At 35.1% G+C, this 72,089-nt stretch overlaps 1 long non-coding RNA gene and 1 pseudogene across 1 annotated transcript; one reads left to right on the top strand and one right to left on the bottom strand.

The window, feature by feature from the left end:
- The first annotated feature begins 5,280 nt into the window (after nucleotides 1–5,280).
- On the top strand, nucleotides 5,281–56,531 carry LOC103098192 (uncharacterized). Its single transcript, XR_457418.2, has 4 exons — nucleotides 5,281–6,186; nucleotides 18,308–18,414; nucleotides 49,178–49,293; nucleotides 49,506–56,531. It is a non-coding gene; the product is annotated as an uncharacterized LOC103098192 (long non-coding RNA).
- Nucleotides 56,532–68,224: 11,693 nt separating this feature from the next.
- Nucleotides 68,225–69,052, bottom strand: LOC100022065 (high mobility group protein B1-like; annotated as a pseudogene).
- Between the last annotated feature and the right edge of the window lie 3,037 nt (nucleotides 69,053–72,089).

Consider the following 72,089-nt stretch of genomic DNA (forward strand, 5'->3'; position numbering starts at 1 on the left):
TTCAAAATCTCTCAGGTAGAGAAAGTACAAAATGGGGGAGGAGTATGCTAACTATTACGGAGTAAGTATAGGTAGAATATCCATGATTGGAGAAAGTTCTGTCAAAGAAATTAGAGGATCTTGTCCTTAACAGGTCATCAATGGAGAAAGCATTGGAGGCTATGGAAGCCAGAAATCTGGTGGTTGGGTCTTCTCTGGGACTGACTTTCTGGGAGTGAGGAAGAACCACTCTTCTCAGAAGCCTCTAAAAGCAGTCACAGAAAATCTAAATAAAAGGCTTTACCAAATTAGTGAATTCTGGGTTTGTCTGGGAGCAGCTTGAAGGCACAGTGGATAGAGAATTGGACCTTGAGTTAGGAAGATCTGAATGCAAATGTGGTCTCAGACACTTATTATCTGTATGACCATTGGCAAGTCACTTAACTTATTTGTCTTAGTTTCCTCATTTATAAAATGAGGTGGAGAAAGAAATGGCAAACCATTCCAGTATCTTTTCCAAGAAAGCCCCAAATGGGGTCATGAAGAGTTAGACATGACTGAAATGATTGTACAACAACAAGTTTGGATCTGCTTACATCTCCATTAACAGAGCCTGCAATGCCAATGGTACATTCTGGTATTTCCCTTTTATAGAAAGGAATTTGAGATTCCAAGAAATGTAATGACTTATAAACGGTCAGTAGTAGAGCACAAAAAGGGAACCCAACTCTTCTGCCATTTCCAGCACTTTCGTTACTACACTATCCAGCCCTAACTCTGTTGTATATATGAGCTTGCAGGAACAGCCCCTGTCTCAGTTGATTATGAGCTAAATCAGAGCTTTAAAACTGGATAATTGGAAGGGTAGAGTGATTGATTTACTCAATACCAATCAATCTCATTTATAAGTCATAGAGTAAGTGTGAAAAATAAACTTGTTATGAGAATTGTGTTCTTGGATTTGGATAGGTTGAACAAACTTGTAACTGTGGTAGGTACATGATGGTAGGTGCATGATTACTGGCTTACTCAACTAAGCTGATCTCTACAAATGCTGATTTACCACCCTCCCAGTAAGTACTACTGGAACACTAAATTAGCCTTACACTCATCAGTGCATATGCAATTTCTTTTTATTATCTAATCAATAATACAAACATCAACCCCTCTAAGGAGCAAGCCATCCACCTGACTACTAAAGGTCCTACTAGAAACTATGAGTTATGGTTCCCTTTCTGCCCTGCTGGAGATGTCTCTTTCCTAAAGTATGTGGCATTCTGGCACATTTCTGTCAATCATAATTGGTCTCAAGAGAATATACGGTGCTTGAGACTTTTGAGTGTAGAGCACAAGAAACTGTCTTAGTCTTGAGCCAGGAGCAGGCCAAAGGACTGGGCCTCTGGTGGGTTTTTATATTTCTCACTATGGGCATTCAATAGTTATCCCCAAGTTCTGATGTGTGATTTATTTTGTAATTTGTTTCTCTCATAATTTGAATTGTTATATAAGCTGATAATAAGAGAAAACTAAATTGTTTACAATAATCTGTCATTGGTGAGCTTTCTTATCAGGGGGACACAAATGCTGATCAGCTATTTAGGAACATACATATGTTCTTTATGAAATTATACCATACAAGTGCTTATCTTATTATTGAAGAGATTACAGAAAAATAACCCAATAGGGAAAATGATTCACAAAATGGAAGATCAAAACAAAATGGAACTGGTTATGCCAAGTCAAAAAAAATATTACCTCTACATTTGTCTGTGGCTGAGGAAAACTATCTTCCTCACAAAAACTGCCAAAAACAGTTGTGGAAAGTCAAATTGTCTATAAATTTGGGGTTATCTATTAATTAAGAAGATAGCTAAAAATGAATTAATTACAGAACTTAGAGCAAGAATAGCGTTTTAGCTGCACCTTATCAGAAGGAATCATTTAAGTTGGGAAAGAATTTGGATTTGACTTTGGTAAGGTCTTCCATTCCTTGATTGGAGGAAGACTTTTGGAACTTGGAAGGGTTCATATGATTTTAGATCTCCCACTTTCTTATTAGCATTCTAACATCATTTCTGTTGGCCTGTAGTGGTGGTGGTTGTGTCTGCATTGGGAAACAAGGACAGACTTGATGAAGGATCACTGTGCTTAAGAGAAAAGGACTTCTGGCAACCAAGATCTGTGAGTTGCTACCTTTCCTTATGTTCTCTCCAAGCATATGAAACTCATTTTTCCTTGGACTTTGTGTATACCTATGTAAGAGTATGATAGAGAGGCTTTTGGTGGTTAAAAAAAAAAACAACCAAAAACCAAACAATCCTTAATATATTGTCATAGTAAATACCCCCTTTCTAAAACCTATTAAAGGCTGACTAATTGTTAACTATAATGGAGGGGAGGGTCATATGGATGGGAATTTGAGCTGACTATAGTAAAGGATCACTTCAGAGACCCTTTTGCAGTACACCTAGAACTCTAAATGGAGATGTAGACAAGCTTTGGGGGACCTCACTCATGAAAGGGAGTGAGAGCTTGGTAGAGATCGTTGACTTTTACATGAACTACATACTATATAATTCAGTTCATCAGATGAATTTTTAAACTGTCTAAAATGCAGTGTGTAACATTGGCAAAACAAAGAAAACCAAAGCCATTCTTTGCTTTCAAGGAGCTTATCCTCTAATGGCAAATAAAACTTTGAGGTAGGTAAATACTAAGTCATGTGAGAGGAGATCCCTAAATGTGTGTCTGCTTATCTGGGTTGAGGGAGTAGAATTTAGCAAAGACACACAGAGGAGGAAATAAACTACTCCACTATCTTTGCCAAGAAAAACCCCATGGATACCTATGGTCCACTGGGCCATGAACAATCTGACATGACTGAACAACAAAATTAGAAAAGAAATGGCCCTTGAGCTGAGTCCTCAGAGAATCAAGAGATTTTAAGAGGTAGAGTTGAGGGGTAAGTGCATTTAAATTCACACCATAGTGAGGGACCTCAAAGGCTAATAAATGGCACTTCTAGGATTCTAGTCACCTTTTCATTGATCTCAACTTTCCCACCCCCACCCTGTGTCTTTTCACTTACCCTCTTAGGGGTCAGGACAGATATTTTGAGAATCCACTTCAAATTTCAGCTAATATTAGGCCTCCCAGGCCAATAAGCTCAGGCTAAATTCTATAGAGGTTTAAATGTCCTCTCACTTCTTTTTATTGTTGCTCTTTTTACCCTCCACTTAGTTGTAATCCTGAATAACTTCATGGAGACTTTTAGCTACTTTTACAGTCTACAAAATTATCTCTATATCCTCTACCCTCCTATTACCTTAAACATGTCCATTTCCACAATTCTATAAGAAATTAATAAAAAGATTTTCTCAGAAAAACCTAGAAAGAAGTACATGAACTGATGCGAAATGCAATGAGCAGAATCTGGAGATCATTGTAACAGTAATAGCAATGGGGTACAATGATCAACTGTGAATAACTTAGCTATTTTCCTCATTACAATGATTCAAGACAATTCCTAAAGACTTTCATCAAAAATGCTATCCATCTCCAGAGAAAGAACTGAGGGAGTCTGAATGTATACTGAAGCATACTTAGTTTCATCTGTATTTTCTTTCACAACATGACTGATGTGGCAATATATTTTGCAAAACTGCATATATATAACCTCTATCAAATTGCTTTCCTTCTCAACGAGGGGGAAGGGAAGGAGGGGAGAATTTGGAACTCAAAAATTGTTAAAATTGTTTTTACATGTTAATTGATGAAAATATTAAATTTAAAAATCTATTACCTTACTTAGGTATTAGGAAAAATGCAATGGGTTAGTAGAATTTTCACGAATATGTGAAGGACTACAATTCTTCCAGTTCTAGCAACTCACTGGTATGGATGGGGTATCTGTACTTTGAAAAAGGATAACACAAATGCATCTCTAATTGGTGGGATTCCAGGCAGCATGACAGTAATATATTTCCCATGCTGTAGGGCAGCTACTTTGGGCAAGGGCTGTGTTCCAAAAGCATTTTTAATGATACTTTTGCTGCCATTCTAACACCACATAAGGTAGACTCTGGGCTCCTCCTTTGAAGTCCTAGGGTTTTTTTCTTAATAGTGTTATAGTCAGAGCTAGCTAGCACATGGGAAACAAAGTAGACTTAGTCTGAGAAACTGAGTCCTAAACGTATTTTCCTGGGGATGGGAAGGTAAAGAAGAATATCAGGAGCAAGATCTGATTTGCTTCCATGACAACCCTTACAATTCATCTCTTCTTTTTCTTCTCAGACACGTTGAAGGAAATGGTTGGGGAGGGGAAAGGGAAGCACTTTTTAGTGGTGGTAATAATTTCCAGCTAGTATTCTAATAGCCTCTGGACCTTTGCCAGTTATTGCAGCACTGTCTGGGGCATTGTGAATGATAATAATAACAATAATAACTGACATTTATATAGCACTGAAAGGCTGGCAACACACTTTGTATAAATCCTTTCACTTGATCTTAGCAACAGCCTTGTGAGGCAAGTCCTATTATTATCCCCATTTTCTAGATGGAGAACTGAGGTTAAATGATCTGCTCAGGGTCCCAGTGCTATTAAGAGTCAGTTTCCAAGTTTGGATCTTCTTGACTCCAAGCTCTGCACTCTATCCATTATGCAAGATGCTTAGTAGTATTGGTCATATTTTACAGATGAGAAGATTAATGGTTACAGAGGTGATATAAGTGAAAAAAGCCAGAACTTGAAATTAGGTCTCTGCCTTTCTCTATATCTTCCCCTGTCTCTATCTCTCTCTATTTCTCTGTTTCTCTCATATTGTACTTCTCCCAGTCTCTGTTTTTATCTCAGTCTTTCTGATTCTGTCTCCATCTCCTATCTCTCCCTTTTTTTAATCTTCCTTTTTCTCCTACATGTTGGAGATATAGAAACAATTCCTGAAAATCAGTTTGACTGCTCTTATTATCTCACCAGATATCACACTACCCCCTACTTCCTGGGCACTGCCCTCCCCACCAAATCCCTCATCCCTGCCCTTTTTCTCTGTCTCTTTACCCTTCTTCCCTTTCTTCCTCTCTTACCTCCCCACTACCTCTCCCTTCCTGCCCAGTCTCCCTCTCCCTCAGTACTTGGGACAAACTCCCAGACTGAACCTTTTCTGAACAGCGCCTCTCCTCCTCAAGCTTAACAGAAGGGCTCCCCAGAGACAGCCTCTCCAGGCCCAGAAACGGGCTCTGGGGGCCTAGGAGGCGCCGGCTGGGGCCGGGTGTATAGTGCAGCTGATACAGAATCAGTTTTTCCCAGAGGATAGCTTTGGATTCTGCATCTCACTCAGGGTCCTGCTGAGGCTGGAGAGGAGATACTTCTTGTCTCCAATTAGAGGTGGAGGGAATGATCCCACTCCTCTACCTCGGGTGAGAGGCTGAGGAAGCATCAGGTTTTCTTGACTATTTTGCTAGGCCAGACACTTCTAGGATTGCTCTTCTCTTTGATCTTTTAGCAGGCTGGTACGTTTTCCCACCCCTCCCCCATTCTCCTACCCACCAGACCCCTGAATTTAAAAACAAACAAACAAAAAACCTCTAGGATCCTTGCATTTTCAGCCTTAAGCCTGATTTCAACATCCAATCTCTTCCTCCATCTCCGCTCCAACTTTCTGCTTTTCAGCTTTAAATTTCCTCCTCGTCAGAGGAACTCACTACCTTTACTCTCAACTCTGCCTTTTCATTCTCTTTCACCACCCCGTGGTCCCTGCCCCAGCTCCACTCGGGTACCCCAGGCCAAAAAATCAAACCTACACAAGTTGCCACTGAGATGCTGAGGGGCGTCATCACCTCCTAGCAACTCTCCTAGCAACGGGGTAACATCTGCTCCCTCTGGTCCAATACGAGAAGAGAACAGCTGGGCGTCCGCCTCCTGCTCTAAGGGAGGGGAGGTGAGCTGGGCTTCAGTGACTGAAAGAACCTGCAGGAGCTAAAGGCTGTGAGTCCACCGTGCTGCTGCTGCTGCCGCTGCTGCTGTTGCTGCTACCGCTACGCTGCCCTCCACTGCTTTTGCTGCGACTGGACTGCTGCCTCTGTCCAAGTTGGCCAGAAGAGCAAGAGCCCCAGTCAAAGAGTGCGAACGCCAAACGCAAGGAAAGCACCTGCATCTTTGCAAAACAGGTGGACGCAGCTAACTGCTCCTTGGTGGCCCCTGCTTGCGAGGTATGTAAGTCAGTTCCTTATGGCTCTCTGGGTTTTTATTATATTTGGCTCAGTCAAGGCACCTTTTGGTGCTAGGTGCTAGGACAGCGAGGGATGTTGTCTGGGACTTCTGCTGGAAAGTCAGAGCTTCTTCTAGAGCTAGATAGAGCATTATCCTATTTCCTAAATACCAAAACGGATTCATATAAGGACCCTGTACATTATTGTTAAATTTTGGAAGAAGTTTCCTTTTTTGCCTTTTAAAACCCCATCTCCCTGTGCCAACACCATTTGACTTTGCAGCGCTGCTGTGTGCTGCTGAGAGACTCAAGGCAACCAGCAACCCGTGGAATGCATGCAGGTCATGCTGGAATGAAAGAGTGTAGCCCCAAGCTGATTTTAGCAGCTATGTGCGGTCTAAATACATGCAACAATCATGGTCCTATTCTGGAATGGGTCCATTTGGCTTGGAGCACCTTTTCACTGTTACTTAACCCCTTGAAAAGTAACCATAGTAACTTATCTCTCTTTTGATGGGATCCTCCTTATTGGCTGTCTATTTTCCTCTTGGAAAGATCATCTCTCTAAATATAGAAGATGATATCAGTAAGCTTTCATTTGTATAGAATCTATCCAGTTAAATATCATACATTTAAATTAAGAGACTACATGCAATGAAAAGCATTTTGTATTACAATTCCTATCAGAAATATGCAACTTTTAAAATGGAAGGGGATAACTTAGAATTTATCTTCTTTTCGCATTTTTAGAAATTATACAAAATATCAGTACTTAATATATCGACTAAAAAGTAATTCACCTGTTAGAAGGACTGAAAATAAGTTGAGTATACAGCTGTGATTAACTAAAGATTTAGGGCTACAAGGAAATAAGGGAATAATTTTCAAAATACCACAAGGAAATAATTGTTGATATTTCACAGTCTCTAATTCCAGGTGTATCATAAAGGCAAAGGTTTTAAATAGAAATTCAGTTTAGCAATGTTCTTTGTGTTTACAACTAAATTGAGGAAAATATTAGTTTCTGAATATCCACCATAAGTCCAAACATGATGCTAAGAATATCTTGTCTCAATGCCAGCATATACATTGACTTTTTCAAATATGACTTGTGTCTATCTTCTTGTTCTATGATGCCAGATTAACAGTCCAGCACTTAGACTGTAAGAAATGCTGGCTGTGCAAAGGGGAACTCTTACAAGATTTTCTGAAGCCATCCTAGAAACACATTTTACAGATTGATTCAGCATTACCAGGTAATTACTAGCATAAAAGAAATTTCTGTTTAAATATGTATCAAGAGAAATAAATGCTAATGCAGCATTACCATAACTTATAAGATCAATACACAGGGTTGTTTATGTAATTTAGAGGATTGCTAGATAGAAGTCAATAAAGATTTTCTGTATAAAAGACATTTGTGGTCTTGCAGATTTCCCCTATAAGCCTGGAGTGTTTAGGGATGGCTACATAATAGAGCATATATCATCTCTAGGAGCTTGTAAAGGAAGTCAGTCATCACAGTTTTGCTCATAGGAATTAAAAAAAATAATTGAAAAAAGGAAATAAAGTGAAATTAGTGAAATTATGAGATGCAAAGAAGAGCTTGAAAAACTGCTGTTGGATAGAATTTAATCTGCATAAAAATTAGATGCTGATGTCTAGAAGACATACAGCAATCTTGAACTACACTCAGTTTTTAAAGATCCCTAAAGATTTTGAACTCAATTTTAGCCCCTCTCATAATTTATATAATCTGTGTGGCCGGTACCTTCATATTGGCAAATATCACATTGAATTAAAGACAGCTCTTAGGAATGATATGGTATTATTACTCCCACTCAGTCTCAACTTTGTTTTAAAAAATAAAGCCTCCCACCTTCCTCTTTTCAGAGAAAGAAAGGTTCTTTCCAGGACATATTCAAAAACTAATTCTGATTTGATGAAAAAACGTTGCATAATTATGATAGATTTTGAAAGAGGCATTAAAGGTATTTCTCTTTGGAACTGTCCACAGTTCTGCTTGATATAAAATCTCTGGAGCATTTTATTTTCACTTGAGTGACAACATTTGCCACTCAAGTACACAAGAGACCTTTGACACTTAGGTTGGTTTTATTAGCTTAAACTCTCCTCTATCACCATATTATGCATTATAGTGAGGGAGGAATCCAAGGAAACATATGGTTTACTGTAATCTACCTTAAAATGTGTACAGAGTTCATATTCTAACCAGAGCTTTGCTCATGCTATCAATTTGAGAAAAGTTTGAGTGATCTAGTCATGATTAGTAGTTCATTTATATGCATTAGTTTCATGCATTAGTAATTTATATGCATCCTGTCTCTTATATAATATGCATAGACATTAAGATCACTCTATGCCCTTTAATTTATGTGAGTCTGCCCTTTCATTGAGACCATTGTTGCCATCAAAAAGGTCAAATGAAAGAGGTTCTTGAATTTCAATTTTGATTCTATCACAGAATACACATATCTCTCAGGTTAGTTTAGATGGACAATGTCATTTACCACTTTGTACATCAGAAAACATTATTGTAAGATCTTTAATATTGATTGAATCCAGAAAAAAGTCACTGAAGAAGTCATGACATGAAATAAAAATCTTTGAAATCTTGATGAATTCAAAATCAGAACCATCAGAGGAAATTGATTCTTCCATACTAATCTATATTTAAGGAGCTAATAACTCTCCTTATTTTAATGGGAACTAACCTGTGCAGCTCTCTTGAGGGGCATGACTTACAAAGAGGTAGTGTGCTTCAACTAGCATGAAGACAATATTCTAATTTTAGCATTTTTCCATTGTGACATTTTGTGTATGTGTAAAAATGCCATGTTAATTTTTGTATCCATGTTAATTACATGAGATCCAGGGTGTGCCCAAATAAAAAAAAAACTTCAAATGATTATGTAGCTATGGGTCAAACTAAGAGTCACAGTGGTGACTTTTGATGCTAGTCTATGCATATAAATCTCAAAAATAATTTTGAAATTAAAGAACAAGTAGTCCAAAATTAATGCTATTTGCCCAAAATACTAAATTTCTTAAATATGGCAAAAATAGATATTAGCACATTGGGAGAGTAACTTCATAGTTAATAAGTTCTGGTAGAAAATTGTGACATCAAAATGTGTATCTCAAATAGACAAAAGTTTTTTAATTCCCTTGTCTTAAATATACTATCTTTCCAAATAATGTTTGCATTTATTCCAATTTTTGCATTTGCTTCAATGATTTCTTTCCCCTAGCTCCATTATATTTGCATACTTATCTTTTTTTTTATCCAGTTTTTGTTACAGTATCTTAAACACCTATGGAAGCATGCAGGTTTAATGACTAGTGAACAGAACGGCACCCATGGGATAAGGACTGTAATTCTGGCTTCATACTTTGGTATGACTCCTGGGAAATTGCTTTACTTCTCAGTGCCTTCCTTTTTCCCATATGGAAAATTGGGATAAGAATATCTGCAAATTTACCAGGCTAGTATTAATTTTGAACTAAAGTACTTGTAACTCTTCAGAAGAAATGTGCCACATAAATTAAAAAAAAAACATTGTAAAAAACACTGCAATGTGAATGATGGCAGGAGAAGCTCCTAGGAAAAGCCAAATGAGCATTGGATTTTTCTTATGGGACCTGCTATAGAGCTTTCTTTCCAAATACTCCCAGTACCCTATGGCAATGGTCTCTCTTACTCCTGTATTTCCATTTTTTTCTGAATAAATTGTGTTGGAAGATGTGAGTAGTTTGAGTAAGTTACACCATGAGAGATATTAAATGTGGCTTGAAGAAAATGAAGAACTACTGGCATGCTTTTATCCCCTTTTGTCTGAATAGCAATCATTCAGATCACAAATCAACAGACATTAAGTGCTTATTATATTCAGAGTGAAATCATAACTGTCCCTGGTAACTAGGGCTTTTTCCCAGGGTGCTTAAATTTAGAAAGTTCTAAAATAATTAGTAATAGTAGTAGTAATAGTGATGATGATGATGATGGTGGTGGTGGTGTTGGTGGGCATTTATATATCACTTGACAATTTGAAAAGAACTTTAAATGTGTATATACACACCTATATTATTATATACAAAATACATACATATATAATTTCATTAATCCTCACAATAACCTTATAAAGTAGGCGCCAATATTATCCCCATTTTATAGATGAGGAAATTATCCAAGGGAGGTTAACAAGTGACCTGTCTAGAGTCATACAACAAGTGGCTGAGTCAGTATTTGAACAAAGGTCTTTTTAACTTCAAATATAGTACTCTACTCACTGTGTCATCTAGCTACACAACTGGTAAACCAATAGCATGCTTTCTTTCTCTAAACTCCCAGAGTTTCATTCCAGTGAGTTCTGCCTTGGCTTTTCTCTACCTTCCACCTCAAACTGAATTTATCTTAACAATTTGATTTTCTGTTATAAGACTAAAAGTTATAGAGAAGATTCTGATCTGTTTTGGCAGAAAGTTTCCCTATCTGGAGTTCCCTCTATCAATAGCCATCCTCCTCCTTCACTAAATAAAATAATTAGCTTTTATTGGCTGTAAGAAAGTGGCCTTGGGTGCATTTTGTACTTCTTGTTTCAGATGCCCAAATGGTTAGTTTTGGATATTGCAACACAATGGGGAGATGGAGCATTTCAACAAAATACTATCCTTATTCTCTAAGAGTTTACAGTTTAATAGGGGAATTGATAGTCCAGTTGGTTCCCTATAAACCTGCACCCTAACAATCCCTTTGATGCAGGGCAAAAGAACATTTACATATATGTTCTTTATTGTGACATAGATATATTTATCTGCCAGATATCAAGTAAAGACTAAAATTGGCCTATGGAAATTGTCTCTGGTGCCCAAGAAGATAAAATGCATATAATGGGCCAGAAATTTTGAAAAAGTGAATGTACACATTATGATAGCAATTAAAATGCTTCCTTGCCACTAAAGGATTTGCATGTTTGGGGGGGGAATCATGCTTTAGGAGCTTTACTTTAGAAATCTGTTTAACAATATTTAGGACCAGAATGTCAATATAAACTATTTATAAGATTATTGGAGCTTACTAGGAAGGGATTACCTCAGAGGGCATCTAGTTTTGTCTCTGTCTGAAGTGTAATTCCCAATAAATGGCCTTCTTACCTCCACTTGAACAACTTTCATGAGCAAACTATTTCTTACTACCTTCCATTCCATTTTGGGGAGTTTTCAAGCCTACAGTCAAGGAAACCTGTGTTCAAATATGGCTTCAGACACTTACTATCCTGGGCAAGTCACCTGTTTTGCCTCAGTTTCCTCACCTGTAAAATGGATCAGAGGAGGAAATGGCAAATTACTCTATTATCTGTGCTAAGAAAACCCCAGATAAAGTCATAAAGAGTTAGACATGATTGAAATGAATGAACAACAATAACAAAATTATTAAGAAAGTTTTTCTATTGTGTGAATTTTATCTCCTATTCACTTTCCCTTCTGGGTTCAAACTCAGTAAGAGTAATCCCTCTTCCACATCCAGCCTTTCAACAGAGGTCATGTTTCCCCTTAATTTTCTTAATTTAAAGTAATTTTAAATTAATTTATTTAATTTAAAGTAAAGATTACCAATTCCTTCAATTGATTATATTATATATTATATGACATAGTGTTAAGTCCCTCCAACCTCACCAAATCCTCATTACCTTCCTCTGGACATAGTTATGTTTGCAAATGTTTCTTCTAAAAGGTGGCATCTAGAACAGAACATCATTCTCTAGATGAGATCTGACCAGAATAGAACATGATCTCCTCATTCTGAATACTGTATTTTCATTGGGGCAGCCTAAGAAGGAAAGGCAATGTATCTTAATGGACCGAGAACTGATCTTATAATCAAGATGTTTCAAGTTCAACATATGACACATACTGCATGTGTGGACAAGTCATTGGACTTCACATTGTCTCCAGGCAACTTAAGACTATAGTTGTGGAAAAAATTCTGTTTTGATAGAAGAGGTTTCCTTATCTGCTGTTCTCCATATCAGAGATGATCCTTCTCTTCCAATAAAAAACAATTGCTAAGCTTTTTTGGCTGACATTGTTTGTTGTTGTTGGTTCATAATGAGCTTATAGTGAAATAAAATTCTTTGCCTTTTTATAAAAACAAGAATTTTTGTCTAATTGTATCCCCTATGTTTTATATATGCATAACTGATTTTTTTGGTCCACTGTGTAGGACCTTTTATCTTTATTAAATTTTATCTTGTTACATTTGTCATTTATTCCAGTTTTTTGATATCTCTTTTGATACCATTTGTTATCCACATTGGATACATTATTCGACACTTATTATTCAACATTTGTTATCCACATTGATACATTATTGAATACATTATTCAGTATACTTCTGGGTTTGTGAAATTTACTGCATTTTGTTAAACATATTAATAGCCAGCATTTATGTAACACTTTAAGGTTTGCAAAGTGTTTTTCATTTGCTGTCTCATTTGGTTTTCACTGATAAAACTACTGTCCTTATTTTATTAGTAAAAAAACTGAGTCTGACAGGTTAACTGTCTTGCCCCAGTTCACATAGTTATTATTAAATAACCAAGTCAGAATTTGAACTCAGATCTTCCTAACTCCAGTTAAGTTAGTCAATAAACATTTATTAAATGAGAAGTTGGTCCTCTGGCCAGTAAAGAATTTCATTCATGAATATAGAATTGAAAACTTCTCTTAGATTTAGCTGTCTACTAGTATATTTTCCATAGATACACTGGGAAAATAGGAAGAGGCTGAGGGAAAATGTCTGATTGAATATTGTTTTTCATCAATGCACAGAGACGATGAAAAATCTACAAGACTTACTATTGCAGTGAGCCTTCAAATTATTTTTCTCAAAAAATTTCATTACTATTGTACTTGGTTTTAGCCATTGAGTTAGAGGGTGGCTTTGGAAAGAGGAAGAACAGGATTCAAGTTGTCTCTGATACACAGTGAATGTGTGATTATGAGCAAATTAATCTTTCGGTTTCATGGATAATTTTTTTTTTTTAAAACCCTTACCTTCCGTCTTGGAGTCAATACTGTGTATTGGCTCCAAGGCAGAAGAGTGGTAAGGGTAGGCAATGGGGGTCAAGTGACTTGCCCAGGGTCACACAGCTAGGAAGTGGCTGAGGCCGGATTTGAACCTAGGACCTCCCATCTCTAGGCCTGGCTCTCAATCCACTGAGCTACCTAGCTGCCCCCGGATAATTTTTTTAAATTGCATTTGTGAAGGGAGTCTCTATGTCATAAGTTCCACATGCTGATGTTAAATCATGAATCTGGACAAAAAAGAATAATCCAGGGTTGAGCAGATTTTGGAAATCTAACTAGAAAATCTACAATTATCTAAAATGGAAGACTTCAGAGAAAATTGGGAAGCTCTGTATGAACTAACGTAAAGTGAAGTGAGCAGCAGATCTACAGAAGAAAAACTTTAAAAGATTCAAACAAAGGCAACTATGTTGTTCAGTGGAGAGAGAGCCAGGTTTAGAGACAGGAAGTGCTGAGTTCAAATTTAGCCTCCCTAGTTGTGTGAACCTGGACAAAGTCATTTAAACTCAATTGCCTAGCCCTTACCCCTCTTTTGCCTTGAATTGCCTTGAAACCAATATTTAGTATTGATTCTAAGACTGAAGATAAGGGTTAAAAAAAAAACCCCAAACATCATAAAGAAAAACAATTCTGAAAGACTTGAGAACTTTGAGTAATGCAGTGACAAACCACAACCAGGGAATACTGAAGATGAATCATGCTCCCTCTCTCCTGAAAGAAAGGGGATGATGGGGTCAAAATGAAGAAGATACATATTTTTGTTCATAGTCAATGCAGGAATTCACTTTATCTATGCATACTAATTATGAAGGGTTATGTGTGAGGGTGGTTTATACTTTTTAGTTCAACTAGAGAGAGAGATAATAACTATAGAAAATAAATGCTCAATTTTAAAATTTAAATTTTTAAACAGAAAATGTTAAAAAGGATACTCCCATGCTTATAAACCCAGGAGATCGAAAAGATAGGGGTGCTGGGGTAGCTGGGTAGGTCAGTGGATTGGGAGCCAGACTGAGAAGTCTTAGGTTCAAATATGGCCTCAAAAATATACAATATTGTTTCTAAGATGAAAGGTAAGAGTTTATTAAAAATAATAGTGAAGTTTGTTGAGGGAAGATTTGGGAAGGCTTTTTGGCATGCTGAATTTGAGATGTTTATGAGAAATCCAGTTTGAAATGGCCAATAGGTAACTGGTAATGTGAAACTAGAGCTTAGAAGAGAAAACAGGGTTGGACATCACTAAAGAAAATGTTTATATTAATTCACTGATTTTTCTTTTTTATTAGCATGAACTCAAAAAACACCAATAGACATGATCATTTCTCTATACAAAGAAGAGAAGAGGGGAAATAAATATGAGGCTATAATATCACTAAATAAAGATTTTAAAGGGTGGATTTCAAATTTCACATAGTGCTTGCCTTAGTGTTCTGCTTGTCTATGCCCCCTTCTGAATTTTCTTCTACTCTCTTTGGTTCATTTGTAATGCTTTACTTTCTTTTCTTCCTCTTAGCATTACCATTACTCCATTTTTTTCTCAACCATTTCATAACTCAGAATAAATTAGACACTCCCTCATAACAAAGAATTAGTCACACAAAAGATAATGACACATTGGACATGTTTGAAAGTGTACAAGAATAGCATAATGATTTATCTTTCATCCTATAGACTTATAATTGAACATCATTGATTTCATGAGCAAGCATATATATATTTCACAATTATTGTCCCTCATGACGTTGAAATCACTGCAAAAATAGTTATCTCCATTCTGCTTATTATTTTCCTAATTATTTCATATAGATCCTTCCTGATTTATCTGAACTACATTTTTCATAATTTCTTAGAGTTTAATATTTAATTTCATTCATGTAACTTTTTAGCAATTCCTCCAATTCTTCCACTTGTTTTTTGTTCTTTACTATGTCAAAATTTTTATGAATATTTTATATGTGTGCCCCACCTCTAATTTATCCCAATTAATTTATTTAATCTTTTTTTCTGTTTTATTGGTGAAAAATGACAAATTTCCTTCTAAGAACTACTTTGAATACATATACAAACTTTTGGTATCTTTTTGTATTTTCTTTAAATTGTTCTTTCAATGATTTGTTCATTGATTTACCAATTCTTTCTAATTAAATTATTTAGTCTACATTTAAGTGCCACTTCTTTCTTTAAATTTCTTATTAATTATAGTTTTCATTGTGTTGTGATCAGTATAAGATATTATAAATATGCTTTTCTGTATTTGCTTATATGGTATTTTGGGCCTTCTCATGTGATCAACTTTGGTAAGGTGCTTTGAAAAGTTAAGAATAGGCATATTCCTTTATATCACCATTTAGTAATCGCCAGAGATCTATCACATCTTTAACTTCTTTCTTATTTGTGTTTTGGTTAGATTCATCAATAATCTGAAAGTGGCACCTTGAGATCTCCAAATTCTTTAGTTTTACTATCCTTCTCTTTGTGTAATTTAATTTGATTGATTTTCCAGTATTTAAATGCTCTAATGATCAGTCTATACACATGAAATATTAATATTATTTGTCTATGTTGACTTTAAGCATGGTATAATTTTATATTTATCACTTTCCACTATGTCTATTTTTATTATTGCCTTGCTTCAGGCCATGTTTTCTACCCCTTATTATTTCTGAAGCATAATAAGCTCTACTCTGGCATCTTATTTTTAATATTGTGTGAATCTCTGTATTTTAGAGTACATATTTATAGGAAATTCCCACTCACTTTTATTCTACTTATTATTGTATATACCCTCCATCTAAGTCTCTTTTGCTTTTTGCCCTTTTCCTTTCTGTCCTCTTTTCAAAGAAGAGATTGATGAATAGAAATAATCTGATGAAAATTTTAATCTGTTGTTATACTGGTAATCATACTCCTCAGTTTCTTTTTTCTTTACCCAGCTCATTCCTTGATCTCTTCTTGTTATACTTTCTTGTTCTCTTTTGAAAAATTCCCTCTTCAAGATTCTCACTCCAAATTTTAAATTTTCTTTTACTTTTGACTATTTCTTCCCTAACTCTATTTTTCTTATTTTCTATCTTAGTTTTCCTGTAACCAAGTCTTTCCTTGATGGGTTTAATTTATTTTCATACTAATTTGGGGGGTATTTTTGTGTGTATTCAAAGATTTGTTTATTGTTGTACAACAATTTTAGTTATGTCTGACTTCTTGTGACCACATTTGGGACTTTTTTCACAAAGACATTGGAGTTGTTTGCCATTTCCTTCTCCAGCTCATATTACAGATGTGGAAACTAAGGCAACAGAGTTAAATGAATTCCCCAAGGTCCAGATAGTAAATGTCTGAAACTTGATTTGATTTGAATTCAGGTCTCCCTGCCTCCAGGTCCTAGTTTCACTTTTAGTCAGTTCAGATAAGTACAAGGTTCTCACCACTCCAACCTCATTCCTTCCTCCATTTTTTATGTTCTTATATAAATTATTAATATGAAATGATAATTTTCTCACTTTTTTCTCATTTTCACCTAATGCATTAATTCTTTCCTCCTTTTTCTTTTCTCTATTAAAACAAACAATTAACTAGGACCAAGGCCTTATGTTTATTATATTTTTCTCCCTCTTTGACTAAATGCCATTAAGATTCTGAATGATTATCTCTTCTCCCCTATTTAAATTTATGCAGTTTATCACTATTTAATCCTCTCTAATTTATCAATTTTTTCCCTTTCCAGGTTACTCATGGATCCATTGTGACATTTCAAAGTTTCTACTTGTCTCTTGTCTTATTTCATTTTTTAATTTCATTTTTCTTAATCTCTTGTTTTTTTTTCCAGTCACTTTTGTAGTTTTTGTGGCAAACCTATGGTTTTATTTTGGGGTGTAGCTTGTCATTGGGTTGGGGTTTCTTTCTTCTTTTGAATTTACTTCTTGGACTTATCTTAATGCATAATCTTTATTTTATTTGTTCTTTTTTCTTCTGTTTTCTCATATTTTTATCCTATGTTCTTCATATGAGCTTTTTTCATGTGGAATAACTTTCTCTAGCTATTTTGGATGTGGAGAGTTGGGCTCAATGTGGCTTTTTAAGTTACCATCTTAACCAGAAGTTCAATAGGTTGAATTTCCATAGTACTTTATGATTTTTAAATCAATATCTGTATCTATATCTAATCTTTGACCTTTATGACAGTTCTGTGATAGAGGAAGAACAAGTAAAAACCCTATCACACAGATGATGAAATAGATTTATAAAGGTTAAATTGCTTCCCCTATGCAATACAGTTAGCAAGAGATTGAGCCAGAAATTGAACCAAGAAGATTCTAAGACACAGAGCCATGACTTTACTCTAGAGAGACTTTTGACTCTTAAGTCCAGTAGTATTTTTACTATACCAGACTATCAAATTACACCTGTGACAAGTTCTAGAATACGTAGTTCACATCATGAATCCAATTCTACTGTATTTTGAAAGATCCAGAGTACTAATGCCATTTATTTGATTCATTGTTGGGTATGGTAAATAGTTATCTTATTATTATTGGTCTTCATGATAACAAGTATCTCTGGACTTAGCTAGTCTGGTTATCAGATGATACATATAGAGTTTTTACCAGGTCCATATTCAAAGTTTTTCTAGCAAATTAGAGCCCACCAGAACTTATGCATTACTTTTCAGATATAATACTCTGATGAGACTTTAGAGGATGATTTTGTTAGGGGAAAGAGTAATTTCTGAGTGACCTTAAACAAGAGGCTCCTATAGATCAATAGAATAGAAACAGTTCTATTAAGGTCACACTAAGTATTTCAAGCAAAGCAGCCAAATGATGGCATGCTGGGAAATAGCAACAACTAACAGATTCACTTGGCACCCAGCAATCACAGATGGGGCATCTCTTTCTGAACAAAAACATTATGGAGACCAATGTGCCTACATTTACAGCAGCTTTTCACAAACCAAAGCACATTTTGAAGATATAGAAAGGGCTGTGAGTCATTCTATCTTTTTTTTTTTCTAGGCTCATCTCTTATAATAACACCGTGAATTATTTCATCTTTGAACACAAAGGAAAACCTTCAGATCCTGGGAAGCTGAGGCTCAGGGATGTCAACTGATTTGTTCAAGGTACCATAGGAGCAAAAAAATGTTGTGCACCTGTCATTAGACCCCATGTCTTTCCTTCTATGTATCAGGTGTGTCACTGTGAAGTAATAAGATTTCTGCAGTTGTTACTGTTCCATTGAAAATATGTTTATAAAATATTTAGAAATGATCTTTTCTTAGCACATTTCCTCAGTTTATTTACCAAATATGGACAATACCAACATTTTAATGTTTTCTAGGTATAAACAGTAGAAATATGGCACAACATTGCATAAAATCTAAACATGGAAGGGAAATTAAAGACCCTCTAGATTCATAATGGTGAACCATGGTATGCGTGCCAGAGAGTGCCAGAAGGGGCTGCTCCCCTCCCCATCTCCACATGTGCCTGAGGACATTTCTCACATGACCTGTCCCTCTGTCTATCCACCTAATTGGAGTGCTTCCTCCCTCTCTTGTCTAGGGACTCACATGTAGCATGAGGGTTGCAGTATGGGCACTCAGTTTCTAAAAATGTTGCCATTATGGCTCCACATGAAATATCCCATTTTATAGATGATGAAACTGAGATCCAGATAGGCAAACTAGTCTTTCCAAGATTAAATGTCTATTGTCAGGGACAATTTTTTTAATTTTAGATTCTCTCATTCCAAATACAGTACACTTTCCATTCTACCACAATAAAATTCCATGCATGAATCACTTATTTGAATCAAATGTTGACTGTTTTTACTTGGAATCTCTGATGACAGAAACAGCTTTTCTTCTGGTTAGGTAATTTCTAGCACATGGCTTATTGAAATATTATAAATAAAACTTCTAAAGATAGCTTCCAAAACACCTGTTCTAGCATTCTACATGCCCAGGATCTGTCAGATTAAGTTCTAAGTGAAGAGAAGCCCCTTGGAGAGAATAGTAGATTTGGAGTAAGGGAATTTGGCTCCAAGTTAGCTCAGGCAAGCAAACTTCACCTTTCTTGGTCGTGGTTATTTCATCTATATAATGGGGAGGTTGGACTAGATGATGTTTTAGAGTTATTTCAACTTTATTTTTATTATTTTTTATTTTAATAACAAATTTCCACCTAATCTTCTGAAGTTATATGATACAAATTGTCTCCCTTCCTACCTTTCCTCCCTTCCTGGAGCTGGCAAGCAATTCAATCTGGGTTATGCATATCACTCAAAACCTATTTCCATACAATTTTTTGTAAGTGAATTATCTTATAAAACCCCAAAACATATACCCAAATAAACACATGATAAGTCACATTTCATCTGCATTCCTACTCTAATAGTTCTTTCTCTGGAGGTGGATAGCATTCTTTTTCACAAGTCCTTCAGAATTGTACTGGATCATTGTATAGCTATCAGTAGCAAAGTCTATTTACATTTGATTGTTCCCTAATATTTCTATTACTGTGTATAATGTTCTACTGGTTCTGCTTATTATTTTATTCTCCATCAGTTCATGTAGGTCCTTCTATTTCTTTCTGAAATCATACTGTTCATCATACCTTATAGCATTCCATCACCATCATATACCACAATTTGTTCATCTGAGGGACATCCATTTAATTTCCAATTCTATGGTACCACAAAAAGAGCAGCTCTAAATATTTTTGTACATTCATACAAATGAATTTACATTTTTGTAAATTCATACAAACAGGCCCTTTCCCTTTTTAAAAAAAATCTCTTTGGGTTACAGACTTAATAGTGGTATTCCTGGATCAAAGGACATGAATTCTTTTATAGCTCTTAGGGCATCATTCCAAACCTCCAGATCCAAACCTCTAGAATGGTTGGATCAGTTAATGATTCCACCAGCAGTGTATTAATGTCCTAATTTTACCACATTCCCTGTGACATTTATCATTTTCCTTTACTGTCATATTGACCAATATGATAAATGTGAGGTGGCACCTCAGAGTTGTTTTAATTTTCCTAATCAAAAATGATTTAGAACATTTTTTTCATCTGATTTTTGAGAACCTTAATTTCTTCATCTGAAAACTGTCTATTCATATACTTTGTCAATCTATCAATTAGGAAATGACTTGGATTCTTATAAATTTGACTTAATTCTTTTTATATTTGAGAAATGAGACCTTTATCAGAGTAATTTGTTATAATTATTTTTCTCAGTTTGTTGTTTCCTATCTAAGCTTGTTTGCACTGATTTTGCTTGTATAAAAACTTTTTAACTTAACTTAATCAAAATTATTCATTATACATCTTTTAATGTCCTCTGTCTCTTGATTGGTTATTCTTCCCTTCATAGATCTGACAGGTCAGCTATTATTCATTCCCCAAATTTACTTATAATTTCAATAATTCTGTTTAAATCACATACCCATTTTGACCTTATCTTAGTATAAGGTGTGAGATATTGATCTAAACCTAATTTTTGTCATATTGGTTTCCAATTTGCCCAGCAGGTTTTGTCAACTAGTGGGTTCTTATCCCCAAAGCAGGAATCTTTGGGCTCATCAAACACTAGATTGCCGAAGCCATTTACCTATAGGTTATTCCATTGATTCCCCCTTCAATTTCTTAGCCAGTACCAGATTGTTTTTGATGATTACTGCTGTATACTACAGTTTAAGATCTGTTGCTGCTGGGCTAACATCCTTCAATTTTTTTCCATTAATTCCTTCAATATTCTTGACCTTTTGTTCTTCCAGATGAATTGTACTATTCTTTTTTCTAGTTCTATACAATAGTGTTTTGGTAGTTTGATTGGTATGGCACTGAATAAGTGAATTAATTTAGGTAGGATTGCTATTTTTATTATATTAGCTCATCCTACCCATGTGCAATTAATTTTTCCCCAACTGTTTAGATATAATTTTATTTGTGTGAAAAGTGTTTTGTAATTGTGTTCCTATATTTCCTGTGTTTTTCTGGGCAAATAGATTCCTAAATATTTTATAATGTCTAGAATGATTTTAAATGGAGTTTCTATGCTTGCTAACTCTTGCTCTTATCGGAAGTCATTTCAACTTTAAAACTATGATATAAGACCTAAGCTAATGAAAGCCAAGAATTGGAATTTCCCATTGCGTCCAGCTGGTGAACCAGAAGATAATCACCAAAATTATAAGGAAATAAATTTAGATGAGCCAAGCTCTCATAGTTTTGTTTGCTTAACTCTGCCTAAAATAAAAAAGAAAAACCAACTGATTTAAAAATGCTTTAGCATTTACAAAATCCTTTCTTTAAACATCTGTGTGTGTATTATGGCCCCTAGTATACAGATAAGGAAAGGGAGGCTCAGGAAAGCTAAGTGATTTGCCTATAGTCATTACACTAGTAAATTTAGGAGCTGTGATTTGAAAATAAATTCTTTCTTATTTCATATCTAGTGCTCTTTTTTTACTATACAAGTGGTGTCCTATTTTATTCTATATTCCTATCAATTAAAAGCTTTATTCTTCCATATCCATGCATCCATCCATGCATGCATGATGCATTTATCCAATCATCCATCCATTCATCCATCCATCCATCCATCCATCCATCCATCCATCCATCCATCCATCTGTCTTCATGTCTGTCTGTCTATTTCTATTTATAAATCATATATATCTCATTCTCCCTATTTGTGTGGTGAATTATAAGTGGGGAATAATATAATACTTGTTAAATTTAATCTTCACAATCATAAGGAAACTACATATCAAAGAATTCCAAAATATTGTTCACTATAAATGCTCATCTGCCAGATATAATCATTTTTAACCTTGTGATAATTTTTCTGATATCTTCTGCTTAAATCCCCAAAGATTAGAAAGGTTATAAAAATCAAACACACACACGGAGTTGGAAGAGACGGGGATAGTGGATTGATAGAAGGCCTGAAAGCTAGGAAAGTCAGAGTTCAAGTCCAAACTTTGATATCTTCTGGCCAAATGAGTGGACAAATTATTTGCTTTATCAGTGTTTTAGGCAATTCTGTAACACTAAAAGTGGCAGATAAGGTGCCTACTTACACTGTTAAAGGGAGTTTATTCACCCACTTGCTCCCTATATCACTGACCTTATAGATTCATTCCTATTTCCAAATTATGTATAGATGTGCTAATATATAATGTATATCATAAAACATGATCCAAATATAAATGGCAAAAGTGGGATAATAATGAAATAAACATCTTATAATACATTTTAATTTTTTAATAATGATATAAAACATTTTATATTATAGATGTATTGAGTTTTTGCTTTTTTAATAAATGGTTGAAAATCATTAAAAATCTTCATTTTGAAAGTCCTTGAAAAGTTTAGAAAATTCTATTTCCATGGTTTAAAAAAAGAAGATAAAAAGTTTTTTATAGGTGACAGATTTATGTAATTTTCAGCAATAAATTCCTAGTTTTTAAAAAGCCTTGCTAATCTTGAGGACTTTTAAATTGTTATTAGTTGATATCATAAGGAACAAGATACACTTAAGGTGAAGTTCACTGTTACCTAGTGTGTATGTTAATCCATATTTCAAATAACTATGATAATTTTGAATATTTTGATGAAATTACTTTCATATCTTATTAGATTGTCATAATTTTTACATTGTAATGTGGTTGATCAAGAGGTTCTACTAGCATTTGAAGTACTAAAGCTGACTTATTTTTGTTGTTTGCTTGTTCTCACATAATTAGTATTACTTTTAATCAGCGGTTTCATTGACAGAATCTTTGTAATCCATTTTGTGAGGATTAGTTCAATTATAAGCATAATATAGAAATATACTTATCTCAGGATATGTAGAGCATGCTGAGAGTGAATGGCTAAATGAGAACATTACTATAATCTCCATGGTGTGGAAATTGTACACTTCCCTTATAACACTTCATTTCTATACTTGACATGCTGACATGTGCGCAAAGAACTGATGCCAATGTTAAGGGGTCATTGTTTTATTAGTAGTAAATTTATATTAATTTATAATTTAAAGATAAAAATAAAAATAAAAGAGAAGTTCCAATATTTTCCTTTTATACCTCAGTGGACTACTCAATGTACATCCTGAGGTGTATACACACACACTTTGAAAAGCATCCAACTATACTCTGATACCTTAATGTAAAATATTTCTTAACTTTCATTCTGTCATTAGAACTGTGGAAACAACAACTTAGTTGGAAACTAAGTCATTGCATTGTTTTTCCTTATTTCTGGGATCTACTAAAAACCATGCTGGGTTGTGTATTTTTGTTTTGTTTTGTTTTTGGGGTGTGTGTGTGTGTGTGTGTGTGTGTGTGTGTATGTGTGTGTGAGAGAGAGAGAGAGAGAGAGAGAGAGAGAGAGAGAGAGAGAGAGAGAGAGAGAGAGAGAGAGATAGTGGTAGTTGTAAGAGAGGAGATTTCGTGTGAATTCATTATATAAATTAATTTACTTCTAAGGTTATGGATTCATTTTTAATATTTTTCCAAGCATCTATAGAGGCTTAAGACATAAATTATTTAAGTCCTTTAACCATAAAAATCCATGGTCTGTCAAAGTGAGTATATAGTTTCATATGTCTTAGTAATGCTGTTTTTACATCGTAGCTATCTCTCAGAGTGGGGATCAGGGGGACTGAAACCTTTCCTTGAGACAAAGAAAATAATTAAGTATATGACTGCATATGACATTACATTTTGTATTTTGATCTAGGATTTCCCTACCTCTTTGCCCTGATGAACAAGATGTATTTCATTATCTCACCACTAGGATCTTTACTCATTTTTCAATTAGTTATTTGACTTGCTTTTAGTGATTAAAAATATTTACATTGCTGTCATTATTGTTATATATTATTCTCCTTTTTCTATTTTTAAATTCTGCATCAGTTCCTAGAAATCTTTCCATATTTCTCTATATTCTTCATATGAACCACTTCTAATTGTGTAGCAATACTTAATTGCATTCATATAACTTACTTTTAAAAAGCCATTTTCAAATCAATGGACAACCATTTTGATTCCAGTTCTTTACTTCTACAAAAAGTGCTACCATAATTTTTTTTCTATTTAATCTTTTTTTTCTATTTTTGACTTCCTTAGAATGTATGTTGCAAGTATCATCATGGGTTCAAAAGATATGGACAATTTATTCCTTTCCATATTTTCAAATTCAGATCTAGAACAGCTGAACAAATTTAGTAGTTAACCAATGATGTATCAGTAAGCTTGTGTCTCTAGAGTACTTTCAGCATTGACTTCCTTCCTTCCTTCCTTCCTTCCTTCCTTCCTTCCTTCCTTCCTTCCTTCCTTCCTTCCTTCCTTCCTTCCTTCCTTCCTTCCTTCCTTCCTTTCTTTCTTTCTTTCTTTCTTTCTTTCTTTCTTTCTTTCTTTCTTTCTTTCTTTCTTTCTTTCTTTCTTTCTTTCTTTCTTTCTTTCTTTCTTTCTTTCTTTCTTTCTTTCTTTCTTTCTTTCTTTCTTTCTTTCTTTCTTTCTTTCTTTCTTTCTTTCTTTCTTTCTTTCTTTCTTTCTTTCTTTCTTTCTTTCCTTCTTTCTTTCTCCCTTACCTTTCATCTTGGAGTCAATACTGTGTATTGGTTCCAAGGCAGAAGAACACTAAGGGCTAGGCAATGGGGGTTAAGTGACTTGCCCAGGGTCACACAGCTGGGAAGTGTCTGAGGCCAGATTTGAACCTAGAATCTCCCATCTCTAGGCCTGGCTCTCAATCCACTGAGCTACCCAGCTACCACTGACTATTACTATTTTTAAAACTCATTTTGTCAAAGTACAGAGGTTGGTAAGATGCCAGAGTTATAATGATATGTATTTTTGTTTCTGTTAATAATTTGGAATTGTAGATTTGGAGCAGTAAGGAACACCAGACTCCATCTAGTCCCATCAAGCTATTGGTCTTATAGATGAGAAATCTGAGGGCCATATGAGGAGTGAGTTGCTCTAGACCAAAAAGCTAGTAAGAAATGAAGTCAATATTCAAAGCCATATCCTCTGACTTCCAAATCCAGCTCCAGGCAGGTTCCTACCTGAAGTGAAAAAATGGTACATCTAAAATGGAGCAACAAAAATTAAAGATGCCACATTTAAATGAAGCATAGGAAGATGAGAGGAAAACAAAAATCTCATGCTACCTGTTACCTGGAGAAGAGCTAGGGAATAAAATAGGAATCAGAAATCAAGTTATTTTTTTCTAGAATCTTCCCATAGTCGCATCCTACTCTAAACTTTTTAGGAAGGACAAGTAGTTAGCTGTTAAAAACTTTAGAATGTCATAATTTCTGTTTGAGCATGCAAAGAGGATGGGTGAGCAGACAAGCAAAAAAGAAATCTCTCTGGATTCTCTTGACTGATGCTCCCAAGTTTGCTTACAATCATCCTTCCTGGAAGACATCAGAGAACAAAAGAAAGATTTCTTCACCTTTACATCATGAGTAATCTGGATTATTTAATGTTCAAGAACATGATTAGTCTAGGTTATTTAATAGTAATATAAGGTAATATTGACTTCTATATGTCCTCAATAATCAGGAGCAGAATTCTCTGCAAATTCCACATAAACAATGACCTCAGTATACAAGAACTGGTTTATAAAGATGATTTATAAAGATTTATCAAGATGATTTATAAAAGTAAGAATGGTCCAACTTTTGAAAATACAGAAAGGTGAAAAAAGAATCAGGCAAATAAGATAAAGGAAGGAGAAAAGTTTATAATAATGGAAAATAAAAATCACAATAATTTTGATACTTTATAAGAAAAAAAAATTGACCAAAAGTCATCAATGACTTTCTTGCTCTTTTCTGACATCTCTCTGATAGATCTACAATAAAATTATGGGACACGTCTTAATATGATTTTTATTTTGAAAATTATTCATGCAGAAATTAGAATTAGATGACTGCCTTATACCACATACCACAATAAATTTAAAATGAACACATGGTTTGAATATAACAAATCATAGCATAGAAAATTAGAAGAGAAAAAGATCAGGAATTTTTCCAGACATGGCTAGAAAGAGAAATCTTGACTAAATCAAGGAATTAGATGACTGCCTTATACCACATACCACAATAAATTTAAAATGAACACATGGTTTGAATATAACAAATCATAGCATAGAAAATTAGAAGAGAAAAAGATCAGGAATTTTTCCAGACATGGCTAGAAAGAGAAATCTTGACTAAATCAAGGGACAGAGGAGACCATAAAAAACAAAATGGAAAATTTTATAACTATATTTTCTAAATTTCCCTAAGAATTAAGTCAATAAAGAAAATTAGAAGAAAAATTATAGAGTGGGGAAAATTTTGTATTAAATATCACACATAAAGATCTGAAAGCCAAAATATAAAGCAAGGCACAAATAAATAATAGCAAGAGCTGATAGTTTGAGAAATAGTGAAAAGATTTGGCCTAATAATTTCCAAATTTTTTAAAAAATTATATGTGATGATAGTACTCTTTCTCCAACGCTAATTTATCACCTCCTGCTCATACTGATGAGCTAAGTGCCCAGAGATTGGTCGACTATCAGGAATAATTCTTTGGGGATGAGTTCCTATTACTATTGTTCATGAGTCCTGTACACCAGTATGCTTTCCCCAATCATCAGCCAATAAGCTCAATTAATTTTTAGTAAAGGGCATATACTAAAATGGAATAATATGAACAGTTTATAAAACTCCCCCCCCATCCACTCCAAAACCACCTGGTTTTCTCTCTCCTTTGTGTGTATATAAAATCTATATGAAAAGTTGCTTCAAACTGCGTATAGAATGGTAATAAGGCAGGTGTAGAAAGGGTCATGTCTTATTGTTTGGACCTAGAAGACCTTTTCTCTCTGTAGAGTGTTCATTAAGTATAATTTACATGAAAATCTTTGCTGGCCTCTGATAATTGGTGCCTTTCAAAACAGAATTATCATTACTGGAAACTGACTCACAGAAGTTCCAAAGGACCTAGCAGTAGATGGAATATTTGCCCATGCTTCAAAAACTCGCCCCTCACCGGGCAATATTCTCACTCATGGCCATAAGAAAGCATATTCAAATCACTGGTAGTTAGAAATATGCAAATTAAAATAACTCTGAGGTTTCACCACAGTTTTCATAAATTGTTAAAAATGAAAAAAAAGGACCATCAGTGTTGAGGGTCTATGGGAGGACATGTACACTAATAATCTATTGGTTGTAATTGAAATATTCCAGTTCTCCTGGATTCCTTTTTGGAATATCACAAAAACAAAGTTAAACTTTCAGATCATTTAATCAATCCAGGAATCTCCATACTGTGCTTAAGCTCCAAAAAGAGTCAAGGATAGAAATAAAGTCTACTCTATGCCAAAATAGAATCCTTAACTTTTTTTATTTAATTCACACAAAATCTTTTTCTATTTTATGTAGACAAAATTTTCTATTTGATCTTTTATGATGTTTTTCTATTCCTTGTTTGATTATGAATGTTCCTCCACTCATTTTCACAGTTGTGAAAGCTCTCTTATCTAGTGTTTTCCCCCTACTTTTTAAATAATGGGAACTCATATTCCAAATCTGATTCTCTTTTGAACTTTTTGTGGTTCATAGCAAGAGATCATAGAAACACAGAATTTGATAGTTGCACAGTAGCCAAATGACCATCTATAGCAACTAATGCCTCAAAGGATTCCTACTTTAACTTTTTTTGAAGACTTCCAGTAGTTCAATCAACTACTTCCTAAGTCAGCCTATTCCACTTTGGGACATTTCTAATGTTAGAAAGTTTTGTTTTTTTTCTACTAACATTGAAGCTAAACTTCCTCTTGTTAGCTTCTACCCATTACTCTCCATTCTTCTTTTGGAGCCAACCAAAGCAACCTCTCATCCAAAATACAGTCCTTCAGTATTTGAAGAGAGCCTTTGTGTTTCTCTTCTCTAGGTTAAATATACTAAGTTTGTGCAATTTGTCCTCATATGACACGGACACAAACCTCTTCACCATTTCAGTGCTTTCCTCTTGATTCATTCCATTTTAATCAATGTCCTTTTAGAACAATACAATTGCAAAGATGTGGTTTGACAATCACAGAGTTCTGAGAGACTATCACCTCCTTATTTCTGGAAGCTATGTCTCTTTTAATGTAGCCGAAGATCACATTAGCTTTTTTGGCTGCAACATCACACTGCTGACTCATATTTAGTTGCTGTTCTAAATTTAATTTCTGACAAACTGTTTCCCAGTTTTCCCAGAAGTTTTTTGTCAACATGGGATTTTTTCCCTTTGTAATTTATGTTCATGGGCTTATAAAACCCTGAGTTGCTGTTTTTGATTGCTTCTGTTTCTTGGTTATCTAGATTGTCAGATTAATGTATTTATTTTAACCAGTACCAAATTGTTTTGATGGCAAATTACTATCTGCATATTGACCATTTTCAAATATACCTATCCTTCTTATCCCTCTCTATTGGTCTCCAATTTCAAATCTTCAACACCCTTTCAGACAACTTGACTGAGATGTTCAGTAGACATCTTAGATTCAATATATTCAAAATAGAACTTACTATTTTTTCTTCTAAAGCCTCACCCTCTCCTATCTTCTCTATTACTCTAAAAGGCATCATAATGCTCCCATTTTCTAAGGCTCCCTCATCACCTCATATCTTTTTGCAATAGCCTGTTTATGAGGCTTCTTACCTCAAGTCTCCCTACTCTACTACATCTCTGGAATTCTCTCCCTCTTCGAATCCTTATTTGGTTTCCTCTGAACCTCACCTAAAAAAATCATTTTTTATAAGAAACCCCTCTTAATTCTAGTGCCTTCTCTTTCTTAGTTATTTTCTACATATTCTGCATATAGCTTGCTTGTAGGTAATTTTTGCTTTTCTTGTTCTCTTTCCTCCTTCCCTCCCCCCCACTAGATTGTGAGTCCCATGAGGAAAAATAATCATATATTTTCCTCTTTTCCTATCCCATGCTTAGCACAGGGCTTGATACATACTGGGCACTTAATAAATGTTTTTGCTTTGCTTGATTATAAGTCTTGTAACACTATCACTTCTCTCATACTTTTCACCATAATCTTTGAAATCATGGACCTTTTGTTCTTCTAAGCGATTCTATTTTTACTTTGTTCAGTTCAACAAATTAATTCCTAGGTAATTTGACTGGTATAGTACTAAATATGTAAATTAATTCTGGTAGTACTTCATTTTTCATTATATTGATGTGGCCCAACCATAAACAATGAAGAACTCTATCTCCTCAAATATCTAAAACAAGTGATATTTACATATCCTATATCTTTAAGGAGTGAATAAGGCATATTTATATAAATCTTGGTTTTTGTTGGTAGGTTAACATCCAGCACACACATTTTTAATATTTTGTAGAGAGAGAAAGAGACACACACAGAGAGAGAGAGAGAGAGAGAGAGAGAGAGAGAGAGAGAGAGAGAGAGAGAGAGAGAGAGAGAGAAGGAGACAGAGACAGATACAGAGTTCACAATATATTACTACATAATTTTTATTGACCATGGAGAAGAAATGGCTTTTTTTTTGACATGACTCCATGTGCTTAACTCTCAGTCATCAACCGTTTTGGAGACAATTGGATTACTGAGAAACAATCAGAAGAATCTCATGTGTTCACTCAGCAAAGTGCTAGTGCTCTAGTCTGTCTCTTTGGGAGATGCCCTTTCAGATACCTTTGGGCAAAGGTATATTCATTGTAAATTTCATCAAATTGATTATGTCATTCACAAGGTTGATTAAATTGCTCAAGTAGGTGGCAAAGTGGTTAGAGTGCAAGGCCTGGAGGCAAGAAGTCTTTCTGAATTTGAATCTGGTCTCAAACTCTAGCTGTGTGACCCTGGACAAGTCACGTAATACTTTTTGGCTCAGTTTCTTCATCTGTAAAATGGGATGGAGAAGGAAATGGCAAACCACTGCTGTATCTTCGCCAAGAAAACTCCAATTGGGGTTACAAAGAGTCAGACATGACTTGGGTATCTGAAGAATATAAATTGATTTTTAAACATCAACTCAACAACTTTGCTTTGTTAATTTTATCTTTTTTCTCTTTTCTCATTTTTCTGATACCTTGACTATATTTTCTTATTGTTTTCATTCTTAAGCATAATTATTTATTATTTTTATGATGAATTATTTGTCTAAATCATTTAGGGTGTTATTATTGAGTGTCCATTTTGAACCATATCATTTGCTGATATTTAATTGCTTTTTATTGTGTTATGCTCTAGAAAGTGTACTTATTATTTGTCTTTTTATATGTTTATTCCTCCTTTTTGCCTTAGCATGTGATCAACATTTAAAAGTATTTGGAATGTGGAAGATTGTATATATATTATACTTATTGTATGTACATGTATAAAATGCTGCATCTATATTTAGCATTTTCTTGCAGAAATGCCAGTTAGTCCAATCTAATTTTTCTAACAATTCATTCAGCTCTATATTTTTATTCTTATTTTCATTTCTTTTCTACTTATGCAAGTCTGAGAAAGATATATTAAAATATTATGCTATTATTGTGTTAGTATAAAAATAATTTTTTTCAATTCATCTAGCTTTTATGTGAATAAGTTAATGGCTCTGTTAGTTGGTGACTTCTCTTAGTGTTATTTTTTTCTTTGTCTATGTTGGCTCTCTTTAAGTAAACTTTATTTTCCCTGTTTGTTTTAATGTTAATTTTTACTATTACCATATCTGAAATTATCTTTATAACCTTTTTTAAAAAGAGTTTCTTGAAGCATAATCTATTTTGTCCTATCTTCTCAATTTTCCTTTGTATGTTTCTCAAACTTTTAAATGTTTTCTGTATGCATCAGTTTTAAAATTTTTTTCCATTTTTGTTCCTTTGTTGTCTTTTTTATTAAAGAATTTAATCCATACACATTTAGATTTATGACAATGTGTTTTCTTCCATATCATATATATTATATAATTAAGTTATAAATATAATATATTAACGAATTATATGCAAATGGAAGAAAACACAGGCTTAATGTTTATAACCCTGAATAGGAATGGATTAAATACTCTACTTATATATAATATAAAAATATGATATGTACATATAAAGAATGTGGTAATGAGACTTTGAGGATAGAGAATAAGGGTATTACCTGGTTCAAGTTCTACATTTAGATATGTACTGACTATGTGAACCTATTCAGGCCACTTATATTCTCAGTGCCTCAGGCAATAATCTAAACCCATAAATGGCAGAATAGTTGCCAATATCCATTGAAGGAGGGAGGTTCCTCATCTCAATAGAAGTTTGATCTTGGGGGTATGTGAAAATACAGGAATTGATTGAGTATGGATAGGGACAAATGATTGGTCAGACCTGCAGGGTAAGAAAATCACCTTGGCAGCTTTGTGGAAGAGAATAGATCAGAGCCAAGAGAGACTTCAGGTGAGGAGACCTTTTGGATGATATTGCTATAGTTCAGATGAAGTGAGGCCTCAACTAGGATTGTATTTATGTGAGAGAAAAGAAGGGGATATTTATGAGAGATATTGTAAAGATGGAAACAAGATTTGACAACTCACAGTATATATGGAACAAGAGAAAGAGTAAGAGTTGAGGATGACATTTCTACTCCTTTAGGAGACATGAAGTTCATTCATCCACTTGATGAGATTATAGGGTGACTACTTATTGGCTGGAAGAATGGTGGAAGAATGGATGGAGTGCTGGGTCTGGAGTCAGGAACACTCAACTTTCTGAGTTCAAATCTGTCCTAGACACTTACTAGCTGTGTAACCCTGGGCAGGTCTGTTTGCCTCAGTTTTCCTCATCTATAAAATGAGTTGGAAAAGGAAATGGCAAGGTACTCCAGTATCTCTGCCAAGAAAACCCCAAGGGGAGTCATAGAGAGTCAGATACAATTGAAAAATGACAGAACAACAGTTATTGGCTAGCTGATGGATTAATACAATAATAACTTTAGTTGGTAAGTCAACAACAGTCAATAGTCAGCCTAGATGTTGCAGGCACTGTGATTATCATAGGATGTGAGGTAGAAGAGAGTTCTTACACTCAGTTGAGCTCACAATCTAATGGAATAGATGAACAAATATTTAATAACAAGTTATACACCAAATAAATAAGAAATCAAGAAGGAAGGCACAGGAATTAAGAAAAATTTGAAAAGACTTCCTATAGAAGGCAAAATTTTGGTCAAGACATAAAAGATGCCAGGGAAGCCAGTAGATACTAATGAGTAGGGAGATCACTTTAGGTATGGAGGACAGACAGGGAAAATGATGAGAGCAGACAGATGGGATATTACATTTTTGGAATAACAAGAGCTAGTGTTACTCAATCAGAGAGTACAGGACAAGGAACCAGGCATAAGAAGATTAGAAAGTGGAATCTGGGATGGGTGGGGAGCTGGTTATAAAGAATTTTGTATAATAGCAGAAGATTTTGTATTTGATCCTGGAGGCAACAGGAAGCCACTGGAGTTTGCTGAGTAGGAGAGGTGGATGAACTATTCAGACCTAGGTATTAGGAAAATCACATTAGTGGCTTAATAGAGCAGAATTTGAGTATAGAGACACTTGAAGAAGGCAGACCCACCAATAGGCTCTTGCAAAGAGGTGATGAGTATGGTGACAGTGTCAGAGGAGAAAAGGAGGATTATTGGACAATGCTTAAAACATAGTAATCATTTGATAAATATTATTTGACTGAATGACATGTCTGTAAAGTACCTTGTAAAACTTAAAATACTTTGCAAATGCTAGCTATTAGATTAATTGATTACTTCCTTTAAAATATTTTTCATTTACTTCATTAGATATTTCTCAATTGCATATAAATTAATGCTAATTAATTTAAGTGATTTTTGATTTCCAAATTCTCTCCTTCTCACATTCATTTTTTCAACTCTTGAAAAAAGAAGCATGTTATATCTATTATACATGTAAAATAATGAAAAGCATATTTCTATATTAACCATGATGGAAAAGAAGATGCATATAGTTTAAAAATAAAGTGAAAATATACATATATATTTCAGTCTGTACTCAGACTATTAGTTTTTTCTCTGGAGGTGGATAGAATTGTTCATCATGAGTCCTTTGAAATTATCATGGATTATTGTCTTGATCAGAGTAGCTAATTCTTTCATAGTTGATCATCCTTACACTATTGCTGTTATGGTGTACAATGTTCTCCTGGTTCTACTCAATTCATTTTGCATCAGTTCATATATTTCTTCTCAGGTTTTTCTGAAATCACTGTGGGTGTCATTTCTTATAACACAATAGTGTTCCATCACAATCATATTTTGTGACAAGTTCTGCCACTCCCAAATTGATGGACATCTCCTCAAGTCCTAATTCTTTACCATGAAAAAAATAATTGCTATGAATATTTTCATAGAAATAAATTATTTTCTCTTCTTTGATCTTTTTGGTATATGAATCTAGTAGTTGTATTGCTGAATCAAAGGGTGTACACAGTTTGATAACCCTTTGGAGGTAGTACCAAATTGTTCTTCAGAATGGTAGGATTAGCTCACGACTCCATCAATAGTGCATTAGTGTCCCAATTTTTCTACATTCCATCCAGCATTTGTCATTTTCCTTTTCTGCATGTTAGCCAATCTTAAAGGTGTCAAATGGTGTCTCAGAGTTGTTTTAATTGTCATTTCTCTTGTCAGTTGTGATTTAGAGAATTTTTTTTTTGGAGATTATACATAGTTTTGATTTTTTTAAATCTGAAAACTGCCTGATTATATCCCTTTACCATTTATCAATTGAAGAATGGATTATGTCTTTATAAATTTCACTCAGTTAAGAAATGAAATATTTTCTAGATAGATTTGCTGAAAAAATTCCTCCCATTTTGCTGCTTTCCTTCTAATCTGGACTGCATTGGTTTTATTTGTGTTAAACTTTTGAAAAATTCATTTAATCAGAACAATCCATTTTACTTCCTGTAAGCTTTACCATCTCTAGTTTGGACATAAATTCTTTTCGCACCCATAGATCTTACAGGTAAATTTTTCCATACTCTCTTAATTTGTTTATGACATGATTTTTTTAAAACCCTTACCTTTTATCTTAGAATCACTACTGTGTATTGATTCCAAGACAAAAGAGCAAATGAGGGCTGGTCTATGGGGGTTAAGTGATTCACCCAGGGTCACACAGCTAGGAAGAGTCCGAGAACAGATTTGAACCCAAAATGTCTCTCTAGGTCTGTCTCTAAATCTACTGAACCACCCAACTGTCTCCAATAATATAGTTTTTTTAGGTCTAAATCATGTATCCATTTTGACTTTATCTTGGTATATGGCATGAGATGTTTATCTATGCCTAGTTTTTTCCAAATCATTTTTAAATTTCCTAGCAATTTTTGTCCATTTTTACCCTAAGTTCTTAGATCTTTGTTTTATTTCATCACTAAATTATTATGATCATTTACTTAAGTTTATTATATATTTAATTTATTTGTCTGGTCCATTGTTCTGTTTCTTAGAGATTGTTTTCAAGATTACCACTTTGTAATATGGTTTGAAATCTATTGCTGGAATACCTTCCTTCATGTTTTTTCATTGATTCCCTTAATATCTTGACTTTTTTTTCCTTCCAGATGAATTATTTTTTTTCTAGCTTTCTAAAATAATTCTTTGTTAGTTTTATTGGCTTGGCACTGAATATTTAAATTAATTTGGAATTGCCATTTGTTGATTTCTTCTTTAAGGACCTTAATTTCTACCTTAATTTCTTTGTTTTTTCTATAATTCTTCCATTCCTTTTATGAACCATTCAGAAGGTTCTCTGAAGTGGTTCCATTGTGATTTCAGGGGGTCTCACAGAATGTGTTAACACTTTCATCTTCCTTTAGAAATTCTGAGTTAGTTTCCTTGGTTGTGTAGAATGTGTCCATTAAAAGTCATTTTTTTTAATGTTTATTGTTCATTTCACCAGTCAATTTTTATCTATCTTTTTCTATCACTCTTCTGATTTTTCTTTGGGATCCTTAATTTAAACATTTCTATTGACAGTCCTTCCCTTTAGAGTGCCCAGTGCAGTAATGCCCTTTTCCCAGTTTTTGCTTCCTAATTTTTGTCCTCTCAGACTACTGAGATCTACATATCTTTAGAGGGAGGGTAGCTAGTTCTATGTAGTTGGGTCTTGTCTTCCACCTTTACCAGACCTTTTTTACTAGGTGCCTTTTAGGTTCTACCCTTCTCTCAGAGACTGTGACTAGAAAGGAATTGGGAGGAGGTTCCCTAGCATACCGCTAGGTGTTAGAGGTGGGAACTGAGGAGGTCCATTTGGGATTAAGACTTTGCCTTTCTCTTACCTGCTGGCTTCCTGTTTCATTTTGTGTTATATTAAATAATAGCAATAATTCTACAGTTCAATTCTCCTCTCCACTCCATGATCTTAACCTCTCTGGAATCCACATTCCTCCAAAATTGTGTAATTCTCAGATCTCAACCCATCCTGGGAGTCATGACTCTCCTTCCCTGTAGAACAATAAAATAAGTTCTTTAAATATTGCAGCCACCATTGAGAGCTGCAGTGTTCATTCCAGATTACAGGGTTTCTCAGAAGAGCATGAGGAACACAACTAGATATAGGAAAAGGGTGTCCCTTGGTTCTTTGCCAAGAATTAAACTTTTAAATCTGTTATTTAAAAGTACAACAGCCATGGGGGCCCTATTAGGATTTCCCTAAAATGACAGGTTGGCCTGATATAGCAAAGGGTGGGATGAGCTGAGAGGAGCAGGAGCTTCAGTTTTGTCATTTTTAAAATACGAGGATATGACTAAATGGCCTTCAAGGTCTCTTCAAGTTTAAATTATTAATCTTATAATTCTAAGAAATTCAATACTTGAAAACATCTATTATTCCAGTAGTATGGATTTTCTTTTCACATTTAGCAACAAACAAATAAATAAATTACCTTTTGGTGATTTTGGCTTTTGGTTCTTAAATATTTATATTATGTCAGGTTGTTATTGATACAAAATAGACATTATCTGTTGACAGACTTATTGTCATAACTTGGAGAACCTATGGTCATCTCTTGACATCAGAGTAGGCTTTTAATGGATGATTATTAAATATATGTAACTAATTATAAGATGATATAAAGGGCAGTGGGTTACGGTGTAAAAAACCCTGACCTAGGTAGAAACCTATAGATATATGTTCTGTTATTAGCTTTGCTATTTTTTTGGTCTTAGGGTCTTAGACAGTTACTGTACCTCTCTGAACCTCACAATGTCCTCATTTTTCTAGAGCTGAATATTAGCGCGTGTTTCTAAAGCTCTTTAAACATATATCATTTGTAAATCATGGACTAGAAGATTTCTGAATAAAATTTCTAATTTCTTAACTATGCCTTTCTCAACTTGCTCTTTTTACACGCAACCATGAGGTGAGTCACACAAATATTATTTTTTTTTACTTATCACTTGTTTATTTGGACATATGATTTTGGGTTTTGGCTCTTGGGTAAAAAGGAATAATTTGGAAATAGGTATCAAGTGATAATATTTGTACAACTCAGTGGAATTGTTTATCAGCTCTGGGAATAGGGGAGAAAGAGCGGAGGGGGAAAATGAATCATGTAACCATGGGAAAATATTTTTTTAAAAAATGAAAATTTTTTTAAAGCAGAACCAAAAGAATTAACAACGACTACTACAATAATATTATGTAATTGAAATTCTGTTACCATAAAAACTACATTTCCTAGGAGCCCACTGACTTCCTATCATTATGTGCTGATGTAAACAGGGAGATATATTGGGTGGGGTTCCTAGTCTTGCTCTCTTTGCTTCCTGTTAGTGACTGTGGTGGAGTATGGGGGTTTCCAACAGGTAGATTAGCCATGGGCACATGGTTTTTATTTGTTCCCTTTTTATTCCTTTACTTCTAATGATCATTAATAAATCTCTAAAAATATAGCATTTTAATTACTGCATATTAATTTTAATTTTTACAATATAAATGAGGTTTCCATAAAAGGCAACAAAATTCAATTCAAGCACAATGGCCAGTTGTGATTCTGGATGTCTTCTGATGTTAAAACACTTTTTAATGAAGAAATGGTAACTGTCTTTATCACAGGAAAGTCATGCGTGCTTGTACTTGATCACACAAATATTATTGAGAGGTAGCATTGTCATAGTGAAAAACCTGAGTTCAAATCCTGCTCCGGCCAATTATCATTTATATTAACATGGGAAAATGGCTTTACTTCTCAGCCTCAGTTTCAGCCATTTAGAGAAAGGAAATAATACTTCTCCTCTATTTCAAAGAGGAGTTGTATGTTTAAAAATAATATAATATTTAAAAATATTTGTCATTAGCTGCCCTTATTAAACCATCCTGCCTCTGTAACTAAAGGATCTCTAAAGTTTTTTGGAGACTTTTATTTCTCCAATTTACTAATGAAACCATATGAATCTGTATAATAACATGGTCTCTGGTATGTCTAGCCTAAAAATTACAAAAAAAAAAAAAACAACACACCAAAAACTAAAACCCTTAGGATTCAATGCAAAAAATCAACTACCAAGCCTATAAGGAGGATGCTATAGAATTTGTATGAACAGTAAAGATCTTTTAGAACCTCAGCTATCCTAATTCATGCTTGACTAGATCAGTATATACCGAATATCTTGCTCTGCTCTTAGGACCAGACTAGAGATTCAGTTCTTCAATCTGTATTTTCAGGATTTAATATTTTCAGCTTTATACCCTCCCTACTTGAATGCACTAAGACATAGTCCTTAAATAGGAAATGTTTCCAGAAGGAAGTTTGAATAGAAAAGGTTGGCATCATTGTGTAAGCTTGACTTGTGAAGTTATAATGCTTCTTGTAGTTGTCAATGATGAACCAGAGCAATATGTTCCTTTGACAGTTGCTTTCCAAAGATGTCATCCATTTGGCTTTTCCTTGCATTTGTAGGGAAAAACCTTTCAGTCAGTTATAGTGTCCTACAGCTGTAAGATCTGGTGCTGGAAGGCATCTGAAAGAACCTCGTTTATAATAGGAATATAACATCTACCCTTAACTACTTTGCAGGGTCTCACATGGGATAGAAATCATCTAGCACTTTTCAGACTTTGAGGCTCTGTGTCATTGTTTGCTAATATAATTAGTCTAGCCATCCCATTTTATCGATGAAGAAATTGGAGGCTCAGGAGTCCAAATGACTCATTTAATGACATAGGAAATAAATGAGAAAGTTAGGATTAGAATCCAGGTCTTTTGGCTCCAGGTTCAGTTCTTTTTCATATGATGCTGGGAAAATAAACTAGGCAAAGGCTTATTTAGAAGGAAGAGTAAGGAAAATATTGATGACTTCCACCAAAATTGTGGCATCACTCATTTTCCCAGCTTTTTCTCATGTAGTGCTTCTTCAGTATTCATCTTCTTTGGGATAATTAGCAAATGGCTCCAGTGCATGGTTCTGATAGTCTTTGATGCTTCTCATTACATAGGACTGTAGTTGAAGAATGAAAATTCTTTGTAATTTAAAATGCTCACTGACTTCATCTGTTTGATAATAAAAGAGTCAGTCAATTCGGTTTGAAAAAAAAAATCAATTGGACCTATTATTTGGCCTGGTTTTAATAGAGCAGTTGATTGATTGGATGGTTTAAAAACTTTTTTCTAGCCTTTGTGATCTAAAGCTGTCTGTCTGGTGCGATAATAACAGTTTATAAGGTGAAAAAAAATTAAACCAACTCCCCCAAATGGTTAAAAGTCATTTGAGGTCTTAGAACAAAAAAATCTACCCAAACACCTGATTAAACCTTTTTTTCTTTCTTTTTTTTCTGATTGTTTTCAATCCAATCAGTCTCTGTGAATACATTGTTATAGAATAAATGAGAAGAAAATAATTATTTAAAAAAAGTTGATTTTTTACTTCCAGAGAGAACTAACTCTGCAAATTTCTACAAATGTAAAAATCATGCCAAATATTGGAATGGGGTCAAAGAACTTACAGAAGCTGGCACTTATCTGTTTTATGTTGACTGAGAATAAACATTGTTGATTCTTTTGATATGAATAAGTACCAGTAGTCTAAAATTCTAAGTTTCCTGAAATTTGTGCGAACTCCTAACCTAAAGGCATTATGGGCTTACAATTCCCTGTGACAATGCAGAAAGCTTGGAATAACTCACGAACCTTCTTTGGACACTTTTTAATGACTCATCAGAAATGATTTAAGTACAAAAGTATCCCACCAGAGGAGGGAAAATAAAAGAGAAAAAATAGACTTTGGGATAGCAATGTGCAATTTTATTTAGACTTTTAGGGATGTGATTATATTTTCTTTCTGTGAATTTCCTTAACTAATGTTTAAGAAAGCCTCACTAATACTGAAAAATAAAAAGTTTGAACACAGGAATATTTTCTAATGTGGGTTAAAACTCATGCAAATAAGTACATTGCATAAAATAATATATCCACATACATACATACATACATATATATATATATATGCAAAGAAAAACATACTGTCAATACACATTTACGTATACAATACATACAAAGAAAATTAGCTTTTCTTTCCAATCTGGTCTCAGATTGGTTTGACTGATTATTTTCCTGAGATGCACTTGCATTCTAAACACATTGACTTCCATGAAGGAAATGCTCTTTTGCTGTTGAGACTGGCTATTCTGGGTCAGTAGCACCACCCAGAGGTTAAACTGGGAACTCCTTTCAAACTGCAACTTTCGAAAGCTTAACTTCCTACACTACAAACAAAACTAGGTTCTCCCATAAATAATAGTCCAGAGTCTTCCACACTAGCAGTGTTTCATATGAAAAAAAAAACAACAAAACTTCATTTTTAAATTTTTTTCTAACAAAGCCACAGTTATTGCTATGAACATGGTAACAGAGCTTGCATTTTTGTTATTCAGTGCCCTTGTTGACACGGCTAAACTTAAGATAATTTACTATATCTCTTCCATACTAACCTAAGACGTCATGTTGTTTAAAGACCTGATCTGCAGTCAGAATCAAGGGTTCAAATCTCATTTTTCATATTAAATATGTTTTGTGGGTCACTTGACCTTTGTGAGCCTCAGGAAATCTTCTCATACTGTGTGGTAGAGATGGGGGGCTGGAGGCACCATGGAGAGAGCATTGGGCTTGGAGTCAAGAAGATTCATCTTCATGAGTTTCAAACCAGCCTCAGACACTTACTAGCTGTGTGACCTGGGTGAGTCACTTAACTCTTTTCTCATCTATAAAATGAGCTGGAGAAGGAAGTGGCAGACTACTCTAGGATTTTACCAAGAAAACCCCAAATGAAATCATAGAGAGTTGGTTATGAATGAAAGTGATTGAAATACACAGATTATCAACCACCATTTATCAAGTTATTGAGGTTCCAGGTACTGTGCTAAGTCCTGGGGATACAATGAAAGGCAAAAATTTGGACCCTGCTTTCAAGAGAGACAACATGCAAGCAGCTATGTACATTCAGAATGTATGCAGTATAAGTGGAAAGTAATCTCAAAGGGAGGACTATCAAAGGTGGGGGATAAGAGAGAAGGACTCCTGTAGAATTCAGAATTTGAATTTAGCCTTTTTATTTTTTTACACTTAATTTTTATTTTATTTTTTTCTCAATTACATGTAAACCAAATTTTTAAACATATTGATAAAAATTTTGGGTTCCAAAGTCTTGAAAGACACCATGGTAGTTAGGAGATGGATGTGAAAAGGGGGAGAATTCCAGACTTGGGGAACATCTGGTGCAAAGTCAAGGAGGATGGAGATGGAGGGTTATATGAAAAACAGCAAATAAAATGAGTTTAGGGAAGTCAGAATGCATGGATGGGCAGCTAGATGGAGCAGTGGATACAGCACTGGGCTTGGAATCAGAAGACTCATCTTCCTGAATTAAAATCTAGACTCAGACACTTGCTAGCTATATGACTCTGGGCAAGTCATTTACCCTTGTTTCCTTCAGTTTTCTCATCTGTAAAGTAAGATGGAGAAGGAAATGGCAAACCACGACATGTCTTTGCCAAGAAAACCCCAAATGAGGTCACAAAGAGTCAAGCATGACTAAAAAAAGAGAGTGCATGGATAAAGTCTGTGATTAGAAAGGTTATGAGGATATTTAAACACATTCACTTTAAGATTTTTTAAATTTACATTATATATAGCTTTATATCCATCTATTGATCTATTTATCTATCTCTATCATTTGTGTATCATCATTTACATGCTGTCTCCTTTGTGAGAATGTGAACTATTTGAGGTTAGGAACCATATTTTGTTTTTCTTTGTATTTACAGTACTGGGTACCCAGCAAATGCTTAAAAGATGCTGACTGACTGACAACTTGTCTAAATATGGGTTTCCAAAAGTCTTAATGTAGTTTTGAGCTTTAGTAGTTTAAAACTGAACTAGGATTTGTGGAATATCCTGTGGATTTGTTTCTAGATCTAATAGGGAGCCATCATACTTTATTAACATGGCTACTTTCCTGCAATGAAGAAAATAATAGGTCCTTGGTAATATATGACAACAAATATATTGTTAGCAAAAATCTTGCAGACCAGGAGTGGGGAAAAACTCCAAATTTCTACTAGCTGTTGAAAGGCTAGAATTCCTAGGATCTTTTTATTTTATAGTAGAATATATAATATATAATAGTATATCAGTGAAGCTGAACTCACAATACATTTACATAGTTTTGCTCTAGAAAGATCAACATTTAATAAGATTCATTAGCATATGTACTATTATATATTATATATTCTACTATAATAGAATTCTTAGTTTGATGATGAAAAATATACATATATATTTGGAATCTATCTGTCTATCTATCCGGAATATCAAGCACCTAAAACATGAATCACAAAGGAAATCTTTAACCAAATATCATACGAATATATGAATGATGAATTTTAGGTGATTAAACATACAAATCCTTAAGAGGACTCCTAAGCAAAAAACATGTAACTATTTCTATAAGGAAGATCATAGAATTTGACAGTTGACATTTGTCTTAAACCCAAGGGGAATCCTGGCATACTGGCTTTAAAGGTCAGAATTAGGCAACTGGAAGACAACGAGCAGGTAAAAGAGCAAGAATCAATAAAGCAAAGCCAAAAGATCAAGAAATTAGAAGAGAACATAAAATATCTTACTGAAAAGATGACATACTTGGAAAATAGAGGAATAAGAGATAATTTAAGAATAATTGGACTACCAGAAAATCCAGAAATAAACAGCAAACTCGACATCGTAATACAAGATATAATCAAAGAAAATTGCCCAGAGATTCTAGAACAAGGGGGCAATACAGCCACTGAAAGAGCTCACAGAACACCCTCTACATTAAATCCCCAAAAGACAACTCCCAGGAATGTAATTGCCAAATTCAAAAGCTTTCAAGGAAAAGAAAAAAATCCCACAAGAAGCCAGAAAAAGACAATTTAGATATAAAGTAATGACAATCAGGGTCACACAAGACCTTGCAAGTTCCACTCAGAATGATCTTAAGGTATGGAACATGATTTTCAGAAAGGCAAGAGAGCTGGGTCTTCAACCAAGAATCAGCTATCCAGCAAAACTGACTATATACATCCAAGGGAAAGTATGGGCATTCAACAAAATAGAAGATTTCCAACTTTTTGCAAAGAAAAGACCAGAGTTCTGTGGAAAGTTCGATATCGAAAAACAAAGAGCATGGAATACCTGAAAAGGTAAATATGATGGAAAGGGAAAAAGAAAAAATTGTTATCTTTTCATTTATTCAAACTCTGTTCTATAAGGACTACATTTATATCAATCTATATATATTAATATATGGAAAATGTAAAGTGTAAATAGGAGGAAAAGAAAAATCAAATAGAATAATCTTTCTCACACAAAGATTCACATGGGAAGGGGAGGGGAAGAAAACTCCTATAAGAATGAGAGGAAGAGAGTTTTCACTTAAACCTTACTCTCAGGGAAATCAACTCTGAGAGGGAAGAACATCCAGATCCATTGGGATCTTGAATTCTATCTTACCCAACAAGGGTAGGGAGAAGGGAAAACCAAGGGGGGGAAGGAGGGGAGGGAAAGCAAAAAGGGAGGGAAGGAGAGGGGGAGGGGGAGGGAACAAAAAGGGAGGGGCTAGAAAGGGAAACATATCAAGGGGGGGGATAAGGGGGACTGATTTAAAGTAAATCACTGGATTACAAGGTTAGAGCTAAAGAAGAAAGGTTAGAATTAGGGAAGGATATCAAAATGCTAGAGAATTCACAAGTCACAATCCTAACTTTGAACGTGAATGGGATGAACTCACCCATAAAACGTAGACAAATTGCAGAATGCGTTAGAATCCAAAACCCTACCATATGTTGTCTTCAAGAAACACACATGAGGCGGGTTGAGACCCACAAGGTCAGAATTAAAGGATGGAGTAAGACCTTCTGGGCCTCAACTGACAGAAAGAAGGCAGGAGTGGCAATCATGATATCTGATAAAGCCAAAGCAAAAATAGACCTGATTAAAAGGGATAGGGAAGGTCATTATATTAATTAAAAGGGACTTTAGATAATGAGGAAATATCACTAATCAACATGTATGCACCAAATAATATAGCACCCAAATTTCTAATGGAGAAACTAGGAGAATTGAAGGAAGAAATAGACAGTAAAACAATATTAGTGGGAGATTTGAACCAACCATTATCAAATTTAGATAAATCAAATCAAAAAATAAATAAGAAATAGGTAAAAGAGGTGAATGAAATCTTAGAAAAATTAGAGTTAATAGACATATGGAGAAAAATAAATAGGGACAAAAAGGAATACACCTTCTTCTCAGCACCACATGGCACATTCACAAAGATTGACCATACACTAGGTCACAGAAACATGGCATACAAATGCAGAAAAGCAGAAATAATAAATGCAGCCATTTCAGATCACAAGGCAATAAAAATAATGATCAGTAACGGTATGTGGAAAACCAAGTCAAAAATTAATTGGAAATTAAACAATATGATACTCCAAAATCGTTTAGTTAGAGAAGAAATCACAGAAACAATTAATAATTTCATCACGGAAAATGACAACAGTGAGACATCCTTTAAAACCTTTTGGGATGCAGCCAAAGCAGTAATCAGAGGTAAATTCATATCCCTGAGAGCATATATTAACAAACTAGGGAGAGCAGAAATCAATCAATTGGAAATGCAAATAAAAAAACTCGAAAGCTATCAAATTAAAAACCCCAAGCAGAAAACCAAACTAGAAATCCTAAAAATTAAGGGAGAAATTAATAAAATAGAAAATGATAGAACTATTGATTTAATAAATAAGACTAGAAGCTGGTACTTTGAAAAAACAAACAAAATAGACAAAGTACTGGTCAACCTAATTAAAAAAAGGAAAGAAGAAAAGCAAATTAACAGCATCAAAGATGAAAAGGGGGACATCACCTCCAATGAAATGGAAATCAAGGCAATCATTAAAAATTACTTTGCCCAATTATATGGCAATAAATACAGCAATCTAGGTGGTATGGATGAATATATACAAAATACAAACTGCCTAGACTAACAGAAGAAGAAATAGAATTCTTAAATAATCCCATATCAGAAAATGAAATCCAACAGGCCATAAAAGGACTCCCTAAGAAAAAATCCCCTGGGCCCGACGGATTCACAAGGGAATTCTATCAAACATTCAGAGAACAGTTAATCCCAATACTATACAAACTATTTGACATAATAAGCAAAGAGGGAATTCTACCAAACTCCTTTTATGACACAAACATGGTACTGATTCCAAAATCAGGCAGGTCATAAACAGAGAAAGAAAACTATAGACCAATCTCCCTAATGAATATAGATGCAAAAATCTTAAATAGGATATTAGCAAAAAGACTCCAGCAAGTGATCAGAAGGGTCATCCACCATGATCAAGTAGGATTTATACCAGGGTTGCAGGGCTGGTTCAATATTAGGAAAACCATCCACATAATCGACCATATCAACAAGAAAAACAACAAAAATGACATGATTATTTCATTAGACGCAGAAAAAAGCCTTTGATAAAATACAACATCCATTCCTATTGAAAACACTAGAAAGCATAGGAATAGGAGGGTTGTTTCTAAAAATAATAAACCGTATATATCTAAAACCATCAGCCAATATCATCTGCAATGGGGATAAACTAGATGCATTCCCAATAAGATCAGGAGTGAAACAAGGATGCCCATTATCACCTCTACTATTTGACATTGTACTAGAAACACTAGCAGTAGCAATTAGAGAAGATAAAGACATTGAAGGCATCAAAATAGGCAAGGAGGAGACCAAGTTATCACTCTTTGTGGATGACATGATGGTCTACTTAAAGAATCCTAGAGATTCAACCAAAAAGCTAATTGAAATAATCAACAACTTTAGCAAAGTTGCAGGATACAAAATAAACCCACATAAGTCATCAGAATTTCTATACATCTCCAACATAGTTTAGCAGCAAAAACTAGAAAGAGAAATCCCATTCAAAATCACCTTAGACAAAATAAAATACCTCGGAATCTATCTCCTGAGACAAACACAGGAACTATATGAACACAACTACAAAACACTCTCCACACAACTAAAACTAGTCTTGAGCAATTGGAAAAATATTAACTGCTCATGGGTAGGATGAGCCAATATAGTAAAAATGACCATCCTACCCAAACTTATCTATGTATTTAGTGCCATACCCATAGAACTTCCAAAAATTTCTTTACTGATTTAGAAAAAACCATAACAAAGTTCATTTGGAATAATAAAGGATCAAGGATATCCAGGGAAATAATGAAAAAAAAATACAAAAGAAGGGGGGCCTTGCAGTCCCAGATCTCAAACTATATTACAAAGCAGCAGCCATCAAAACAATTTGGTACTGGCTAAGAGACAGAAAGGAGAATCAGTGGAATAGATTTGGGGCAAGCAATCTCAGCAAGACAATATAAGATAAACCCAAAGATACCAGCTTTTGGGTCAAAAATCCACTATTCGATAATAACTGCTGGGAAAATTGGAAGACAGTGTGGGAGAGATTAGGATTAGATCAACACTTCACACCCTACACCAAGATAAATTCAAAATGGGTGACTGACATGAACATAAAGAAGGAAACTAGAAGTAAATTAGGTAAACACAGAATAGTATACATGTCAGACCTTTGGGAAGGGAAAGACTTTAAAACCAAGCAAGACATAGAAAGAGTCACAAAATGTAAAATAAATAATTTCGACTACATCAAATTAAAAAGCTTTTGTACAAACAAACCCAATATAACTAAAATCAGAAGGAAAGCAACAAATTGGGAAGCAATCTTCATAAAAACCTCTGACAAAGGTTTAATTACTCAAATTTACAAAGAGCTAAATCAATTGTACAAAAAATCAGGCCATTCACCACTTGATAAATGGGCAAGGGACATGGATAGGCAGTTCTCAGAAAAATAAATCAAAACTATTAATAAGCATATGAAGAAGTGCTCTACATCTCTTATAATCAGAGAGATGCAAATCAAAACAGCTCTGAGGTATCACCTCACACCTAGCAGATTGGCTAACATGACAGCTATGGAAAGTAATGAATGCTGGAGGGGATGCGGCAAAGTAGGGACATTAATTCATTGCTGGTGAAGTTGTGAACTGATCCAACCATTCTGGAGGGCAATTTGGAACTATGCCCAAAGTGTGATAAAAGACTGTCTGCCCTTTCATCCAGCCATAGCACTGCTGGGTTTGTACCCCAAAGAGATAATAAGGAAAAAGACTTGTACAAGAATATTCATAGCTGCACTCTTTGTGGTGGCCAAAAATTGGAAAATTAGGGGATGCCCTTCAATTGGGGAATGGCTGAACAAATTGTGGTATATGTTGGTGATGGAATACTATTGTGCTAAATGGAATAATAAAGTTGAGGAATTCCATGGGAACTGGAACAACCTCCAGGAAGTGATGCAGAGCGAAAGGAGCAGAACAGGAAATCATTATACACAGAGACTGATACACTGTGGTACAATCAAAGGTAATGGACTTCTCCATTAGTGTCAATGCAATGTCCCTGAACAATCTGCAGGGATCTAAAAAACACTATCCACAAGCAGAGGATGAACTGTGGGAGTAAAAACACCGATCAAAAGCAACTGCTTGACTACAGGGGCTGAGAGGAAATGACTGAGGAGAGACTCTAAATGAACACTCTAGTGCAAATACCAACAACATGGAAATGGGTTCGAAGCAAGAACACATGTGAAACCCAGTGGAATTTTGAGCAGGCTATGGGAGAAGTGGTGGGAGGGGATCAGGGGGAGGAAAAGATAATTATCATTGTTTCCAATGAATAATGTTTGTAAATGACCAAATAAAGTAATGTTTAAAAAGTAAAAAAAAAATGAAATGAAAAAAATAAGTGTGTGTATGTGTGTGTTTGTGAGAGAGACAGATGCGGGCAGAGAGGAACAGGGAGTCAGAGACAAAGAGAAAGGAAAGACTAGAAGGAAACAGATATAGAAACCGACAGACAGAAAGACCCAGAGAGAAAATATGGAGAGAAAGGGAGGAAGAAAAGAAGGAGGGAGAGATGAAAATGAGAAGTAGGAGCGGGTTTGTCAGGCTTCTCCAGTAGCCCACAGGGAGGGGAAAAAAATCAACAAATTAGGTCACAGACTCAAACATCAGATTCTCTGTCTCTTTTTTCCAATCAAAATGTGTTCCTTGCTGAGTCACATATGTCTATTTTCATCTCCATCTCTTCAAAGGTAATCCATTGCATACTCTCCATGAAAGCCCAGTCTAGAAAATGAACAAATTCATGTTTGGGGGTCTACAGTATTGAGTCAAGTGGATTCTGCCCTATGTTTTTCTAAATCCACAGGCTCCCTTTTTTCCATGGTCCATAGAGGAACAATGGACTGGCAAAAGCTAGGAGGGAGGGGGACAGGCTCCACTAATTTCTTCATTCTCATTCAAATACAGAGTGTCATCTATCAACTGTGACATTACATTTGTAATAGTTTTCTTTTGTGGGTTGACCCTGCTTATCATCATTCTACCACATTATCAAAAAATCAAAGGAATTGAAGATATCCATAACAAACTACAAGTATATGTTTTAATATTCTTAGTTGAAAAGGTCTGCATCTATCCTGAAAAGAATAAATGAAGATTTTTTTTCTGAAGTGAGAGCAAACTGCCAGAAAGTTAGTCAATTTCCATTACCATTTCGGCAGCACCAAATAGACTAAATCTAACTGTTAAATTTCTACGATCAAAATCACAGATTTAGATTTAGAAGAGACCTTAGATATTGAAGAATCTAACCCAAAAATTATATAGTTATAGAAACTGAGGTCCTGTCTCTGTAAAGTTACTTGGGGTCATGGTAGAAGAACCAAGGCTTGAATCTACTTCCATTGAGTTCAAATCTCAACACTCTCTATAAACAAAACAAAAAAGCAATATTTAATTGATTCCTTGTCACTGGACATTGTGAACCACCTATAGACAGAGAGCATGACCTGAGGGGTACAAAGTGAATTGGTTAACTGGGGCTATATAAAAAAAAAATCATTCATTCCAATTATAGAAAAAAATTTTTGAGTCACAAATGGTTTTTTGTCTTCATAGAACCATATGACCTTGTCCCCTCTCCCTTTGTCTAGCCTTACAAAGACTTGACATTCATATTTTGATAATATAAATTCCTTTTTCTAAGCAGCAGAACTTTCTTCACATATTATTTTTTAAAAATTCCACCATTACAACTGTTAACTTCTTTCCACTATTTTATTTGTGCAGCTCATCCAGTAAACGTATTACCATCTACATTAACGACGTCGAAAGTAGCCTACTTTAAGAGAAAATATGCAGAAGAAGAAGATTTACATCAAGATTACAATGGGTATTTTCCAAAAGTAAGTTGTTTTGTCCATTTGCTGAGAAGGTGTCCATCTGCCTTGGTTGGTAGGAGGAGTTTCTTCACTGGAAGCTCCTTACAGTGATTAAATCATTATTATTATTATTTTTTTACTTTCAAAGTCATTTCTTACGTATTTTGTCCACGATGAGAAAATCTGAGTGATCCCCCTTCTAAGATAAAATTATTTTGATTATTTTCTTTTTGCAGCACCTGATATTAGCAGAAGACCGGACCTGCATTCTAAAACTTTCCCTAGAAAAGCTCAGGTTTCTTGAAGATCCTGAAACCTACCTTCGAAGGTCTGTGCTGATCAACAATTTGCTGAGGAAGATCCACCTGGAGGCAGAGAAAGAGAGTTATGAATACTTTAAGGAAGCTCCCTGTTATAGGACTGCTTATTCTGATACAAGAAAACGGCTGAAGTTTATGGTACAAGAATGCTGCTCTCAATCACTCTATTATGAAGAGCTGCATTCGTACCATATTGTGCCTTATTCTGCGGAGAATGCCATTTATGGAATGGGCTATAGTAGCAGCCACTTGGAGCAAAATTCTCAGTTGCTTATTTATAAAATGAATTAAGTGACTGCTAGGTTGATTTCGCATTTATGTTTCAAAATGTCTGAACTGTTTCTAAATGAACAGGATGTACCAACTGCTCAGTGCATTTGGAATCAAACTGAGATGCACTTTGAACTGAATGGAAGAGTACTTTGATGAATATTTAGCAGTCTTTAGTATCATAATATTGAATTAAAACTATGTCCATACATTTTAAACTTTGCAGATCTAGTGCTTTTGGAAACTCAGATCTTTTTTAAGATATGGTTTCTAATGTAAAGTTGTTCATGCAGATTTTTAGACATTTTCATCTTTATTTGTTATACCACCATAGGTGGAGAATTTAAAAAATAAAAGAAGGAACCGACTCACTTGACAGTGTAGTCTCAATGAGGATGATGGGTAATTTGAAGTTGGCATCCTCTAAATGATGAGAAAGTGGTGCTTTGTGTTTTTATGAGCATTAGTGTCAAAGCATTTTCTGGGCACTATTCTCAGCCCCAAGAGCTAGAATGAAAAATGGGGCAGCAGATCCTGTAAAGTAAATTCAGAACAAAACAGAATTTTCTTTTGGAAAGAGACTTTAAATGGATCCACTAAATTGTGTTCTGTTTTACTCATCTCATGGCTTAGTAGCCTTTGTTGTTGAGCAGTGAAATTTAGTGAACCCCATGTCTGGGTCTTGCCACCATTCACAGTTTGTGGTGGGTCACTACATAATAGTAATACTTTTATTTAATTTATATGCTCATTTGTGTTGCAGGCTGTAGAGTCTGGGGAAAGGGTGGGTGGGTAAACTTTTCCACAAACTGATTTTTTTTCTATAGTTATCTTGAAGGCTGGAATAAGCTAGCAGATAACATTAAGGCTTTCTTGCTTTACCAATTTCTAAGTGTGTTCTAGAACATGCAATTTCAGTTTTGCATTGGTCTTAGCATTACTGTCAAACACTAATTGAAACAGTTTCTGAATGATATTGGCATAACAGTTTAGGTAGTCATATTTTGAAATGTGAAAGATGTTTATGTTTATTTAATATATTAGATAATTATTAAAATTTTTGAGGTATTTTATATCATTTGGGATTTGAGTGTGATGTCTATCTTCAGTTTTTGGAGTTTTGTCTGATCAAGCATGTCATGTAAAAAAGATAATAAAGTGATCAAAGCAGATTGGGAAAACTAGTTGCCAAAGGTATACCCAGAACAAACCAAAGACTAGTGTTACTGAGGCTGTGGCATTGAAAAGAAGAGTTGAAGATAAGGATTGCATAGTAATGAAGAGGAACACTACTGATGCTTCTGCAAACTTGGTGTTTACTAGTGTGTTTCATGATCATTTTGGGACTTTTTACACAGAATAATAGAATAGTCAAAGACCTGCTATAGGTGGTAGGTTACAAACCTTCAATGATCATACTCCATCAGTGGTGAAAAGGGGATGGTTTGCTGTCACATGGTCCTGATGCTGAAAGCAGACCCTCCACTGAGAAAATGATTTTCTATTTGAGAGATTTGTAGCTTCCAATTTTACTCATGTTGTTTGTGACCTATTGGGAACTGTCACCATGCTGACCGTGGATGCATTTGGTATGAAGGATTTAAAAAATCTTAATTAGAATGCACGGCAGCAGATTGCAAAGATATAGCTGCAGCCTTTGCCAGGTATGTTTTTAATGGTACTATTAAACCTAGGATAAAAAGCATTAGAGTGAAATGAAAAATCAGAATTGAGGTTAATGCCCATGCAAGGTAAGCTGAATGGAAAATCCTAATGGGAAAAAAAAAACCCTAAACATCTGGGAGCCAAATTTAGTCTAGAAGTTCAAAAAACTTTAAAACCTGCCCTTTGCCCCCATACCAAGAAAGAAACAGTCACTTCCCATAATAGGTCTTTTATCACTTAGGATTCATAAAGCATGATAATATGAATTACAAAGGCTGTGAATGTAAGAGGAGAAACAGAAAAAGGAAGTTTTCCCAGCTAAAATTAATGGGGGATTTCAGATTTTTGCTGGAAGAGGTAATATGCTTGGCTTAAGGACAAAGCTACATTAATTTGCCTTTAAGAAGAAACCTAATAATATTAGATAATGCATGCATCAAAGCATTTTTAAAAAATGAAGGTAAAAGTGAATAATACACTTATCCTGGGGAAAAATTAGCATAGAGAAGGTGAAGGGATTAAAGGAGCTTTTTGTATCAAATGTCAATGAATGAATTGCTGGTGAAACCAGCTACTCTATGTGGCAGAATTATAGCAAAATCTGTCTCAGTTGATCCCACATCATTTAAAGAGCTCACTAATCTGTCAGTGCATATGAAGGGGAGCTCTAAAAATGAGTAACTCCGAAAATATATTAAAATATTTCCTTAAAAACTGTGAAACACATACAAATGTAAAGGCTAGTTAAAGTACTAATTCATTTTTTAGGGCATTTATACTTTTTCATAAAAACGGTAAGAATAGTTCATTGATAAGGAGCCTCCCGTTAGCTTGAAACCTCTATTCTCCCGAGTTAAGAGACAAGATTAAGGCTATGTAACCAGAGTGCCATTAACTACACTTCCTGGGCTCCTCTTTAGCTGCCTCATTGTCCACCTCCCCTCCTCTAACTTAGGTGAAGTGAACTTCATAACGGAGGGAAATCCTAGATAAGCAACCATGAGTTGCTTATCATGATAGGGCTAAGTGATGCCAGTTGGTGTCGCTAGCAGGCTGAAGGTATGGTTAGAACATGGGTTAAAAAAGGAAGCAAGGAAAGGCAAATAGAAAAGAGCAGGAAAAATGAAATCCATAGCGTAGCGGGAGAAAGGTTAGAGAAAGAAAAGAAAGAGGTGATTCTTTCTGGGATTGTTCAGCTGCCACCAACAGCTGGCATCGGAGCCCTTGGCTGTCCACTCCATCCAGACAAAGAACCCATTCATCTCCTAGGTTCATTACTTTGCATTCACCAGGGATGCTGGATTGTATTTAGTCCATATTCAATTGAACAATTTATGTGCTAAATTTTTAAATCTTCCACTAAATAGTCCGCTGGGGGCATGGCTACAAATGAAAAGAGACAATGAATAGGATATTATATCGATAGGCTCAAGCAGCAGGTTTGAGCCAAATACCACATCAGTTTTAATCCCTTCCTAGAGTTTTGCAAAATGAGTGCCCCCCCCCCCAAGAAGTGAATCTGGGAGCAGGTACTTTTTCCACTGTTCCATTCTGGGAATGCTTAACAGGCAAGTGCCTCTGCAGGCTGTGGAGGAGAATAATACCAGACCCTAAAGAATCAGAAGCCCAGCACTGAACCTCTTAGAAACTATTCTTATAATTTGCAGTTAGGAACTAATAGGTGTAGAACCAGGGGGTAGGGAACTGGGGGGCAAATCACACCGTGCTCCTCTCTCATCTTCCTCCAAAAGGGTTTTCTTTCTTTCTTTTTTTCCATGTAGGCAAAATAAAAAAAAGGGGGAAAAGTCCCCAAAGGGTAATAGCTTTTGGGTTATGTAAAAAAAAACAACAACAGGCAAGAAGAGTCTCACTCTATTTGTTTAATTGAGTTAGAAGGGCTATTGATGGTCAGAATATGAGTGTATTTATCACTTGCTGACAGTATGTTATATGAGCTTCAGGCTTTTTTTTTTTAAGTATCTCCTAAAGTTTTTTTTTTTCCTTTTTCTGCCCTTTTCTCTTTTGACTTCCTGAATCACTGAATGCCCTCCATCACTACAACAGTGTACATTATGGGAATCCTCAATGCCTTAGGGCCAGGATGGTCACTCTGGCTGTACCTTAGGTTAAGCTGCAAGTTATTGTGGGAGCACAAAGGGTAGCGCTAGCCTAGCTGAACTTTCTCTGGAAAGAAGGTTTTAGTATTCATTGTTGGAATCTGGTCATTCCTGAACTGATCTGTTGCTTATGGAAATAATAATTCTCAGTCTTCTTTAAAAATTTTTATAAAAATATTAATTTCATTTTGGGACTTATAAGCTTACTTCAGTGCAATATGATACTTTGCAGTTATATTCTTTTTGTTAAATGTTTAAGAGAAAATACTTTGGTTTGACAAAATAGAAACTTTTGATGAGCTTTCAGAAAGTAGGATCTAATGCAAACAAGTGTTCTTAATTAACTGAAAATTTATAGTGTATATAGTTATATATGTGTCAATTTAATAATTCCTTTTTTCAAACTTTATTGATAGATATCGGGTAGATGATGAATTTCAGGTTGCTTGCTTCTTTTATTTGAGGGCCCTTTCCCAACGGCAGCTATCCTTCTGGAGTTGAAAATGCTGGTCTGAGCTCTCATGTTACTATAATTCTCTTTCTGTGAGGATTGACAGTAGGTTGTGGCTTTTAGCCTAAGGAACTTTCCAAACAGAAATATACACAGCAAGATACTTTTTCACTTGAAAAAACTTTTTCTTTGCAATCTGACTTTTTTCTACTCCTTAATAAGCTATTCAATAAAAAACAAAACAAAACACAACCCTTACCCTTTGTCTTAGAATGACTACTCAGTATCTGTTCCAAGGCAGAGAAGCAGTAAGGGCCAGACTCTTAGGGTTAAGGGACTTGTCTAGGGTCACACAACTATGTCTAAAACTAGATTAGAACCTAGGACCTCCTGTCTCCAGGCCTCACTTTCTGGATGCTAAGCCACGTAGCTGCCCCCCCCCCCAAAGAAGATATTAAATTTAAACTGACAAGAAATTACCGTAAAGTAGTAAGAAGGGTACATAAAATACTATAATGCTAATTTTTGAAATTGACTGGAAATCCTCTCTTCTTTGAAGGATGATGAAATTACATTATGGAAAAATAATTTTGTTTATTTTTTGTTAAGTATAAGAAAAGCATATCTATGTATATATATCATATATATGGATATCACATTTTAAGAGTCTTAGAAATGTCTATGCTGCCATTTATATTTTCATTTTCTTCTCCTATCCCAAAGGACAGCTGGAAGGTCCATTAAGTAAGCACAAAGCAAGGTCGACAGTTGGTTAGAATTGCATACTTTCAGGCTTGGCTAGATCTGGGAAAGACTTGAAAGACATTAAACATTAAACTTAAATTTCTGACTTACTGTGAGGGCTGCACACTGCAGTAAACCCATATGTGAAATGATGAGGAAAGAGACTTTCTTGCCCCTTTTTTGCAGTGAACTCTACAGTTTGTAGTCTTGTTATAGATCTCTTGGGTCTATTCACTTGTAAAGGTCTGTGCAAGCAGTGGAATGATTAGTGTAATTGAGAGAGAGTCACAAGCATTTTTAAATTCACGCATGCTAAGTGATTTCTTGTCAAGGTATCTCTAGGTTATACATAGTTGGTATAGCTATTGTGAAATATATCGTCACGAATTTGTCATAAACCATTAATTAAAGAACAAAGACAGAACATTTACATTTATGGAAATGCACTCAAATGTCGAACAGATGGTGTTCTACAACATTTATTTGGAGGATATATACATCTGCTATATAATCAGAAATATGCCTTTTCACATTTTAAAATATCTTGATTATGATTAAAATTTTATTGGATTGTTTTCTAAATGGAGAGATAGAAAAAAGGTAAATGTATTTTAAAACATTTGACATGATATTAATAAAATTTTATTTCTGGTGAAATACAGGTGCCTTTATTAAATTCTAAACAAAGCCATGAAGCAGGGGAAGTGGGATTGTGAACATTTAGTATTTCTCTTATGACTTGTGAATTTCAGTTTTCTTAGCTTAAAGGGCCCCTAGATACAATGATTCCACACTTAATTTTTAACAAAGGAAAATTTGCTTAAGGATTTGAATGATCTTCCCCAGACTTCTGGAGGATTACCTCTTCTAAAATGACCCTTTAAATAATTTTTGGGTTATTTCTGTCATCATTACATATGCCAAGACATGAAGCCATGATGTCAATAAGCTTCAGAATCAGAAAGTTTCTTTGCTGACAGAAGAGCTGAATGAAGGCTTTTTAACATTCTGAATGTGGTTCAGTAGAAAGAGTATGAAATTTAGAGTCAGATGATCGAATAAAGTCTTGACTCTGTCCCTTCCTGCCTGTATGATCCTGTGCATGTTAGTTCCCCTCTCTAGCTATCATTTTCTTTAGTAGTGAAACAAAGGCACTGGACTAGATGACTTCCAAAGTTCTTTTGGGCTCTAGATCTATGATCATAGGACCACAGGATCTAAGAATTCTAAGGATCATAATAGCTTCTGATCCCAAGGTGAACAAGTCAGCTCCTCACAGCATGATTAGGTTAACTGGATTAGAAGATCAAAAACTGCAAGCAGAATACTTCTCTAGAGATAGTAACCTCATTATAGAATTTTAAAAAATCACAATTATAAGGGAATTAGCCAGTTATCTTTAAAAATAGAATGGATCATCAGTGTCCAGTATATCAATGAAGGCAAAGCCTTTGACTAAGGAGAAAACTGTGTAATTTTTACTTAAGTTATTGTGGAACAACTGAACCTTAAAAATAATAGAAGGTGTCGTATACATATCATTAAAACCTTATACTACAGGGTTGAACTCTAATGGGAGAGGAGTCGTTGGTCTTTTCTCCAGGCTAGCATGACAATCTCATATGTTGTATAAGTGCCTCATACAGTGTTTTGCTCATTCTTGGTACTCAATAAATAAATGTTGTTGACTGATCATTTTGTTTCTTTTAAATTCATTTTGATCTTTGGGTCTATTCTTCCTGTTTGGTGGTGCTCGGGGGAATGGGTAGTGTTCTTATATCAAGTGTTCTTTTAGCTTGAACTCATACTAGTCTGTTTTAGCCTTTGCTACTTCCTTGGGGTCCATGGCGGAGGGATCACCACATATACATTCAGAATATACTGATGAATTCCTTGATTAGAGCCCTCCTTTGATGCTTCATAACAGTTTGGAGATAACCCTATGTTCTTGATGATCATTGTAAGCAGTGGAGGAAAATAAGAAAAGATAAATTTTCTACAATCTTTTTGGAACCTTTAAATGTGCCTATAAAATACTCCTGAAATATTGGAAGGAAAAGAAAGGGAAGTATTGGTGCTTTCAGAATAGAAAGGCATAAAAAATATTTTCTGAAACCCTTTTGTCTAGTTTTCTCACTTATCACGGCTTATATGTTATCACTCAGAAATCTTAGGGAAAAATCTACTATGGCAGACTTTTCACCTGCAAGAACCCAATTTATAATATTACAAAAGAAAGTATTTTTAAAAGAGAAAATAAAAATGTATGAATGAGTAAATATTAGATCTAATGATGCCTGTAAATCTCCATAGTTCTTACTAATCTGAAGTAAATACTTAGTCACTTATAGTGTAGAATGTGATTATTCTTCTCATGTTGAGCTTCTTAGAAGATTTATCTGGGTGCTGCTGTTTACTATTACTTTTTCTAATGATACCATCATTGTGATTCTCTTTGCATTTTCCATTGCTCCCTGAAAAGGTTGCCAAACAATGCTCTCAAACATGCTTCCCTTTTGGAGATTCTGTTCCTGTTCTTCATTGCTCCCAGGAGTTGTCACTACTCAAAACTGTATTGCTACCACTAGGGGACCCCATCACCCACAAACCCCCCCCCCAACAACTTAAGACTTTTTGTTTGGAAGGAAATATGGTTCCCTGTGCATACTTATCTCAGCGGAAAGACCATTGGACCTGGAGTCAGAAGACTTGTGTTTAAATCTCACCTCTGATGATTACTACTTGTGTAACCTTTTGCAATCATTTAATCTCAATGAATCTCAGTTTCCATAACTGTCAAATGAGAATATTGGATGAGATGGCTCTGAGCTCTCCTCTAGCTCTTGAGCTATGATTCTATGGCCCTATGCTCTTATGATACTAGAGTAATTGGGAACTTTACCATGTCATATTAAATTCTACACACACACACACACAGTTGGAATTGATTGATGGGAATAGCAAACCTTACTATTGTTTAAATTTGCATCTCTCTGAAAGCAAAAACATAGTCTTTAAAAAAGAAAAAAATAATGTTCATAGATAATTGTGGTACTGAGGTGACCCTGAGTTCTTAAAAACCATATCAATTGACTGATTATAAACTCCAAATAAATTTTAGTAGGGAACCAGTGATGGACTATATCATTAGTTAAACAAAGCCCAATTTATCCAAATATAGGGGAATTGATATTTGACTATCAAGCCTAAATTATTCAGAATATAAAACAGTATTAATGAGGTATTAAACCAACTACAGATGAACTATTCCCTCATACCTTTTTCAGATGTGATTTTTTTTTGATTGAGTTAAAAAGGTAAGAGGCTACATCCCTGAGTGTTTTAAATAGCTAACTCATGGGGAGCTCTGGAACTACTCTTAGGGAGGAGAAAAGGGTTTTTCTTTTTTCTTTTCACAATCCTCATTATTTTCAGGTGGACCTTTTCTATTGTTAGATACTGTATCCAGTAGGGAAAAGAGACGCCTACTCCAGGCCTATAGAGATACACAGAGCAGCAGGAACTTGAGAGAAGAAACAGTTCTGTGAATGAAACTCATATCAGCAGAGAAGGGAACCAACTATTAAGCAAAAGCTGCACCTAAGAAGCACTATGTGAGGATTCATGAAGAGAGAAGACCCTTAATACTAAAATTTATGAGTTGTCTTATCACACACATATCTTATATATGTTTCCAACTTGTTACCATTGTAACTCCAACATTGAACCCACTCTTCCCATAGAAGATTTTTTTTTTTGGTAGAAGATGGTCCTCAGTTTGATGGGATAAATGCTTTGTGGCTGTTGCTTTTACAGTACCATCTTTGTAAATGCCTTTGCTAAGAGTATCAGCTTCCTTAATGGGGAATGTGCAAGTCAGGGTTTGTGAGCTATAGACACTCGCTGGGGAACCAGTCTATGAGTATCACTATATAAAAATAAAAAAAAAAATTATCCCCTAATGAACCGATTTCTAATAATAAACTAATGAAACTTAGGAAAACAGATAACGAAAACCTAAAAAATACCCATCTTTTTGGACAATACATCATGCTAGAGGATGATGGGATGGGAGAACAACGGAAAACAAAGTTAACAAAGACAAAGTTAATCCCCTTGACAAATTTCCAATCCAGCAGTGATAAGAAGTGTAGCTATAGTACAAATTAGAATATAAATGTTCAAGAGACATATGAAAACCATATCAGATAAGGGAAATTTTTAGTTGAGAGGTATCGGAGAAGATTTCAGGGAGAAAGTCTAAAGTTTCAACTTTACATTTTCGTACTTGGGGCAGCACAAACTGTGCCTGTGGCAAGTGGCATAAAAATGAATCCTAAATCTGGGACATAGAACCATGTGGGTGGATACTTCTGAATATCTTGAGACTACTGCTGGGGAGGTTGTCTAAGGGATTGGGGAATTATACCAGAAATTTAGGAGCTCATCTGGGGTATGAGGAACACTGAAGCAGAGGATATCATGGCTTTCTATTTTAACCAATTATTCTTGTCAACTAGGTGCTAAGCATTGCTTAGCTATTCTTTTGCTAAAATTCTTTTGCTAAAAAAAATTCTTTTGCTAAAAGAAACAAAATTTTTAGCACCTTATAAATTCAGTGCCAGATGTCAGAGCCCCAATTGCCACACTTTAGTAATGACTCTGAGAATTGGGTTTTGATACTGTGAAAGACCATAATATAATTTTAATGAAATTAAAATTTGTGGTCATGTTAATTCTAAAATGCCATTAATGTCCTGGGTTACTCTCTGAGACAATTGCTTTCTTTCAGTGTGAGAGTTACTTTCTTCTTTAAGGGTTTACTACTAGTTCTACAAGAATTAAATAAGTCTTGTGCCTCCTGACTCCCACAAAAAATGAAAAATCATCCTCAGTGAGGAAGTGAAAGACTCAAGGCTTGTTTATGTTCCTTGGCTAAAAAAGGCACTATTCTATTATTTAGAGAAATTCACTTTCCATTTCTCCTTTCAATGGAATACAATCTTGATTTTTCCTATTTTGTAAAGCACACTCAAGTTAAATTCTTATTAATGTCAAATTTCCTCCCCAAATATCTGCAATTAATATGAAATAAGTAATAGAGCTAAATAAATCGATCATTTTGCTTTTATCTAGTTTTCAAATGAGATGATTATAAAAACTCTCCATTTTCCTCTAGTTGATCCTTTCACTAAAGATCACAGAAAAAGAATCAGTGAGCCTTCTTTGAATTATGACCAGACTTGGGGAAGGATAATTGGAGTAGATCATCTCTCTAAGAGTCCTCTTACCTCAAAAATTCTCTGAGCCTACAAAATTTAGGCTAGTTTATTTGATGCATGTTTTGCGTGGAATATGGTATTTTGAGACATAAAATGCTCCCTGGACACATGCATTCATGTTGTGGGAAAACAAGATCACAAGAATGCTACAATCTGTATAGTTTATCCAAATGTTCCAGAACCTTCAATATTTATGTCCATATTTAGAAGTGATGGGACTTTGGGCAAAAATCCAATACTTAGTGTTGCTGTTTTCCCTTCTTTTTGAATTTGGTCCCAACGTGTATGTGATTGTGTTTCAAACAGATGGCATGCAGGGTGATTATTTTCATCAGGGTATTATACAATCAATTAATTTTTGTTAGTTTGGTTTTTTTATGAAGATATTTTGCTTATATTTTATTACTTACCAGTTCTTTTGTGCTCTTGGGCAGCTAGGACTGTAGTGGATAGATCACTAGGCTTGAAATCAGGGAGACATTGTTGTGAATTCAAATCCAGCCTCAGACCTAGCCTGTGACCTAGGCAAGTCATTTATCCTTGTTTGCCTCAGTTTCCTCATCTGTAAAATGAGTTGGAGAAGGAAATGCTAAGCCACTCTTGTCTCTCTCCCAAGGAAACTTCAAATGGGGCCAAGGAGATTTGGACATGACTGAGACAACTGAAAAACAAAAACAACAACAAATCTGTATGCTTTAAGCATCAATCCCTCAAATCTGAACAGAGAATCTAGCACTGGCCTATATATTGGTACCATTTAGTAACAACATGATTCTTTAAATCTGAACCAGCCCATTCCATCCCAGGGTCCTTCTCATACAAGCACCCCTACCACTGTAGTCTTCTCTACTAATTGGTGAGTTTCTCCCTGGAACTTTTATTTGAAGAAATGTCCATGGAAGCAATGGTCATGTCAAACTTGGACCACCTATCAGTCAGTATCTTTATTATTTCCCCATAATGATGTGTTCTCCACTACTGATTTTTAGTTCCCCTTTAAATGTTGTCTTCTTAGCTAAGTGATCATCCTAATGCAAACATCAACAACATGGAAATACGTTCTGATCAAGGACACATGTAAAACCCAGTGGAATTGCATGTCGGCTATGGGAAGGGGTGGGGAGAGGGGAGGGAAAGAAATATGATTCTTGTAACCAAGGAATAATCTTCTAAATTGACTAAATAAAATTAAAAAAATAAATTAAAAAAATAAATGTCTTCTTACATTAAAATGTAATTGCTTTGATGTCAAGGTCTGTTTTTATTTTTGCTCCTATTGGTATACACAGAGATTAACGCTATTTTTGTCTGTCTAATTTTTAAAACTTAAAACTGCACTAAAACTTTTGGAGTATTCTGTATATACTCAGTACAGTCTGGGAGCTTTATGATCTGTGTGAAGAGTGAATCAAACTCTCTTTGTCTATCAATAAGCAACTTTTAAGTTAATCAATCAAAAAATTATGTACCCCTACTGAGTACCTTACCAGTCAATAAGTATGAGAGTTCACAAGTCACTTGCTAGAGTGGGTGACAACTCAGGAGGCCAACACCCCACCCCCTTGGGCAATGCTAGGCAAACTGAAAGACTGTGATTGGTTCCTGTAAAGTGGGGGAGTGATGGGAAGTGACATTGAGAAAACTGCTTTTAAAAGTCCAGCCTGAGGATTCAGTCTGGGACTCTGCATTGGTGAGCTGGACTGGAGGAGGAGACTCTTTCCTTGGATCCTGCAGTGGTGAGTGGAATGATTCTTTCCTTGGTTCTTTGGTGAGGAGACCCTCTCTGCTCATTGGTGCTTCGGTCAGACATTCCCTTCAGTGTGAGTTCTGGTGATATTCTTGGCAGTCTTAGCCTCGTATGCACTGAAGGTTCTCAGCAGATTCTTTAGTGTATCCTGACTCTTTGGATTTCTGCTTCCTAATTAGGAATTTGAATTCTGGTGAGATTCACTTTCAGATTCACATTTGCAGTCTGGAGACATTAGGATTAAACTCAGGGTATTTGTAACTAGGCAGTACTTTCTGTCTCTTTATCTTTATATTTTCCACTTTCACTCTTTCCATTTCTTTGTAAAAAAATAAAGCTGCTAAAAGTCATTTTGACTTAAGCTGTAATAGTTTTAAATTGGTGATCACAGTATTACTTTAGAATTTTCATATTTAAATTATTATATCTGTAAGGATAAATTTAATTAATTAACTTAATTAATTAACTTTTTAATTGATATAGTAAATTGCAACTGTTTGATTTTTAGTATGAGATAGTTGCAGTGATTAGCAGATTGAATAACTGTGTATAAGAGATAATAATAACTAAGAATCATCAAGCATTAATAATAGATAAAGTGTTCTGTGTCAGTAATTGAAGTCAAATTAATTTGCAATGCACTCAAAAAACCTTATCTTCTATCAACATTAGTTCCATGGCAGAAGAGTGGTAAGGGCTAGGCAATAAGGGTTAAGCAACTTGCCCAGGATCAACCAGTTAGAAAAAGTCTAAGGTCAGATCTGAATCTAGGACCTCTTGCTTATTGTTCTGGTTCTCCGTCCACTGAACCACCTAGCTATTTCCCATATGAGCATTATCTTGAACTTTCAAAATTCTTTCAGAGGGTAGGACAAGGCATGAGGAGCTCACTCTGTAGTTTCCTGATGATTTATTACCCAAAAGGGAGTCCCTTCAGTGGCCCCATAACTGAGAAGGGTTGGCTTGAGACTTGCTCTTAGCGCTGACTATCTTTATACTTATGTTAAAAAATATTTTTTACCTCTACAAGTTGGGACCTTAAATCATGCTGGAGTTCTGTATTCCCTGGATTTTGTGATCTGTAGCTCTCACAACAAAATCAATTTTGCTCACATCTTTGCCCATTCTTTTTCTTTTAACAGATGTTTTAGTCAAGCATGGTGGTTCCACAATGCCTGTTAGAGAAAACAGTTTGTCAAAATTGTTTTTGAAAATCTTTTCTATTTCCCCCCTCTGGAGAAATCATAACTTCAAAAATCTTTATCCTTTATATGCAAAGGGAAGAATGAAAAAAACTGATTTTAGCTAATTGCTTGTATCAAGTTGTTATATTGTCTGTCTGCTTTAATTTTTATTATTTCTTACCTAAATCATATAAACATCAATTTCTGAATGTCAATGGGTATAGAAGAAGAGTGTGTATATGGCAACACAATTGATAGCAAGTAGAAGGTCAAGGCAGAAGTTTGGATGGATCTAGGTTCTGAAACTATATATATATATGGCCATATTTGTTGATGGGTTGGCTCACTATGGGAGACACAATAGAGGAAGAAAGGAGGAATGAAAATGGCAGATGGAGGGAGTTATCAATAACTGTAGATTAACATGTTTAGGAGGAATTATATACAGGAGAGGATATCTTTAAGCTCTAAATATTCCACAATTCTAAATGTAAAAAAAAAATTAGTCTTTAAGGCTTAGTATCTCATTATGTTTCTTTTTTTATTCTTACCTTCCCTATTAGAATCAATAAAATTCCAAGGTGGAAAAGTAGCAGGAACTAGGTAGTGGAAGCTCAGTGACCTGCCCAGGATTGCACAGTTAGGAAATGTTTGAGGTCAAATTTGAATTCAGGATTTTCTGTTTCTAGGTCTGGCTCTCAATCCACTGAGCCAGAGAGCTGCCTCCTCTCTTTGTGTTTCAAATATTCAACTTTGATTCTTTACCAACTTGCACAGATGAAGTTTATACTGTCCCCACCACAAGAACTTTATCTGCATGGATTAAAAATTGGACAAGTCATTGGTGGCCATACTACATTCCTACAAATTAGTGTAATCAGCCATCTGTTCTTTGAGGGTGTTTGAAAACACTTATGTCTAGATCTGGGCTTTTGCAGAAGCTCAGTTTCAACAGCATCATGTTGCATACTCTCCATTGACTAAGCCATTCCCTGGGATAATGTTGAGTGAAAAAAAATTGAATAAAGTATTAGCAAAGAAGTTAAAAAAACATAATGAGAAATATCATACATTGTATCCATGTTGGATTTATACCATGAAGGAGAGTTGGTTTGATATGAAAAAAATTTTAAACATAATAGACTATAGGAATAGAAAAACAGTACAATATTTTATTATTTTAATATATGCAGAACATTTTATAACAAAAACATCAATTTCTTTTTAAAAAGTCATAAGCCAATAAACTATTCTTTTATATTAAGTCCCTATCTAAAATGAAGAGCCATCAATTTATATATATATATGTGTATATATATATATATATATATGGAGATATATACAATATAGAAATTCTAGAGTCTATGGTAATGAGAGTGGGGATGTAAAGCAATGATTATTTAATATAATTTTTAAAATTCTAATTATAGTAATAAAAATATAAAATAACTTGAGGGAATAAATATAGGGAAAGGGGAAACAAAAGCAGTTCTTGTTTTGATGATCATCTATTAAGAAAACCTTGGAAATTTAGTTAAGATTATTTGAGATAATTTTAGCAAAATGGCAGGTTATAAAATAAACTCACAAAATCATGAACTTAAAAAATTTTTTGATAGTACATAGTAATAAGAGATATAAAGAGAATTTTCATTCAAAATAACTATAGGACATACAAAATAGCTGAACAGTTCATTATGAGCACATAGAAAGAAATAGATGATTCCAATATTTCACAGAAACAAAGATATGATTGAAATGATATTAATTACTCATGGTTAGCCATGCTAATACAACACAAATGACAATATGATTTTACCATACCAATCAAACTAACAAATAGTAACTATGTAGTGTTAGAGAAAAGGATTAAATTCTTCTGGAAGACCAAAATATCAGGACTCTCAGAGGAAATTATGGAAAAAAATGAGAAGGAAAGGGCCTACCAGTTCCAGATCTTAAACTATAATACAAAGCAATACTCACTAAATCTCTTTGTTATTGGTTAACTATCATTTCTATTTCTATCTCAATCTAATTATAGATGTATAGATATGTTAATCAGTGAAACAGATTAGGGACCTAATATCCCAAAGCAAATGAATGAGGTAGTACCATGTTCAAACAAATTCCTTAATTTTGGGATTAAGCATATATTTAAAATTTTTATTTAGTTTTAATTTTTTTACTACTTCCTAATATTTTATTTTCTCAATTACATGAAAAAAAAAACAATTCTGGCCTTCATTTTCTTTAAGTTGGAGTCAAATTATCACCCTCTTTCCCTCCCTCCCTCCTTCCCTTTTCCTCTCCCCAAGATGGCAAACAATGTGATATATATTTTGCATGTGTGATAGTTTAAAACATCGTTTCAAATTAGTCCTTTTATGAACAAGATCTCTAACAAACAAAAGTGAAAAAAGTGAAATATAGTATGTTTTATTCTGCATTCTGCCTCTGTTAATTCTTTTCTGGAGGGGGATAGTATTTTTTATCACGAGTCCTTGAGAATTTTATTAAATCACTGAATTGCAAGGAATAGCTAAGAAGGACTTATTTCATAATAATCTGGGGAAACTATAAAAGTCTGGCAAAAATTTGGTTTAGGCCAACATGTCATACTATCTACTTTGATAAGCTTTAAAATGGTACATATTTGAGAAAATAAAGTTCATAGGATAAGCAAAGTACAGGCTCAGAGGAAGTACTATTCGCAGCTACAGATAGGGAGAGTTCTGGAACAAACAAGGAATAGAAAGGATCACAGGAGATAAAATGAACAATTTGGATGTCTTAAAAGTGAAATCTTTTTGTAAACACAAATTTGGTACCATTAGAATTAGAAGGAAATCAGTTAATTGAGGAAAAAATCTTTAAAGGTCTAATATCATATAGGAAACTGGTTCAAATATAATAAGAACAGATCAATTTCCCGTGAAATAAATGGTTAAAGGATAGGAACAAAAAGTTTCCAAGGAAAGAAATTAAAGATGTGAACAACTATATATGTATATATATATATATATATATATATATATATATATATATTTTAAAAAGTACTCCAAAGCACTTAAAATAAGAGAAATGTTCATTTGAAGACCTTTGATATATCACCTGCTTCCTATCAGATGACAAATATGACAAAACAGAAAAACAAATGTTTGATGAAATTTTAAATTGGTCTAGCTATTTTGAAAAACAACCAAATCTTCAATGTCACTAAATTGTGCATATCCATTGACTTAGCAATATTATTACTAGATGTATTCCTCAAAAAGACCAAAGAAAGGAGGTATTTGTGATACCTTCAAATAGTTGTAGCAATTTATTTTTTTGTAGCAGGGATCCAGAAACTAAAGATATGACCATCAAATCAGGAATGAGAGAACAAATTATCTAATATGTATGTAATATAATTTTTTTGTATTGTAACAAAGGAAAAAGGGAGGGATTTAGAAAAAAACAAGGAATACTTGTATGAACTAATAATAAAGAGCAAAGAGTACAGAACAAGGACAACAATGTGCACAATTATTACAGCATTGTAAAGAAAAATGACTTTTGAAAGACGTAAGAACTTTGCTGTATAGAATGACCATTCATGACTCTAGAGGGTCCAGTGATGATGAGGCATCCAACTCATTTCTTCACAGAGAAATGATGGATTCAGCATTCAAAATGGTAAATAAATTTCTGGGTGTGGTTTATGAATGGATTAACTTTCTTTGACCATATTTGTGTTAAAGGGAAAAGATTTTCTTTTTATAATTTAATGGAATTTGGGATTGGGGTGATGGATGTTAGTGCAATGAAACATCTCAGGTATTTGTCTTGCTCTTAGAAGTAACTCCAGCAAAAAGGGCAGTGAAGTCACAAGGCTAAATATTGAACATAGACAACAGCTACTTCAGCATATGCATCCCCAGATATAGATCCAATAACACTCAGCAGGGAGAGACCGATACAGGCTGAAACAATTATAATCTTATATTGTGTGCTTATCTCCCAGAACAATTTCCAGAGAATATAGCATCCCATCACTATCCCCAATGAGGAATATGATCATCAGATTAACAACTTTCCTCATATTGGAGGAGTGAAGATTATAGGTGGAAATTGCTAGAATAATTGATGAATCCTTAGCTATAGTCACTTTACTAATAACCTCTGCATAGTTCTGTCTCTACCTCATTCATGATTGGCATACTCAAAATCACCTAAAGTCTATGCATCTATAAAGGGTCATCTTTTACAAAGAGGTCTCCAGTTTTTAGGTGCCTTTCAGGTTGATCTGTTTCTCATTGATCAGACCTCTACTAGACAGATTCATGTGTCCTATACTATGATCCTAATTCAGAACAAACTAAGTAATTATCACATGATGTATCATTTTTAAAACATCAATAAATTAAAACTGAGTATGATCCCTTTGAATTAGAATATGGATTCATTAAATCAAAATAGAGCACTAAAGGCACTTTCAGATTGGTCTAGCATCTCAATTAATGTCAAAATAAATAATATTAATTTCTAATTGTTTCCACTTTACCATTACCTGTGTTCTAGGAAGCCACAATCTATGAGAATGATGTTGGAAAGTCAGAATTTTGAACACTTGGTAGATTAACCAACTCTGAAGGTCCTCCTGCAGATAATAAGCTTTGAAAAATTCAAATTTTATTTATTTCATTAAGTTTTTCCCAATTACATGTAAAATATTTTTAAATTAAAAAATTGTATTTACTTAGAAACATTCAGAATGTCAACAAAATAGCTGCAACTATTTTTGTAATTACAGAGTGGTATTCAGTTAACAGAATAATAATTATTTCATATGCTGCATTGAGGCCAACTGAAGATGAACATGAACTATATCCCCATATATAACTACTTTGTGTTGTGGACCAACAAGAACCTGCTTTAAATTTACATGCCAATTTACAACCCCCATACTGTACCAGGCAAGGTTAGTGGCTATTGAAAATATCACTAAAGAACAGGACTATCTAAAGACACATTTGGTAGTGTGTTAACTATACAAAAAAAGACACCATATAGTTTAAAAACAAATCTTACACAGCCTTAATTTCATTTTTTTTCTTTAAAAGGAGTGATTCGTGTACAGGGATATTAAATTCTTTATAGATAAGAAAAAAAAACTGCTCCAGAATCAATTTATTTATCATCATTATCATCATCATCATCTTCCTCCTCCTCCTCCTTATCTTCTTCCTCCTCCTCCTTGTCTTCTTCATCTTCCTCATCTTCCTCCTACTTCTTTTTCTTGCTCTTCTCAGCTTTGGCAACTCCTCCCTTTTTACCCACATCAGGTTTTTTAGCCCAGTATGCAGCAATATCCTTTTCATTCTTTTCCTTCAGCTTAGTTGCCTTCTTTTCAGATGATTGCTTGTCATTTGCATCAGTATTATTCCACATTTCTCCCAAATTTCTGGCCACATCTCTAATAGAAAGACCAGGATGTTCCCCTTTGATTTTTGGACAATACTCAGAACAGAATAAGAAAATGCCGAAGGAGGCCTCTTCATTTCATTGGGATCCCTAAACTTCCTTTTTTGTTTGTTTGTTTCTCATTTAGGTGGTATGTAGGTTTTCACTTCTCTTTAATAACAAACCTTTTTAGCTTTTTCCATGTCTTCAAATTTTCCTTTCTCTTTAGCTGATATTGTCTTCCACTTTTCTGAGCATTTTTTAGAAAATTCTGAGTTCATAGAATCATCTGGATGCTTCTTCTTCTGTTCCTCTGGGCAGGGTTGCACAAAGAAGGCATATGAAGACATTTTCCCTTTTGGCTCCTTAGGATCACCTTTACCCATGTTTTATTATTTTCCCTCTTCTCTACACAGAGTAGGTCAGTGCCCATCTGGCTCTTACTTGCCCCGATGCTATCTCTATGGAGTTCAATATATTGCAATGGCTGTCACATGTACAAATGTTTAAACATTCGTTTCTTAAAAATTTGAGTTCTAGACTTCCTGTCAAGATGGCGGCTTAGAGAAAGCTAAAGTTTAGATCTCCTGAAACCCTCCCTTACCGATCTCAAACCGAATGCTCCTAGGACACCGAAATTCAAAACAATCAATAGCACAGACCCCGGGAGTCTTCCTCCTGGACCTGGACCTGGATCAAAAGGTACGGCCCCCCCAAAAGCCAGAACCCGAGACCACTCGGACCTAAGGGGTAGGCAGAAGGAAGGTCCTAGGACCCATTCCCCCCAAACCAGAGCTCTGAGTCCGAGTCCGAGGCAGCAGAGGCAACCTCAGAGCCCCACGGCTGCTATTCTGAAGGCCACTTCCTTACCCAGTGGAGGAGGCACCCAGACAGCAAGGAAAAAGAGAGGGATGGGGGAGCTCGTAACCCCCTGGGAGGAGCCCTCAGAGCTCCGGGAAGCTGTGGCCCCTCCCCCTCAAAGAGCAGGGGCTTCTGAAACAACAACAACCCTCAGGACTGGCAAAAGGGCCTCGGGAGCCGGCTATTCTGAAGGCCATATCCTGAAAACAACCTGACCCAGTCGCGGGGGCACCCAGACAGCAGGGAAACAGAGAAATGGGGGGATATTGTAACCTCCTGCAAGGAACCTTCCATCCGAATCTCAGTTCAACCCAGGGAAAGCTAATCTTCTTATCAGGAGCCCTCGCCCTGAGCCCAGGTAAGCCGCGGCCCCTCCCCCTCAGAGAGCAGGGTCTTCTGAAACAACAGCAACTCACAGGGCTGACAAAAAAGGCCAGATATTCTGAAGGCCACACCCTGAAAACAACCTGACCAAGTTGAGGGGGCACCCAGACAGCAGGGAAACAGAGAGAGAGGGGGGAACTTGTAACCCCCTGGCTGGATCCTTCCATCAGAATCTCACAAAAAAAGTCCCTGCCTCAAGGCATACTAAATTCAACCCAGGGAAAGCTAATCTCATTAGGAGACCTCAGAGTTCCTGTAAGCCGTGGCCCCTCCCCCCACAGAGTGCAAGTGCTGGCCAGCTAAGGCACAGGAACAAGGCCCAAGCTAGGCTTAGAGTGTGGAAGTAAGGCAACAGAGAAGCATCAGGAGGGTGCCGAGGAGAGGAGGGCAGTAACAGGGACACACCAGCAACTCCTGGCTTCCCGGGAATACAGAACAACAACTGCATAGAATGGACAATCTGCCCTGGGCTAAAACCTCTGAACACCAGACAAAGATAAGAAAAGCTAATTCCCCCCCCCCCCACTCAGATAGAGATGGCAAACTCCACAGAAGCACAAAAGTCCCAAAATTCAAAAAAAAAAAAACCCAACAAGAAGGGGGTGACTTTGGACACATTTTATGGAGCAAAAATACAAGACACAGAGGAAATAGAAGAGGAAACACAAGCAAATGCTCCGAAACCTTCCAAAGGAAATGGAAACTCTCCACAAACCCATGAAGAATTTGAATCTGAAATGATCAAAAAGATGGAAGCCTTCTGGGAAGAAAAGTGGGAAATAATGCAAAAGAAATTTACACATCTACAAAACCAGTTTGACCAAAGTGAAAAGGAAAACCAGGCTTTAAAGCAAGAACTAATAAAGCAAAGCCAAAAGACCAAGAAATTAGAAGAGAACATAAAATATCTCACTGACAAAATGACAGATTTGGAAAATAGAGGGAGAAGAGATCATTTAAGAATAATTGGACTTCCAGAAAAGCCAGAAATAAACACCAAACTCGATATCGTAATACAAGAGATAATCAAAGAAAATTGCCCAGAGATTCTAGAACAAGGGGGCAATACAGCCACTGACAGAGCTCACAGAACACCCTCTACACTAAACCCCCAAAATACAACTCCCAGGAATGTAATTGCCAAATTCCAAAACTCCCAAACAAAAGAAAAAATCCTGCAAGAAGCCAGAAAAAGACAATTTAGATATAAAGGAATGCCAATCAGGGTCACACAAGACCTTGCAAGTTCCACTCTGAATGATCGTAAGGCATGGAACATGATCTTCAGAAAGGCAAGAGAGCTGGGCCTTCAACCAAGAATCAGCTATCCAGCAAAACTAACTATATACTTCCAAGGGAAAGTATGGGCATTCAACAAAATAGAAGATTTCCAAGTTTTTGCAACGAAAAGACCAGAGCTCTGTGGAAAGTTCGATATCAAAAAACAAAGAGCATGGAATACCTGAAAAGGTAAATATGAAGGAAAGGGAAAAGGAGAAAAATGTTATCTTCGTCTTTTACTCAAACTCTCTTCTATAAGGACTACATTTATATCAATCTATGTATACTAACAGGTGGGGAAAATGTAATGTGTAAATAGGGGGAAAAGAAAAATCAAATATAATAATCTTTCTCACACAAAGATTCACATGGGAAGGGGAGGGGAAGAAAACTCCTATAAGCAGGAGAGGAAGAGAATTTTTACTTAAACCTTACTCTCAGGGAAATCAACTCTGAGAGGGAAAAACATCAATATCCATTGGGATCTTGAATTCTATCTCACCCAACAAGGGTAGGGAGAAGGGAAAACCAAGGGGGGGAAGGAGGGGAGGGAAAACAAAAGGGGAGGGAAAGAGAGGGGGGAGGGGGAGGGAACAAAAAGGGAGGGACTAAAAAGGGAAACATATCAAGGGAGGTGATAAGGGGGACTGATTCAAAGTAAATCACTGGACTAAAAGGTAGAGCCGAAGGAAAAAAGGTCAGAATTAGGGAAGGTTATCAAAATGCCAGGGAGTCCACAAATGACAGTCATAACCTTGAACGTGAATGGGATGAACTCACCCATAAAACATAGATGAATAGAAGAATGGATTAGAATCCAAAACCCTACCATATGTTGTCTTCAAGAAACACACATGAGGCGGGTTGACACCCACAAAGTCAGAATTAAAGGATGGAGTAAGACCTTCTGGGCCTCAACTGACAGAAAGAAGGCAGGAGTGGCAATCATGATATCTGATAAAGCCAAAGCAAAAACAGACCTGATCAAAAGGGAAGTTCATTATATTTTGTTAAAAGGGACTTTAGATAATGAGGAAATATCACTAATCAACATGTATGCACCAAA

The sequence above is a fragment of the Monodelphis domestica genome, chromosome 1, assembly GCF_027887165.1.
Source record: "Monodelphis domestica isolate mMonDom1 chromosome 1, mMonDom1.pri, whole genome shotgun sequence".
Classification (NCBI taxonomy): domain Eukaryota; kingdom Metazoa; phylum Chordata; class Mammalia; order Didelphimorphia; family Didelphidae; genus Monodelphis; species Monodelphis domestica.